This window comes from Antechinus flavipes, chromosome 4 (assembly GCF_016432865.1).
Source record: "Antechinus flavipes isolate AdamAnt ecotype Samford, QLD, Australia chromosome 4, AdamAnt_v2, whole genome shotgun sequence".
In the NCBI taxonomy this organism is placed as follows: domain Eukaryota; kingdom Metazoa; phylum Chordata; class Mammalia; order Dasyuromorphia; family Dasyuridae; genus Antechinus; species Antechinus flavipes.
In genome coordinates this window covers 4,167,324-4,232,769 of record NC_067401.1, presented here as the reverse complement: position 1 = coordinate 4,232,769, position 65,446 = coordinate 4,167,324, and the positions used below count along the sequence as shown (strand labels likewise).

At 35.5% G+C, this 65,446-nt stretch overlaps 1 long non-coding RNA gene across 2 annotated transcripts; it reads left to right on the top strand.

Annotated features, from left to right (window-relative positions):
* Positions 1-8,182: 8,182 nt before the first annotated feature.
* LOC127562784 (uncharacterized) lies at positions 8,183-47,119 on the top strand. 2 transcript variants are annotated; one of them, XR_007953816.1, is made up of 4 exons: positions 8,183-8,314; positions 43,843-44,000; positions 45,018-45,161; positions 45,581-47,119. It is a non-coding gene; the product is annotated as an uncharacterized LOC127562784 (long non-coding RNA). The 2 variants fall into 2 exon arrangements; XR_007953815.1 differs by lacking the exon at positions 8,183-8,314 and having other exon boundaries at positions 43,433-44,000.
* Positions 47,120-65,446: the final 18,327 nt, after the last annotated feature.

The following is a 65,446-nucleotide window of genomic DNA, read 5'->3' as shown; positions in this document are numbered from 1 at the left end:
TAAAATGCACGTGTGAGGGGAGTTATGGGTAATCTGGGACAGACTAGCTGGATATAGACTCCCGTGGCAGGCTAAGGATGCGGATTTATCCTCAGAGCCCAAGGGTTCCTTGAAGCCTCCAGAACAGGGGAGGGACAGAGTCAGACAACATGTATTCACGTGTTCACATTCAAATATTTCTTTTAAAAAGGCTTTTAGTAAAAAATTAAGCCCTTGTGAGGATGCCCTGTCTGTTGTTTGTGTGAAGACCAGGCAAGAAAAGCATGAAAGCCTCGGTGAGCAAGTTAGGAAGGCCCAGGCAAGCATGGCTACTGCAAAGTGTCATCCTTCTATTTTCACTTGAATTAACCAACCCAAACAAATCCCAATTGTGCAAAGAAACAATAATGCCTGAATATAATTCAATTCAGTAAACAGTTAAGGGCCTACTATCCTCAAGGAAGTGCTCAAGTTTCACTACTTTCTTGTGAGGGAGCGGTTCCCATTATTATTGAGTTTCAGAAATCTCTTCTGTCGTTTTATGAGAATATAAAACATAAGCAAACCAGTGTTCCCTTGCGATAGCGATCTTTCCAACTAATTCAAAAAGAGCAGCCGGAATGTTGGACACACCTAGATTTGTCTAGGTTTCTACAACTTCAGGCAAATTGAACGGGGCTGAAAAATGTGGTCGGGCCAGTTCCCCCCAGTAGACAGACGGCTCTGTAAGTGGCTGCCCATTTCCCTACCACTGGGGAGCAGGGAGCAGATCCTGGGGTGTTCTGAGCTGTCCGTGTGCAATTATGGGGGCCCATGGCTGCTGATGGAAAACCTCCCCCGACACAGTTCAGAATGGTTTCTCTCTGTTTCCTAGAGGACAGAAGTACTCAGGCTTGAGCGAGTCTTTGTGCAATGTTCCCTCCCGGTTGATCGTCTTTCAAAGGGATTGGCTGGATTGGGAGTCAGAGCTTGGGTCTTTGAATCCCAGCTCTTGCCACATAACTACCTGCATGATGCTGGGCCAGTCAATTCAGCCTTCCAGGTCTTACCCTCCTTGATGGTAGAATTAGGGGATGGGACAAGATGGTCTCTGAAGGCATCTCCACCTCCCCAGGGGTGATCCTGGGACTTCTCTGGTTTGGAACATTCTCACCCAACTCAGACGGCCAGCTCCCCTTCCACAGTGCTACGGGGTAGCTCTTCCTGGCTATGGGGTACATAGTAAAGAACAGAAAAACCCATTTCTTTCAGCTCAGGATCTTTCACTCACTCTGCAGAGCTTGGGAGAGAGCATCAGACTGTACAACTTACTGGCACCCACCAGTTCCCAGTGGTTATAAAGGGTAAGGAGCTCTGGGGGCTCCTTAAACAGCAAGTAAAGTCCTTGAAGACTGGGCCCAGCTTATTGATCTATTTCCCTCAGGATCTGCAGCGATGCATTGGAAGGAGGTAACATGGGATAGAGATGAAAGTACTGGAAAAGGAGGCAAGGGGTACCTTCTCCCAGACCCCCCAACCGCATACTGCTAAGTGTAAAATGAGCTTATGTCCCCATCACATAGCTAATATAATGGAAGGTTTAGCGTAATTGGTGATTTAAAATAAATCATATTCTCTGCACTTTAGTCTGCCTGCCCTAAAGAACTCCAGAGCCCAAGGGCCCTTGCTCTAAGTCTGCAATCATACCCAATTGGAAGCCAGGAGGCCTAGGAAACTGGACCTGAACTTAGAACCTTCAGACCCCATTGTCATTCAGTCATTTTCCTGTTGTGTTCAGCTCTTCATGACCCTATTTGAGGTTTTTTCAACAGAGGTACTGGCGTGGTTGGCCATTTCCTTCTCCAGCTCGTTTTAGAGATGAAGAGACTGGGGTTAATAGGGTGAAGGGACTAGCAGATGTCTGCGGCCATATTTGAACTCAGGTCTTCTCGACTTTAGAACTGGCGCTTTATCCATTGTACCACCTGGCTGCCCATCTATCTCTGGACTGTGCCAACGGTGTATACCTTTGTCAGCAGAGCTGAAAAATAGGTCAGATGTCCCAACAACAGGAGCAGTAGAAGATAGGTGAGATAGTGGAGAACAGATAAATCTTTGCTCAGAATTTCTATTGATGTGCAGAAACAAACATGTAAGCATTTCTTGCTTGGTATGTAAATGAAACAAGGAAAGGCAAACATGAATCCTTAAAGAGCATTAAAAAATTTAAAGAACTTTAAAAACACATCATGTAAGTATATCATCTTTTTTTATAATTCCCATCACAAATTGCAAGTCTTAGCAGATAATGTACTGAAAATTAGCTTCTTGTGAGATACACCCATTTTTCCACCAGAATTATTATTTTATATTTTCTAATTTTGAAATGAAATATAGCTTATGGGAGAACTAAGAAAATGTAGTTAAAATATTGTGAAAATAGATTGAATTTTTGTGTAACGTATTTCAGCTTTTTAACTTTTCATGAAGAATTAGATTTCTTAAAAATATACATATTTTATTATGACATGATTGTACTTAAATTTCCCAAACTACAGTTTATTCCTTAAAAAATACATTAAAAGACTATTCCAGAAAGTTGTAACTACATATTATAAAAATGAGACTGTATCGTCATACTGTCAATGTGTAGGGGCAAACGTTCACACAAAGTAAGAAACATTCCCTAAGGTGACATTACAAAATATATTTGCAAGCCATTGTCAAATATGTGCACGTTTTGTTAAGAGTTACATTAAAGTTTAATTATATTCTGATCTCAGTATGTAATTAGTAGTTCTTTGCTTGATTAGAGTTTATATTGGCTAACTGACAAAATTATATATACTAGTATTATTCTCATTGAAATTCATCGATTTTTACAATGGTTATCGATAAAAACAGACCGATAAGGAGACTTCCAAGAAGAGAGGCACTTGTAATATAGTCAGGTCCAGGGTCTCCTTCTGGACTGTTGAGCCCCTTTTCCTTCCCCCTCCAATCTCCCTTCCATCACTTACATACACATATACCCCATACTGTTCAGAGATCATGGAGAGCACTGGTGCAAGGCTCACTTTAGAGCCAGCCTTTGAATCCAGATCTTCCTAACTCTGATGAATATTAACTGTAGGGCAAGACATTGAGAGCTCTATCCAGAAAAGCTAAAATTGAAAAATTAAAACTTTAAATAACAAATAAATTGCTGATGTATACTGGGAGAGGGGTTAGCCAGATTAGGAATTATTTTGCCAAGGAAAATATAGATTAAGATGAGAGGGTCAAACATGAAGTATAAGCAGACTGAAGAAGTGGGATTGAGCTAGGTTATGAGGGGCTTTGAATGTCAAACGAAGCATTTCATAATTTGCTTTTATTGGAAATTGGGAGCCACAAGAGTTTATCGAGTGAGAGGATGACGTGATCTGACTTGTATTTTAGTAAAATCCTTTTGGCAGCTGAGTGAAGGATGCATGAGGTAAGGAGAGACTTGAAGCAGGCTGACTCCCTATCAGCAATTAGGATAATCCAGGAATGAAGTAGTGAGAGTCTGTACCAGCATGCGGAAGTGTCAGAAGAAAGGAGAGGCCAAAATCGACAGATCTTGCCACCATTGGATTTGGAAGATGGGAGAGAATGAGCAGTCCAGGATGACTTTCAGATCATGAACCCAAGGAACTGAGAGGAAGGGATTGCCCTCTACATTAATAGGGAAGGTAGGAGATGTGGGGGAAAAGTTCAGCTTTGAGTTCCCTTTACATGTTCATTATTCCTCCCTTCCCCTTGATTAAAGACTCTATTCTTTCTTTTAAAAATCCAGAGAAATCTTTTTTGACACTCTTTCTTATTATGCTCAAGTTTGTTCTGTTTTGAAACACCAATCATGATTGGCAGGAGGTATCGCTGAGATGTGAAGAGATTTCAGGAGTTCCATCAGTTTCCCAGCAGTAAGCAAATGTCATTTCTAGGGCAGGATGAGGGAGAAAGTATATATCCCTTGCTACCTATTTATACCTCTCCATCTGGATCTCTCTATTCTCCCAGGTTAATTCCTCATTTCAGATGTGGAAGGGGAAAATAATCTCCAAACTCTTAGAAAAAAAAATTCTAGAGCAATAAACTGGGGCTGACACAACTACCGGGTCCTACTTTCTAGGGATTTACAATGCTTAAATCTTAAACTGTACAGTTAGGACTTTCTGGTTTTTAAGACTTTAGTGGCCATTTTAATCACTTTTCTAATGATTTCATATCTTTTCTTTCCCTATTCTACATCTGTCTAGTTCACAGATACACTGGTATTCACAACCAAAAAGTGCTTTGCAAGTTTTAATGCTTCAGATAAATAGTAGTTATTATTATCTTAATGCCTTAATACTAAGCCGACATTATAGTTCCTCTCCAAAGCCTTTGTTATAGTTACACCAAGAACTAGATCCTCCATAATCCCAATTTTTTCTCTCTCTTGAAACAAAGATAGAAGGAATGAGAGGGAAGAAAGGAAGGATTACACAGGTATTTTTGTCCATTTACACACAGATGTATATTTTTATGCATATATGGATATAGAGGTATGTACAGGCATATGGACATACACTTACATGTATCTATGGGTGTACACAATGCATGCATACATGTATATGAGAGGTTATATGGCCAGATTTACAACTGAGGAAAATTTCTTTCCATGATTATGGAGGGGGGACTACAGAACCTGAGGCAAGACCAATTGGGAGATTGTTACACTCCTCAAGGAAATTGGGACTAAGGTCCTCAACTTGGGTTGTAGGTATAGAAGTAGAGAGGAGCTTTTGTGGCGATGGACACTTTGACATCTGGTTATGTGGAGTGAGAGTGGTGAGTCCAGGACATCAAGGCTATTATCAGACAGGGTGACTGGGAAGGGAGGCCTTCTACAGAAATAAGGAAGTTTGAGGGGAGGCTGAGAGCAGAATGAGTTTTGTTTGGGATGTGTTGAGTTTAGAGATGTCTCTGGGACGTTCATATTATGGTTGCTGATTGTCCTTCAAGGACATGACATCACAGAGGGCATGTCATAACCTGCAAGTGAATTGGATTTGAGAGGGAGGCTGGGCAAAGTCACCTGCTCCACTTTCTTCTCCAGAACCATCTGGGACTAGTGGAAAGCTATAGATGACGATGACTGTAGATGGCCCTGGATGCAATGGGACCTGGTCCTTTTTAAGCTACAGTCTTCAACAAGTCTCAGTTTGACTGAGGTCGCACCCATTCAGTGATGAAGGCTGGGTAGCAATTGAGGGAAAGAATCTCCTCTTTCCCCTACATTCACATAGAAATGCACAGTAGGAAGTGTTGATGAACAATGGAAGGTCTTGAGTGGGCCCTGGTCCTACAAAATTTTAAGGAAATGGAATTATTCTCTCAATGACCCCAAGTATTCTTCTGGTGATGTTATATGTCTTGATATTCTACCATTTCAGAAACGTGTGAACTCTGTATGTGGGTGAACAACCGTGTATAATGGTGGCCAAAACTTCTTTATTTTCATTCTGAGAGACAGAGAGAAAAATAGAGAGAGACAGAGACAGAGAAATAAAGAGACAGAGACAGAGAAATGACCTCTTTGAAGAATACTACAAGCCAAGATTAGATTAAGAAATGAAAGGTGATATTAGCTTCTAGAATTTTTTTTTCCCCCTTCGAATTGATGGTTTTGATTCTTCTGTGAAGATTTATCTGAAGAATAATAAGGAAGAAAATGGTAGGTACTCATGCAGATTAAACTACCCTTTAAATTCAGAGCAGGTGGATGGAATTATAGTTCCCATGTAAAGGGAATCGATGAGGCTTTGGCCCACCATCAAAAGTCTGGGGAAAACTTGCTGCTGATAAATCCAGATGCTTGGAGAACAGCTAGCCAGGTATTGATTGCCTTAAGCTGAAAACAAAATTACTTTTTCTCCACATACAGCTATTTATAAATCTTTCCACTTAGCAAATAAGATGTATTTTAATGCCTGGAATGCTTTCGTAAGCGGCAGGAATTCAGGGCAAACGCCACGTCTGTGTTAACAGAGAACGGGAGCCAACTCAAACTATAAGATGAAAAGATCATGGCGTCGTCATCGAGTCTTTCCAGTTGGGACTTAGGTCAGAGCTGACCTCTTGTTTCCGAGACCAGCGCGGGGCAAGGTCTACCTGCACCCGAACGATGGGTTGCCCTATTCATTAACTGACCTTTGTTTTCTAGTTCTCTTTGATTATGAGGTTTAAGTGGCCATTGAACAAAGCAAACTGTTTGACTTTCTACGTAGTTTATATTTAAATCCAGGATGGAGTCAGGCTCTGTGTGGAGAGTATGAATACACACATATATGTACGTACACATCCACTTGTTTGTAGAATGCACACATATTTAATGTGGACATCCCAAAAGGAGGGGAAATTGTGGATTTAAATGCCACTTTTAAATGACTGATACACAATTTCACACACACACACATACACACACACGCACACGTATGTATATAAACATGCCATATATACATTTCTATACATATGATTATAAATTAAATATATATATTAAATATATATATATACACACACACACACATATAAATAAGTGTGTATGTAAATGGAGCTAACACTAATTCCTCTCTCCCAGGATTGTTATCTCAAATGAGATGTTTTACTTTGAGGACCTTAAAATGCTATTATAATCATTATAATTCTTTTAATTGTCATCTGACCATTTTACTTCTCACTTTCCTCCCCAATGGGAGAACGGATCAGGGGAAGGAGATTTAGCCTTTATTCCTAATTCAGGCAAGGGATCTACCCGTAGTAGTCTGAACCATTTGCTCTGCTTTTGGAAATGTCCATTTCCAGGATTCTCCACATCCTCCTCCTCAAGAGACAGTGTCTGTAAAACTCTGCAAACTCATGTGCTTTATAAATGCTACTTATTATGATCATTTTAATCTAAACTAGTAAAATATAGTTGAGAATTAAGAAGAGAGGAAGGTGCCCATTCCTGTTGTTTTCTGGATTGGCTGTGTGACCCTGGATGGGTTACTTAATTCACAGTTTCACATCTATATTCATAAAGTGAGTTTCTATGCTAATGAAATCATGGATCCAGATTTTAAAAGAAAAATAATAGCAATAACAATAATAATGACAATCATCGCGACCACCACCAAAGGGATAGGACCTAATTATCAGCCTTCTCCCATGAGGCTCAGTGGGTATTTTTCTTATGTTGCTCTTTATTTATAGTTCCAATCTTAGCAACTCTTAACAGAAACACACATTTGAAAGCACAAACAAAATGAAAAACTGATGTGTAAAACTGTCAATGCTACTATTTGCCAACTGTTAAAAAACAATATATGTGCTTTGGACTTTAAGGAAAAAAAATTTAAATTCATTCATTTCAAATTTGGGATCTTCTATTTCTGTGTTTTCTCCCCCTTTCTCTCCCCCTTTTTTTCTGTTGTCCTTTTTTATTTTTGTATTGTAAAAGACACTATTTCTAGAATAGGCCTGGTTCTTTTTTTTTTTTTTTAACTCTGCCACATTTTTCTTCTCATGTTATTCCTCTCCTAAGTGAGCCAGCAACCCCAAAAAGAATATGTCCATTGTAAACATCTTATTTCTGGGGGTGTGGGAGGGATCGTTGTGTAAACCCTAGGGGAGGTATTTTAACAAAAGTCAGCACAATTTCCCCAGAAAACTAATGACTTAAATCACTCTAGGAAGGGGAATGTTAAGAGAAATATTTATAAGCCTCAAGGTCTGGATGAAAAAACAGATAATACTCTCTGTCTCTCCCCCTCCCTTCTTCCCTAATTCCCTCCTCTTCCTTTTTCTTTACTTTTTCTTCTTCTTCTTTTTCCTCCTCCTCTTCCTCCTCCTCCTCCTCCTCCTCCTCGTCTTCGTCTTCTTCTTCTTCGTCTTCTTCTTCTTCTTCTCTTCTTCTTCTTCTTCTTCTTCTTCTTCTTCTTCTTCTTCTTCTTCTTCTTCTTCTTCTTCTTCTTCTTCTTCTTCTTCTCTTCTTCTTCTTCTTCTTCTTCTTCTTCTTCTTCTTCTTCTTCTTCTCCTCCTCCTCTCTCTGAATTTAGTTTCCACAAGGAAGAATAAGGAACCTGACCATATGGATCTGGGGCTCAGAATTCATCACTGTTTCAAGATGAGTTTTCCCCCTTGCTGACTTTATTGTGATTTCTACTTACAGGAAGAGAAGTGGAGAACCATGAAAACAGGACAAGAGGTTCAAGTCTTCCTTGTTGCTTTGGGGAGAGAGGAACTGAAAGAAGCTGATTCCTGGAGAAGAAATGCAAAACTCAAGATAACTGTTTTTCCAATATGAAAAGTAAGTGACTCAAGAATGGATTTGGATCTGTTAAACTAGTTCAAGGACAAATAGCATAACTGTTATCACTGCAGGGGTCACAGGGTTCCCATTTGACAATGGGCAAAGGGTGTAAACAAGCAGTTTTATGAAGAAAAATTATAAATAACCTATTGGAAATATCCTAGTGAAACATATCAATTTTTGATAGGTTCAGGATGCCATTTTTTTTTTAAATCAGAAGTATTTATAACAAATAGATTTGTCCATTTGCTAGTTTATCTTTTATTCTATATTTCCTTTTGTATTGATCACCGGCCTTTGTCGCTATAACTTCTATTTGTTCATTTTTAGTTTACTATTTTTGGAGCAGATTTCTTCACTATAGGCATCTTCTGGTGGGGAATCACCACTAACACTGGATGGCCTCTACTTTTCACTGTTTTTATTGTCTTAGAGAGTTATTGATAGTACTCAAAGGTGAAAAGACTTGTCCAAGGTCACACAGACGTTATTCATCAGAATCTGACTTGAACTCGGCTCCTCTGGGCTCTGAAGGTCATTTTCCATTACCGCTCCATAAAATCTCTCAAATTGTGCTAAAGTCCCCAAATGAGGAGAAATGGCATGTGGTGGGTTACTATTTTTATGACAATTGCAGTCATCCTATTGGGGGAAAAAAGGAAGATGCTTCCTGGAATACACAGCCAGATGGATACTCTAACTAAAGCTGTGAGCCTCTTGGTGCTCCCAGGATACACATCGAATTCAGCCTTGAGTCTGTATAAGAAAAGTAGTCACTGTGCTCCAAATATAGAAACAGCAGAGTTTTATATGTGGACAGAAGTGTAGTGCAGGGGATGAGGGAACAGGAAGATCTGGCTTCCAATCATGTCTCAGACATGGCTCGATCTCCATTGGTAAGTCACTTCCCCCGTCCTCAGTTTCTCCAGCTGTAGAAAGAACAGTTTGGACTCAATCATGTCCAAGGTTCTAGCCAGCTCTGAATCTATGGTCCAAAGGCTACAGAGAGTGACTGTTCAGTAGAATCTCATAATGTCTCATTTATAAAAGGAGTTGAAAGAGTTTTTCCCCTTCCCCCCCCCCCATTTTTTGAGGTTGTTTTCCAAAATGATTATAGATTGTAATATCCCCATGTGGTACAACAAGTGATCCTTGTCATCCCCCATTTGAAAGAAGTGGAAGCTGAGACTTAGAGAAATGGCTCGATGTGTCCAAGGCCACATGGATAGAAGGAACTCTGAGCCCAGTTCTCTTCCTCCTTAGCCAGTGTAACTCCTAAGAGCTTCTGATTCAAACTCTTCACTCCTAAGATGAGTTGAGTTCTCAGCAGGTGGCTCTCTAGAGTGCCCTCTTGAGATTCCAGGGATATCTCTGAAGGATTGAGGGAAGCGCACCCCAATCCAAGTTTTGCTTCAATCACTACCTAGTTAAGATCTTGCCTTTACCTCAATTGACCTATTCCCTCAGACGCCAATGATATTTGACCCATTCGTAACAATTAGCTCTTATTAAGGAATATTTTCTGAGAAGCTAGAGAGAGAAAGGAAGCAGGACCACAGCCTCTTGAACTGGCGTTACACATTTCTCTCTGACACCCTACTCCCTGGGGCTACTTGGGTAAGGGGAGCCACCCTGATCGGCTGTGGGGGTCGCTTTAAAATGGTGAGGGGGGCCATTGCAGTTTTTCACTGTGCTTTTTGGGGGGACTACTATTAGTTGTGCATTGAATGAACTCCATGGACTGAAGCAGTGAGAAGGGAAGGATTCTTCCCTACTCTCTATTTTATTTCATCTTCATCAATGGGTCTGGGGGGAGGTTGGGAGAATGGTGGGGTGTTTCTGTTCTGGGTTATTTGTCCTCCTCAGTTTCAGGGGCTGAATCTGGGGGTTTGAATCACAACATTTGAGGGTAGGATTGCCCAGGTTAATGAAACAGGTTAAACAGAAGCTTTTACAAAGGGGATAGTTACTTTAATCACAAATATAGCACTTTCCACAAACATACACATGGGAGACACAATTCCCTTCCCTTTTGTATCACCTCAGTCTCTGGAGAAGGGAAGGGAATTAGGTTTGTAACTTAACTGGGTTCCCTTAGAACACAGTCCCAGTTCCAAGGTCAACTCCACTTCAGGCTCAAGTTTTGTCTGCCTGGCTATACCCCACCACCGGTAACCTATCTCTGAGGTCACCATGGCTTGAATTCCCAGATAATAGGGCTTATTTCTAGAATCTGAAATTGAGAAAAAACAATAGAAAACAGAAAGAAAGCATTCTCCAGCCTCATTCCTCAGAGCTGAAAGAAGAGTCTGTCTAGAATCACCAAAAAGAATACAACAAATAAAGGGTGGAAACAGCAACTTTGCAGAAAAAGAAAAAAAGACTTCCTCTATGTGCATAGGAGTTATACCAGGCTCCATGTCAGCCAAACAGACATGGTCAAAAGGCTAGTCCAGTTGTCACTAGTGTCAGTGCTAATACAGCTTGCAGGTCTCAGGGATTTGAACTCAGGTCTCTCTAAGACATGAAAGACATCCTTTTCTGTTAGAGATAATGTGACCCTAAGTGCAAGACTCTGAATCCAGATCTACATAGCCTTGTGTGTAACTGAGCATGTTGCTCAGTTTTGTTGATGATAGAACATGCAGTATCATGAGTTTCTAGGTACAGACCGAGTAATACATCACAGCTTCTCCTGCTGTTAGAGATATCATTAGGGTTGCAGGCCCTTCAAAATCTGAAGGCATGCCCTGAAAGATTCAGGATGGATTCTTGGGGAGAGTCTTTCTCAGAAAGCTTGTGAGGAAAAAAAAAAAACTGTAATTCAGTCCAGCACATACTGAGCTTGGGGTTTCTATTTATTCAGGAGTTTCAATTCTCAGTGGAAGTGTGTTTATTCCATTCAGAGGGTTGGTTTCCATGACAATGGCATACTCCACAAAACATTCAAGGAAAACATCTGTCTGAATCCCTATTCCCCTAAACCATTCACATTCTTAGGAACCTCTAAGAATCCTCCAACAGAGGCTGGCCTGGATCAGAAGCATCTGGGGGTTTCCTGAAATGAGACCAAAACCAAATTATGAAGAACACGATGATATGGAATGAAATTCCTTTTTTAATTCTTTTTAAAATTTTATTAGATTTATTTAATATTTCATTTTCCCCGGTTATATGTAAGAACAACTTTAATCTACATTTTTAACAATTTCATTTCCAAATTCATTCCCTTCCTCTTCCCCACTCCCCTTGCTGAGAAGGAAAGCAATTCAATATAAGTTATACATGTGTGATTATGCAAGACATTTCATAGTAATATTGTGAGAGAAAACATAGACAAAAAACCTCAAAAAATTTTAAAAATTAGGCTTCAATCTATATTCAGACACCATAAGTTTTTTTCTCTGGAGATGGATAGCATTTTTCATCATAAATCCTTTAGAGTTGTCTTGGATCATTGTACTGCTGAGAATAGCTAAGTCATTCACAGCTGCTCATCCTAGAATATTGTTGTTACTTTATACATAGCACATTTCATTTTGCATTTTTTCCAGTTTTTTCCAGGCTTTTCTGAGAGCATCCTGCTTATTATTTTTGATAGAACAATAGTATTCCATCGTAATCACATGCCACAGTTTCAAGAAATGTAATTCTTTAAACAAGAGCTTTGAAAACTGAATGAGAAAGTCAACTGTGCAGCTCTCCCAGAAACCTCTGGATAAAGGTAGATTTCCCTTCCTTCAGAAGCAAAGACACTGAACTCAGCCAGTTCTACCTATTCATCTCTTTTTGTGAGAAAATTAGACCCAGAGAAGTCAACTGGCTTCTCCAAAATTACATAATCGATTATCCTCCATTTATTGAGTGTCTACTATGTTCCAGGCACTGGGGACACATATTCTTCCTCCCAAGAAGCCATCATTCTCCTAAAGAAGACAAAAACAAATATATTAAAATTAATATGGAAAAATATAAAGTAGCTTAAGAGGAAGGACACTTAGGGAACTCAGCTAAGCCTTCATGGATGATGTTTTGAGGGAAATGATGGATTCTGTGATCCAGAGGTGATGAGGGAGTGAATTCTAGGCACGGGAAATGGGACATCTCTTAGATAGGGATCAGAGCCCACTCTACTGTACCAATGGATATGGAGAATAATGTCCAAGATGGCTACAAAAATACTCTGTAAACCAGACTGGATAATCTACTGGATACAGGCAACATACACTTAAAAGTCTGAATAATAATCAAAATTCAGTCTGCTTCTATTTTCGTGAATTAGTTTTCTTGAAGCTGAAACCACCCGTGAGATAATACAGACTGATGGGCACAACAGTGGCTTTCTACCACTTACTACCAGGATGATCTCCCTCAGATCATTTCTCCCTGATCCTCAATTTCTTCATCTGTAAAATGGTTAGATGTAAGTCCTATAAGATGCCTTTCCACTTGGTAACTTTGATCCCGTGATTTTAATGGAATAGGGATAAATCCTTATCACCCTGACTTGGCTTGGATCATCTTCAACAACTTTACATTAATTATGTCTTTATTGTGTACATCCCTGAATATGAATGTTGTGTCTCCGGACAAATAGGAGATTTTCAAGAATAAAGGTTGGTTGTATGTGTCTCCCCTGTGCCTGACACAACAAATGCAGGAAATGGTGTTTGTGGCGTGTCCCCAGCTCTGGCACACAGCAGGTACAGAACAAACTGGGCACCAAAGGACCAGAATTCAGCCCCAGGCTTTCCCCCTTTTCCCTCTTTCTGTATTTGGTCACCTTGGCATTTACTCTGGGTCTCGTTTTTCCCCTTTGAAGATAGGAGGGTCTCTCAATCCCTTTGCAGCTCCATGTTTTCACTTTTAGTCAAATCCCTGCAGTTTCTGGGTGAATGCTTCCATTGTCAGAGGCAGGAGAATGCAAATCAGCGGTCCTGGGGTCTTCCCTCACCAAAGCCTTTGGATTGAAAGAGGATGCTTTCATGTGCTCATACGCAACACGAGCTCACTTTATAAGGAAAATGGTTTTAAATCCTTTCGGTGCTAAGGAAAGCCAGCCCCCTCTGTCTGGTGAGGTCCAGCGTCCAGCTCTTTGTTATCAGGTGCCTGGGAGGAAACAGTGGGTTTCGAGTGAACAGCTCTCATCCAGGGGATGCAGCGGAGGGGGCGGGGGAGGTTGTGCAATTGGGTTTCAAGGGACTCTGGATCCTGTTAGTCAGTTCTGTGGTTACTCTTATCATCCCTTAGCGAGCTAGGAGGAAATGCAAGATGAAAGGATCTACATCTGGCTGCATTCCTAGACTCTCCCTGTTCCAGAACTTAGCTGTAAAGAGCGGTAAATGACTGTCTCAGGGCAAAAAGTCATCTGCCTTCTCTTCCAGCAACCGCCCATTGACCCACAGGACCCATCCAATGATTTAATATTCAGTTATTCATTTTAAAAAGGATTTTTTTCTGAGTTAAATGAAGGGAAATCCCAATACAACCTTTCTTTACGCTTGACTTTATACATGGACAGAAGCCCACACTCTCATTTATAACTTTTTTTTAATTTTTATTTTTAAAGTTTTTTGTTTTCAAAACACATGCACAGATAATTTGACAACCTTGACCCCTGCATAGTCTTGTGTTTCAGATTTTCCCCTCCTCACCCCCTTCCCCTAGATGGCAAGCAATCCAGTATATGTTATACATGTTAAAATATATGTTAAATCCAATATGTGTGAACATATTTATACACTTCTCTTGCTGCACAAGAAAAATCAGATTTAAAAAAGAAAATAAATGAGTAAGAAAACAAAATGCAAGTGAACAACACCAGAGAGAGTGAGAATGCTATGTTGTGATCCACACTCAGTTCCCACAGTCTCTCTCTTGGTGTGGATGGTTCTCTTCATCACAAGATCATTGGAACTGATCTGAATCATCAATTTGTTGAAGAGAATCATGTCCATCTGAACTGATCATAGATTTGTTGTTGCCATGTACAATGATCTCCTGGTCCTGCTCACTTCACTCACTTCTGTGAGTCTCTCCAGAACTCTCTGAAATCCTCCTGCTGGTCACTTCTTACAGAGCAATAATATTCCATGACATTCATATACCACAATTTATTCAGCCATTCCCCAACTGCTGGTCATCCACTCATCCAGTTTGTAGCCACTACAAACAGGGCTGCTGTAAACACCTTTACACGTGTGGGTCTCTTTCCCTCCTTTGGGATATAAGCCCAGTAGAAACACTGCTGGATCAAAGGGTATGGACAGTTTGAGCATAGTTCCAAATTGCTCTCCAGAATGGCTGGATCTGTTCACAGTTTCCACCTCTCTCATTTATATCAAACCAGATTGTGTGAAACAAATGCTGACAGTGCCCAGCACATAGTAGACACTCAACAAATGCTGGCAGTGCCCAACACATAGTAGGTGTTTAACCAATACTTACACCTATGCTTTCCCTCCCTCCAAGGATTTGGTTCAAAACCATTCATGGCTCACTGGGTGAGACTTGTTCAGGCTTTCCCATGGTGTTCACAGGAGTCCTATCCAACAAGCTAACAATCTTTCTGTCTTACACCTGGCACTGAAGGAAGCCAGAGAATGAGGAATGTCTCTCACCCCTTGTTGTAACATAGGATACAGAGCTGTGACAAATAATTATCCAGATACTGCCATAGCCCAAGTTCAAGTCTAAAAATAAGAGTCTGGGGATTTGAGTCCAGCTTGTGGAATCCATGTTTAATGGTCATTCACCATAGTCTGTCCCTTCTATGAGGAGGGAGGGGTAAAGTAAGCTGCTCCAGTCACAAATGAGTGACAAAGGATGGACCCGAATATAGCTTTCTTTCCACTCTCCAAAATGCACCTGAGGTACCACTATTCTTAGATATCGTTGGGTTGGCGTCTTTTTAATTCCATAGAGTATTGTCTCCAGAGAGAAGGAGAATGATCTCCATGGAAACTGAAACCAATAAAGGAAAGAATGTTAGAAGGAGAAAGATTAGCTGCTTTTTGGGGTAAGATGACTTTTTTTGATGTTGGGACCCCAAATTCTCAGGATCTACAAACAGAAAAGTTAAACTAGATCAGAAGCTGGAAGGGATCTCAGGGGATATGGAGCCAAACTGCTTATATTTCAGAAGAGGAAACTGAGTCCCAGAGATAATTTGCTTTTGGTAACACAGACTATACATACCAGAGGCAGAATTCAAACCCAAAATCTCTGACTGAAAATTCCGTCTGGCTCCCATTGTGCTACCTCTCGGGTTAAGTTTTCCTGTTCTGGAAAATTGGGAGGTAGAAAGACTTGTCTCTCAGGTTCCTTATGTGTTGAAAGGTTGATGAAGTGAGGTTCTCATTATTATCCATATGAAATCCCATAAAGATGTCACATTATTTGAATTTGTGCTACATATTTCCATTGGGCTGGAACAAATTGTCATAGTTTACATAATTATAACTTTGATTAGTGTGAATTTGAATAAGTATATTCTTCCTGGGATTTATCTGCACTAATCAGGACCCTGTTTTATTTTGGCATATTTATAAGCCTATAAATTTGCTCTAAATCTTATAATCCAAGTTATGTCCCATTCTGCTAAAATTATTAGGAATGGATCTATGATCTTTGTTATTGTTACTTTGCAATATGTATTTTTTAATTTTATTTTTTAAATTCTGAATTTAAGAAATAAAACAAGTATTTCCATAATGGAATAGGGTAAAAAAAGCTGATTTTATATGAAATTGCAAATCAGTTTCCTACAATTTGCTATTCCTTTTATAACACTTTTTAATTTTTTATATTATACACATATTCATTTTACATATTTCCATATGAGTCATATTGGAAGAGAAAAATCAGAGCAAAAGAGGAAAAATATGAGAAAAAAAACCAGAAGAAAGATAAAAATGGAAAACGGTATGCACTGATCCACCTTCAGTCTCCATAGTTCTCTTTGAATATGGTAGAGTTTTTCATCTAAAGTTTATTGGGATTGTCTTGGATCACTGAACTGCTAAGAAGAATCAAATCTATCCTAATTGATCCTCACACAATCTTTTTGTTGTTGTGTACAAAGTTTTCCTGGTTCTGCTTGCTTCACTCAGCATCAGTTCATGTAAATCTTTCCAGGCTTTTCTATAATCATCCTGATCATTATCATTTATAGAACAATAATATTCCATTACTTTCATATACTATAACTTACTCAGCCATTCCCCAATTGATGGACCTCTATTCATTTTCCAATTATTTGCCACCACATAAAGGGCTGCTACAAATATTTTATACATTTTCCCTTTTTTAGGATTTCTTTGAGATACAGATCGAGTAGTGACACTGCTGGGTTAAAGCATATGCCCAGTTTCATAGCCCTTTGGGGCATTGTTCCAAATTACTTCCAAGTGGTTAGATCAGTTTACAACTTCACCAACAATGTTTTAGTGTCCCAGTTTTCCCATTCCCCTATGACATTCATCATTATCTTTTTCCTATCATCTCAGCCAATCTCATAAGTGTGGAATAGCACCTCAGAGTTATTTTAATGTATATTTTTCTAATCAATAGTAATTTAGAGCATTTTTATGTGATCTCCAAATATGGTTGTGTCAGTTCCCAATTTCACTAACAATGATTCAGTGTATCAATTTTTCTACATCTCCTCCAACATTTTTTGCTTTCTCCTTCAGTCATTATAGTCTATCTGAGAGGTGTTAAATAATTATTTCAAGGTTCTTTTAACTTGCATTTCTCCAATCAGTAATGATTTAGGGATTTTTTTTTTCACATGCCTGCAAATTGTTTGGATTTCTTTGTTGGGAAACTGCCTGTTCAATGGGGAATGACACATAATCTTATAGATTTGACAAAGTACTTTATATATTTTAGACACGACACCTATATCTGAGAATCTATCTATGAAATTTTGCTCCCCTTTCTGCTTTCCTTCTGATCCTAGCTACATTTGTTTCACTTGTATAAAACCCTTTAAATTTAATATAATTGAAATTGTCCATTCTGTACTTCACTCTTCTCTCTCTCTTATTATTCATAAATTATTTGTCTATCCATAAGTCTGATCAATAAATATATATATTCAATATTTTCCAAATTTTCTTGTAATATCTCTCTTTATATCTAAGTCTTGTATCCATTTTGATCTTACCTTGAAAAATGGAGTAAGATATTAGTCTATGCTCAATTTCTGCCAGATTGTCTTCCAGTTTTCCCATCAATTGTTTTTTTTTTAACCAAATAATGAATTTTATCACCAAAACTTAAATTTTTACCCTTGTCAAATATAAGGTTATTATATTTCTTTATTGCTATATATTGTATGTCTACTCTTTTTTTTTGATGTGCCTTTCTGTTTCTTAGCCACTAACAGATAGTTTTGACAATTACAGCTTTATAATATAGCTTAAGATTTGCTATTGCTAAACCTCCATTCTTTATACTTTTCATTAGTTTCTTTGATATTCTTGACTTTTAGTTCTTGCAAATATATTTTGTTATTATTTATTTTTATAGTTTAGAAAAATATTTTTTGGTAATTTGATTTGAATGGCATTGAATATATAATTCTATTTAGGTAAAATTGTCATTTTTATTATATTAGTCCTGCCTAGCCATGAACAATTAATATTTCTCCAAATATTTAAATCTGATTTTATGTTTATAAAAAGTTGTTGTTGTTTTCTAACATGTTACTCATATAGTTCCTGTTTTTTTGGTAGAGAATAGAATTGAAAAATGTAAGTATGTATAGAATATTTTTACATGCATATGTATAAACATACACACACACATATATATGTGTACAGACATACAGATGTATCTATTTGTGTCTAATGGTAGTCATCTTTATTTACTCATTATCTCTTCTTGCAGAGTTTAATGTGACATCTAGAAATGCTGATGATATATGTGCATTTACTTGTAATCTGTGCCTTTTTAAAATTATTGTTTTAATTGATTTTTAACTGAATCTTTAGAATTTTCCAAATTATTCTATTATATTATCTGCAAAGGAGATAATCTCATTACCTCATTACCTATTCCAATTCCATTTGTTTGCCCTTCTCATTGCTATTACTAGGATTTCCACTACAACACTGAATAATATTGGTGACAGAATGCATTCTCTTTTCACACCTGATTTTGCTGGAAAGTCTTCTAGCTTATCTCCTCTATAAATAATGATTACTAATGCTTTTAGATAAATACTTTTTTAAAAACAATTTAAGGAAAAATCCATTTATACCTATACTTTCAAAAATTATGACCAAAAATAAAAATAAAAACCAGAAACCAGCACTGTACTTTTCCAAAAGCTTTTTCTATATGTTTATATAATTATATATATATATATATATATATATCATATATATATTATGTTTATTATTATCTAATCAATTTTTCTAATAACATTATTTATGTTTAATCATCCCTGCATTCCTGTTATAAATTCTGCTTGGTTGTGATATTTAATCTTTGTAATATATTGCTGTAATCTTTTATCAAGCATTTTATTTAAGCTTTTTGTAACCATATTCATGAAAGAAATTTGTCTATAATTTTATGGTTTTGCTTTTCCTAGTATAGGTATGAGCATCATATTTGTTTCATAAAAGGTGATTGGTAGGATCTTCTTGGTGTATCATTCCAAATAATTTATTTGTTATTGGAATCAGTTAATTTTTAAATGCCTGATAAGATACACTTGTAAATCCATTTGGTACTGGCCCTTTTATTTTAAAAGAATTCCATATATGTCTTGTTAAATTTCTTTTTCTAAAATAGTTAAATTTAAATATTTTATTCCCTCTTCTGCTACTCTAGAAGATATCAATTTTCGTAAAAATTCTTCCATTTCATTTAAATTGTTAAATTTATTGACATAAATAAGCAAAATATCTCCTTATAATTGCTTTAATGTTATCCTCACTAGTAGTATGTTAACCTTTTTTCTTTTTAATGCTAGTAATTTATTTTTGGTACTCTTTATGAAATCAAATTTTAAAATGATTTATCTATTTTCATTTGTTTTCATAAAACCAATTCTTACTTTTATTTTTTCAATGATTTTTATACGCAATTTTATTAACCTCACCATTAATTTTAAGAATTTTAAATGTAGGATATAATTGGGGAGGTTATTTTGTTCTTTTTCTAATTAAAAAAAATGCACAACATATTCATTGGCTTGCTCTTTCTCTACTTTATTGATATAGTCATTTCTTAAAAACAATCTGTTTTAAATATGGAGTAGTTTTATCTCCAAATAGTTTTTTAATGTATGTTTCCATAGTCCCTTGTTAAATATAATTTTTGTTAAATTATGATATGAAAGGCACTTTTTATATTTCTACTTTTAATGATCTATATCTATCTGTTTGTCTATCTATCTAATTTCCTACTGTATTGCCAAGCTTTGTGAAAGTACTATGAGAAGCCTAGAAAAAGGCACATTGCACATTGCTTTATATATATATATATATATGTAATTTATGGAATAAAACATAACATTTTCATAACATTTAAAAAATAATTACAAATATTTTCATAATTTTCCATTTCTTTTAAAAATATAATAAAGTCATGTAAATTTCTTTCCCTCCTTTTTTTTTTTTTCCTTTTCTCTCCCTGGCTACCATTAGACACAAAGAGGCACATATATGTAAAATTATTCCATACATATTTATATTTATCAGGAATATTCTTTCCATTCAATTATTTTCAAACATCCATTATACATAGCTTATCTAAAATTTCATTCACTTCCTTGACTTCTTTGTTTCTTTCTTTTGATTAGATTTATCTAGTTATGAGAGGGAGCAATTAAAGTCCCCCAGTATTATAGTATAAAATATCTCTGAATATAATTCATTTAATTTTTCTCTTAAAAAGTTAGATGTTATTGTATTTGGTTAATATAAGTTTGGTAGTGATATTGCTTCATTATCTATGGTACCTTTTATCAAAATGTGCACTACTCTATTTATCTCTTTTAATTAAATCTAATTTAGCCATAACTTTGTCTGAAATTATGATTTCTACCCCTATCTTTTTTTCTCGGAATCAGCTAAAGCATAATAAATTCTACTCCATTTTAATTCTGTATATCTCTCTCATCATTACATGTATTTTTGTGAGCAATATATTGGATTCTCATTGTAATCCATTCTGGTATCCATTTCCATTTTATGGGTGAGTTCACCCCATTTACATTCTAAGTTATAATAACAGTTTGTGAATTTCCCTCTATTTTATTTTTGCTTGCTACTTTTCTTCTCAGTCTCTCTTATTATCCTTTCCTTATTACCTTATCCTCTCCCTTTACTCCCTATTCCTTACTCTACTCTCCAAGAATCTTTCCCTTATCCTCTCCCCCACCCTCCTAAATCTTAATCAACACCTCTTCTAAAAGTCTTTCCATTACATTCTTTGCCACCCTCCTAAATGTTCATCTACACAACTACTAAATTTGCCTTCCTTGTATTGTCCCCTAATCTTTATAAGTTTAAAGGACCTTTATATCCTTTTAGATGTACATGTTTCCTCTGACCCAAATCTGGTGTAATTAAGACACTACCAACTCTCCATCCCCACATGTTTCTTCTGTATCAGTTCTTCTTTTCATGCCCCATTTTATGAGATAATTATTCCCTTTTATCATTTCCTGCCTGATTTAGATTTTTAGAATTATCTTATCATGTACAACTAAGCCTCAACTTTTTCTTCACATTATGCTAATAATCTTGACAGTCTCAAGAATACTGATAACATTTTCTTATATAAGAAGTAAACCATTTGACCTTACTGAGTCCCTTATAATTGTTTTAGTGTTTTCCTTGTAATTTTTCTGGATTTTTTTATGTTGAATTTTCCATCGAGCTCTGGTCTTTTTTGTCACAAATACCTGAATATCTTCCAGTTTGTAGATATTGTTTTTTCCACACTCAAAGTTATATTCCACTTTGATGGGTAAGTTATTGGTCCTTTGATCTTACTGGACTAGAGAACTCTCATATGAAGGAATTTTCTTCACCATTGCAGGTCAATACCTTCTATGCAACTCTTCTCTCTAAAAGTGAAATTTTGGAGAATTGCCTAGGGCTCTAAGAAGCTAAGAGACCTGGTCAGTCACTTGACCAATATATGTTAGGGATTTTCTAGATAAGAAGCTAACTCTTATCTATTATTCCATATTGCTTCTCCACATTCTGGAGACATATTTTATAGTTTCGAGTTTTTACTTTTGTTAGAGAATATCTAAGTGTTTTCAAGGAAAAATTAAGAGAAACTATGAGCTTATTAGAGATTTCCGAATCCAAAGTTATTTAGTCCTTTGTTCTCAAAGAAGTGACAGCTGGAATGTGATTTGCAAATGAATTGGATTTAAGTGAGGGAGCCCTGGGCAAAGTCACCATCTCATTCTCTCCTCTGAAGTCATCTGGATCCAGTGGCCAGATAGATTTCAAGGGAAAAAAAAAGTATCCTGGTTATACTTCCTCCTCTCACTTCACATTTTCCTCTCACATTAACACTTAATTACAAGGGAAAGGAAATGTCAATTTTCCTGTAGCCACTAAAGGAATGCTGTTATTGCTGTTATTAGTATTAGATTTGCCTCTCCTTTATTGTATATCTATTCTCAGTCTGAAGTTCTTTCTCTTTATGTATTAAGAATCTGCTTGGTAGACATTTGATTCCTCTGAAATACTACATTGTATGTTTTTAAAATGAATTATGATCTCTTAATTTATTATTCTCTACTTATCACAGTATAACAAAAAGATCACATAGATATGGTTTTTCTCTCAGATGGATTCTCCACTAAATGGTGAACATTCCTTCCATGTGAGCAGAATATAATCCATTGGTGACCTCCAATTCTGGACAACACTTACTGCTTCTTTCTAGGAACCCTCTGCACCAGTCACTGGCAACTTTCTTTCCTGGGCAGGTCTCCAGTGCCAGAGTTGGATTTGGGACATGTGTGCCTCTATTTCCCATCTGACTTGCTATGAGTCTAGCCTACCTTGTCAATTACACACCTGCCAATGATCTCTTTTCTGTCAGCATTCACATACAAATCCTCATGGGCAACAAACCTGTAGCCTTATATACCTACCACATGTCTTTTATTCTCTGCTTTTCTTTTTCTCTTTCTTTCTCCTGGGTTATGCTCAATACCAAACTTTCACAATTGCAGTCTAATGGTTTCTGTAATAAACTCATGGGGAGAAAGCACTAGACCATAATCCCTATTTCCTAAATTCCCTTTCTGATTACCATCCAGACAACTTTCCAAGGTCCTGAGTCTCTTTCTAACAACTAAAATTTTGCCTAAAAGAATTTATCTTGTTTACAAAAAGATCCACTTTCTTGAGTAATTGAGGCAGTGGGAAAATCCTATACATTTTGCCCTTTATTATAATAAAATGCAATTCCAGACACTTCTTCCTTATTTATTCTAGTTTTGGTCATTTTCTATTTGTTCCTATTTCCTTCTTTTAGTGAACTGAGCACCATAGGAAGCTCTATGCATGGAAAGACATTTTCCTTCCTTTATAACAGTTTATATTTTAAGATAATTTGGTACTAATATTACACATAAAGTAGTGACTTCTGTGGGCCACTAATGAAACTGGAGGATTTATAACTCAAGGCAATCCATTAATTTCCCAGTGTTCTACTCCAGAGGTGCCAAACTTGCAGCTGGAAAATATTTAACAAGACAAATAAAAATACAATATATATAATGCTAATGGTTTTCTAAGGTAATATGCACCAGCAGGTATCGGTTTCTAGTTGAGTTTGGATACCACTGTTCTATGTGGATTTCTAAGAGATTTTCTTACAGATAAAGGTCAAATGGCATTGGTAGAAATCCCTCATCTGGGAATTCCATGGAAAAATGAAATGATGAGTCTAATCTAACACCCACTGATAAAATAACATGTAGTAGCTGTCATGCAAGATTATTGTGAGGATTTAATGAGAATAGGTATACAGTACTTTGCCAAAATTAAAATGCTATTGAAAATGTCTCAATAGAAACATTTGTGTCATTGTTACTGCTATTTATCTTGATCTTATCTTTTGATGGACTTCATATAGCAAGTCGTAAGATATATTATTATGATTCTATTCTTTTATGCTTAGTGTTCCATGGGATATTGTTCAGATGAGCAAAATAACTGCTTTTTATAGTTGAATAAAAATATTGAGATGTATGTATATTTTCTATAGGTATGTAGATTCACTCCCATCTTTGCTACAATACCAGAATCATATCACATAACAGATGATATGCATCTCATCTTTCTCCCATATGATTTGGATCTCTTCTACTAAGCTGAGATGAGAAGTTTGTTTTCCATTTAGCTAAGAGGCTGAGTATTCTGGAGGGATGCATCTATTAAAATCATCAATCTCAAATTTTATAGATCAATGTTGTACTGGGCAAATGATAGGCGAAAAGTTTGTCTAGTTCAACAATAGATCACTAGATATTAATTATTTTACATCTTTTCTTAATGTCATGTTCTCACTGTTTTCTTATATACTTTATTGATTAATAGCACTAAGTGTTTTTAAAGACATCCCTTCTTAACTTCTTACACCTATTTAGCACCCAAGTTATGCCATCAGAAATTTCTCCATGTCTATAAACAAATCTACATGATTTAATAAGTTGTTCAGTATTTCACTGTGAACCTCATGTTGATTGGATTCATATGCTTATTACCCATGGAAGGACATTTGATTCCGTTATCTGATTTTAGTCATTCCATAGGCTCCATTCAAAGGTAAATCACTTTTTTTGCTTCATTAAACAAATCCATTGGAACAATTTTATTGCTGCTCTGTGAAATTATGTTGTTTTTTTTTTTTTCAAAATTATTTGTCATTTGAAAAAAAATGTCATTTTCTCTAAGAACATCAATCTTGCTTTTTTTTAGTTGAGGAAATGTTAATTTTTCTGTAGCCACTAAAGGAACCCTATGTTATTATTATTATTATTAGCTTTGCTTCTTCTTTATTATCTATCTATTCTCAGCCTGAAGTTCCTTCTTTTCATGTATTAAGAAGCTACTTGATAGATATTCAATTCTTTTGAAACACTACATTGTATATTTTTTAAATTATGTTCTCTTATATACAAATCTTCCACACTCATCCATTTCTCTAAAATCATTTCCTCCATCTCCTTTATTAAGTCCCTTTGATTTCCTCCATTATCTTTTCCCCAATACCATTGCACTGCTGCACTGAATAACCAGTCCTGAAAGACTTTAGAATATCCCTGAGAATCCTTTATTATTATCCTAAGAAAGGACTCTGTCAAAAATACCAAAGGAATCAGAGCACCAATAATTCCCAGTAGTGAGTAATCTTGTCATCATTAATCTTTGTATTTCCTTATTTCAATTGTTCAGACTGATCGGAATTTGTGTTTTTATTTAAACACAGTACTTTGATACTTTTGCTTAACAAAATGCTTTAATCAAAATATCAAAGCTTTAAAATGAATCGGTATACATTCATTTCCTACAATATCCTTCCCTGTAGCAGATCCCAGACACCTTCCTTTCATTTTCCCTCATGTTTTAAAGGGAATACCTCTCAGACTTGCAAGAGACAAGACTTAAGAAGAATTTCAATCCTTCTATAACTGTGCTACTTCATCCTTACATAATCAAATATTTTTAAGCTCAAAAGGACTTTTACTGAAAACTTAAGATTTAAATGACTAATGGGTTGGGGCTTTTCCTCAAAGAATTTTAGGAAGGGCAAGTATCAATTCCTCTAAACTCTAAAAGCTAAATTTGCCTAATTATTGATTCTTAACCTGAAGTCCACGAACTTTATGTGTGTGTGTGTTGTACATATAATTGTATTTGTATTTTATATATAATACAAATACACATGTATTGTGTATATATGGTTGGTACATATTTACATATGTTATATGTGAAAGTATTTTAATTTAGTTTCCTTTGAATCCCATATTTTATTTTAAACTGTGAGATATGATACATAAAATGGTGGACCTGGAGTCAGGAAGATTTAATTTCAAATCTCACTAGCTGTATCTTATCTTGCTTCTGCTTCGGTTTTCTCCTCTGTAAAATGGATATAATACTAATACCTACCTCCTAAGATTGTTGTGAGGATGAAATGAATTAAATTTGTAAAGTGCTTTACAAACTTAAAAGTAATCTTGAAAACTAGATATTAATAATAATTCTGATGATAACAACTATATTAACAAGAGGCGGCAGCTGAGTGATTCAGTGGACAGACTACTAGGTTTGGAGTCAGGAAGGACATATTTGACTTCAGACCCTTGGTAACTGTGTGACCCTGGACAAGTATTTGCCTTAATCCACTAGAGAAGAAAATTGGTAAATCATACCAATATCTTTGCCATGAAAGCCCCAATGACAGTATGGTTCATAAGGTGATGAAGAGTGAGACACAACTGAATGACTGAACATAACAGTAATGATGATGATGATGATGATGATGGTGATGATGATGATGGTGGTGATGATGGTGATGATGATGATGATGATGATGATGATGATGACAAAAAATGCATTAGAAGGGTTTCATAAACTCTACCAGATTGTCAAAAGGGTCCACAACACAGAAGGTAAGAATCCTTGGTCTAAATAATCCATACAGTAATGAATTTAAATTTTCCACCTTAAAAATGATGTGTGTGTGTGTGTGTGTGTGTGTGTGTGTGTGTGTATTATGACATGCCTGTTTAAACTTTAAAATGTCTTCCTTTCCTAATTTATGGTCTGAAATGGAATCAACAGGAGCATAGATTTATGTACAAATAAATGTCTGCTGTAAACCCCTCTCCAGCTAAGGAAGTTGCATCTTTGAGGACTTCTCAATAAGGAAGGATCCAAAAAGAGCAAAGAGGATCTTTAGACTAGAAGCCAAAGGATCATTTATAAGAAACACCCATTTTCCTCTTTACTCATGTAGGCTCTGCTGTCAAAGTTGAAACATTAAAACTAGCAAGGAAAATGAAGGACAGAAATCAATGCAGTGCTCACTCCATTCCCCAGATCAAGGTGCCTCCTTTTTAGCAACATTGCAGTTCACTGATGTTCACCCTGTTAGCTTTGGCTTAGGCCAGGGAAAGCATTGCAGGTGAATTAGAAGTAGATCCTCAAGGTTGGGAGTTCAAATCCTACCTCATTTCTTGCTGGCTAAATGACCTGAGGAATGTCTCTTTCCCTTTTGGGGCTTTTTTAAAATGAGGAAATGAGATGGGAGATAAAAGGTCCCTTCCAGCTCTAGAGTTATAATCTCAGTCAGAACAAAACTTCTAAATCCCATTAATCACTCTCACCTATCATATTGAATGCTGTACTCCACTTGGAGTCAGGAAGGGCTGGATTTCAATCCTACTTCAGATACTCACTAGCTTTGTGCCCCTCACTTTTCTCACAAAGAGTTGAATTAGAGAATAATCCACTCACTACTGGAATTGAGATTGATGTCCTCAGAAAGTCCCCTCCAGCTCTAAGTCCATGACCTTATGAATCTTTACTTCTTAACAAATTGGGAAAAATTCTTTGCTTAACTAATGAAAAATGAACCTTGTCGTAAGTTAGCATCAATTAATGAAGGCCCCATCTTCCCTATTTGGATACTTTTTGGAACATCCATCATAACAGAATTCTATTGAATAATTCTGAAGAACATATACTCCACCCCCACCCACCCAAGTAGTATATGTTCATCAGAATTATTCAACAGAATTCAACAAGAGTTCAACAGAATTATTCCCCTCCCCCAAGTAATCATTGAATTTTTTTTAATGGTCTGTTCATATTTTGGAGGACTAAGTATACACATAGCAGAGGGAGAAACCGTTCTGAGGATATCAAAAGACTAATTTTAAAGGCAGCAGGACCAAAGACTATTACCATCCTTTTTAGGAACAGAATCAAATGATGATTTATTGAAATGGTTATCAAGAGGACCAAAGCATCCATCTACCCATATGTCTACTTTCCCATTGCTACAAAAGCTTTTTGAGAGCAAGTCATATATTTGCCAAAAGAATAAAACAAGGAAACATAATGTTTATAAACGAACTCTTTTCCACTCCCATATAAGATCTACGGTGGATATGGAAAATAACAGTTCGCATCCACATTTAGCTAACTCTTTATCACTTGACATCCATTTCTAAATTGTGTTACAAAGGTTATCTTCTTCATCTGTCTGCCCCCACTGGATCTGAGACTGTTTCTGGGATTCAAAGCTCCCATAGCCTTTTTCCTAATCTTCCAGAGAACCAGATCATTATTTTCTTACAGTGTACAAATCATTCACCAACAGAATACTAGAAGGTGTTTAATAACCAACTCTTGTAGTGGGGAGGGCAGAAATGAATTACCCATGACACAAACTTGTAAATTTATATAATTAACATTTTCTCTCTTTTGTTAAATCTATAGTTTGAAAAATAAAATATATATATATATAGTTTATTATTGTTTTACTCAACTTTAACCTTCATAAGTATAGAAAGTCTCTTAGATACACTATCTCCTATATATTATATATACATATATATGTATGTATGTATGTATATGTCATAGTAGTCTTCATATAATTGCTCTTTGATTGTTGAATAAAGGAATCACAAACTAGATAATCATCCATCAAAAGAGTAAGAATGATTTCCCAGATCCTTCCCTTAGAGGATAGTAAATTCTTAAGTCTATCATGGTCCAAAAACTGGTAAATGCCATACAACTTTCTCATTTATTGATTCAAAGTCTCTGATTGCTCATCAAACCCAGTATTTGCACGGACTTAGCTACTCATGCTTATTTATAAACCTCAAACAGAGGCATAGCTGAACACATAACCTACCAATAATAATAGCAAAGAGCCTACACCTGAAAAAAATAAATTAACTGCAGAAGAACCTCAAGAAGAAATTTTGAACCATTTAATCCAAAATCTTCCTCCTATTCCAGTGTTATTTTGGTTTGGTGGGAAGGCTGTTGTGGATCTATCTGGGTCAATGGCGGGGGGGAGAGCTGGCCATATTAATGAAATTATAGATCCTTTAAATATGAATCAAATATCTTACTCTAACTCTAGGAGCTTGATGAGGAGCATATGGCAATGAACTCAGGGAATCCTGGCCTAGATACAAAAAAACTGTGGGAAACTAGGTCTCTGGTATAATTTCTAGGACACTAGGCCACATGTTAATGCTTTTTAGAAAATGGATCCTAATTCAAAAACTATCACTACTATGTTGAAAGGTGCTTAAATGAGAATAATAAACACTGACCCTAGTGTCTTACCCTGAAATGGCCCAAAAAATGCCTATTAAATTGAAGCATCACAGGGAATAACAAGAAAGATTTTCACATAACCCTTTTGTATATGTTTGTTTCCTACGTGCATTAAAGGATAAAATTACCTTCTTAATAAAATAAAACAGCCAATCAAAATTCTAATTACAGCTCTTGCTTTTAGCAGAACAGAAATACAGGTTTCCTTTGAAAAAATTATTAATGAGGATAAATCTACCATGGACAAAGGGTTTGTGGTTAAAGGTAATTATATTGATTTGTTGGAGGATGGTTCCTTTGCAAGACAATATTGTTTTGAATAAATCGACTGAATCAGTTCTGGATGCCTATATAAGACGTTGGTTTAAAGTCTCATTTAAATAATTGATCATCATTTGTATTTATTAATGGTATTTAAGTGAACTCCCACTAACCCCTGCTATTTCATAAAGATCACATCTGTAAGAGACTCATTATTCCCTGACTTTTCTAAATGACTTCTCCAAATGTTTGCCCTGCTCTATATTCACAAGGGAACCTTGGGGGACATTTAATTGCGAAATAAAGGACTTATTTTTGCAAAAGAAAATTGAGTTTAAATGTGAACATTACAGCTTATGATAAAATATTTCATGAGCATATGTTTCTTATCAACATTGGGCACATGAAAAATACAATTCATTTGCCTTTTGAAGAAAAATCTGAACCATTCTTACACTTATACCAGAGATTTATAACCTGGAGTTCTTGGTTCCTTTAAGGAATTACAAATAGATTTCAGGTGGTTTGTGAACTTGGATGACTAAAATTACATTTTAATGTTCACTAACCTCTAACTGAAATTTAACTTTCTTTTAGTTACGATTTTTTTTAATCTTAGAAAGAAAATAAATATTTTCAAAATGACTCCCACAAAAACCAGTTATAACTTGTACACACATGTTTATTCCAGAGGACGAAGAGGCAGAGATATTTTATGAATAACAAATGCCCTTCAAATTAAATCATTTTTATACTCAGTGACTTCAATGCAAAAAAAGTTAGTTTGAAAATAGGAAAATTATTAGAAAATGTGGATTAAGAGTAAAGAGAATTTTTTTTAGTCCAAAATATAGCACCCAAACCATCTCACGTATTGCCGCTGAGTTATATACACTGGAATAGGTGTGATTGTTTTGTAGTCTGAATATTCTTTGGCTCTACCTTTCTTCAGGATTGGGATGTAAACCGATCATTTTCAATCCAGTGGCCACTGTTGGGTTTTTAAAAATTTGTTGGAATATTGAGTATTGCACTTTAACAGCATAATCTTTCAGGATTTTAAATAGCTCAGATGCTATTCCACTAGCCTTATTGTTGGTAATGCTTCCTAAGACCCATTTAATTTCACTCCTCAGGATTTCTGGCTTTAGATCAGTCACCACACTATCACAGTTATCGATGATCTGTCTTGCACAGGTCTTTGGGGGTATTCTTGGCACCTCTTCTACTTCTGTTAAGTCCCTTTCATTTTTATCTTTTATATGTCATTTTTTTGAATGAAACATTCTCTTAATATCTCTAATTTTCTTGAAATGATCCCTTCTCTTTCTAATTCTCTTGCTTTCTTCTATTTCTTTGTATTGCTCATGTAAGAACATCTTATCTCTCTTTGCTACTCTCTAGAATTCTCCATGAAGATGGGTATATTTTACTCATTTTTCCCTTTCATTTTCCTTCTTTCCTCAGTTATTTGCCATTTTGCTTTTTTTTTTTTTGCTATTCTTTTTCTTTGAAAACACACACACACACACACACACACACACACACACACACACACACAGTTGCTGCCCCTTGCACAATACTGCAAATGATTTCCATAGCTCTTCAGGCACTCTATATACCAGATCTAATCCCTTTAATCTATCCATCACCTCTATTTCATATTCTTAAGGGTTATTATGGTGTTCCTATGGTTTAATGGTTTTTCTTACTTCAGTTTAAGTCTAAACGTGGCGATTAGTTTACACATATTAATGGAAAAACTTACTTGACCAATATAATTTAACCTTGTTTGGTAAGTGTAACTCAATTAATTTTAATAAAATCTGACTTTTCCTTCTGTTCCTCATAGCTATTGCTACCCACTGACCCTTTCCCTTCTACTCCTAATAGAACTGCATTCATGTAACAAAGAGAGTGAAGAGATACAAATAATATGCTATCCATAAACAAGTTGCCTCAATTGATTTTTAGAGCTTTCGACAATGAAATGTAAGGAAACAAAATGGAAGAAGTAGGAATTGTTGAGACAATTTTGGGGGATCAAGGAAGCATCTAAAATTTGGCCCCTATTGAGATCCTTTAATGCTTCAATTAACAGAAGCATCATCATCTTGATTAAGATAAATTTGAAGCAAGAGCCCAGTTCAATTTCTTGCCTCCATTTCTTACTGTTTACTGATGTGATTGTGTACTTGTGTGCTTCTTATTATGTATTACTATAATTTGGGGCAAACAAGCTACTCAGGCATTGAGTCTTTGTTTCTGCATTTGTAAAATGGTCCGTAGTTATGTTTGCAGGATCCGTCCTAGCTCCAAACCTTATAAATATGTGCCTGGGGTTCTCCTAGACATTCTAAGGATAAAGCTCATCCTCAGAAACACAGACAAAGGTGTATTTCAATGAATGTGATATACCAACAATCTTAACGGGAAAATAAGCCTTTACTGCAGGTGTCAACATAAATCCTGATACACAATATGGGTGGAGATACAGAATTCAGCTACATTGCAATTGCTCCTCCCTAGGAAATAAAATTTTTACTCATGTAGCTGGACCTCTATCCTTTGCTAGTGTGTCAAAAGTATATTTAGATCCCTTCCTTTCATTGCTAAACCAATATTGCCCCAAGATAACAGGGTTATAGCTCATCTCTTTTATAGTAAAAAAAATAGTAAAATAGCATAATATATCATATATTATATTACATGTATAATTATAATATAATATAGCAAAAATAATATCTTTCTTTATTCTTAAGTATGTCAGGTAAACATCCTCTCATTTCCCCAGTCCCCTGGTGACATTGATTACCATGTTGCTAGAGAAGAACTGTGGAGAGGTTACTAGAGAATAAATCCTACAGCTACAAAGTCTGAGGATGAAAGCATGTCTTCCAATAGCCCTGGCTTCTGTGACTTAGGTATTGCATAGGAAGCCATATGCCCTACATTCTTCCAAGGTGAAACGATAGATCCTAATAACTCATCTTATTTCTCTCTGTTTCTCAAAATGGAAATGTAGATAATCTATAATCCTGAAAGCCATTTTCTCCTTTGTTTAATAAATACTCCTTGGAGCTCCAAATATTAATCTTCAGACTAGACTCTCTTACATATTTTTAAAAGTAGGATTATGCCAGAGGGCATGTAGAATAAGGGGAAAACTCAAGTCAAGGAAAATGACCATTTATACATTCAGTAACAGGAAACATTTGGGCCTCTGTGAAACAATTATCTGTTTGTGACAAACAGTCTTTCAGAAAAAAATATTATTTCAACTAATGAGTAAAGAAAAGCAGATGTAATGGCTCTGGGGTCCATCTGGAGCCTTAAACCTTTCCAAAACCATCAATCATTTATTCATCAGGCAATATTTAGGCCCTCTTATTCCCTAAAATTTAAACATTGAAGAAAATGAAAAGCTTACACTTAGAAAAACACCAGCCCACCAATCGAAGAAGAAATGATCTTCTTTACAATCCTCCTCTCAGTGCAACTGGGCTGGTGGCTGGGCCAGCACCCATATGGTACAAGTGGTCCATTAAGCTCTGCTGCTTCTGCCGCTCGTGAGGAGAAGGCCCATTGACAGTCATTGCCAGTCCTCCCCAGAGAATTCTTAGGATGTGTAACGCCATGTGGGTTTTGTGAATGAGAGAAAAATATTAAACTCTAATAAAACTGAAGTGATGTATTATAACAAAATTGCGCTAAAGAGGACCTAGGGAATACAATAAAATATTTCAAATAATTAAAGCAATGGTGCTTGTCATGGGATGCATGTCAATACAGTCAAGCCAAGTAAAGTAATTTATCTCTATGAATGAAAGAAAAGAAAAAAACAACAACAAATGAAGAGCTTACGTAAAGGAATAGTAGGGCAGAGATGGGAAGCAATGGCTTCCAACTCATGGAGCTACCCCTGACAAAATGATCTGTGCTTTTGCATCAGATCATGAGCTCCTACGAGGATATTTATTTTCACTTGTCAGATGATACCAATAGGTAAAGGAATTTAATAAAATATCACACTAATAAAAGTAGCAATAATAATATTTTCCCCATAAATCTGGTTTTCATTGTCCCAACTACTGCAGACACATGGAAAGTTGCATTTGTAACCAGCATGTGAGATCAGGGTACACATATGGAGAAATTTTATGCCTCTGGCACTGTAGGGCTACTGCTATCTTCTGGTAGCAGCATCCTCTCCCAGCTGGGTCTGCACCCTGCTGATTTATTTCTTATGCACTCTGCATCTTTTAGGTATTTTTTATATGGTCTTATGATGGATGCCAGACAGAATTTTACCAAGGATGGGTCTGCAGGGTTTTTCATTGCTCTGAGATGAATCCAGAGTGTTCAACTGAATTGATACCCTGTACTCACAAGGGGAAGAGTGAGCCTTGCAATCTCTGACTTTAAAGGTCAGGGGGGTTTTGTTACAGTTTTTTTTTTTTTAAAGAAATAACACCTTTTAAAATATTATAGAGATAGAATAAAATACTAAAATTCATCTGGAAGAAGAAAGGTCAAAAAATATCAAGGGATTTAATGGGGAAAACAAAAAAGGAAGGTAACTTAACTGTACTAGATTTCAAATCCAACTCCAAAGGAATAATTATCAGAACAATTTGGCACTAGCTAAGAAATAGAGTGATCAATGGAATACATTAGATCCAAAGTATACAAAAGCAAATGCTCAGCATAACCCAGTGTTTGATAAACTCAAATCCCAATCTGTTGTCCAAGAGCTCTATTCCATAAAATAAAATAAAAAGAAATCTTCAGAAAGCAGTCTGGCAAAAATCAGATGTAGACTAATATGAAACAGCTAGATGGCACAATGGGTAGAGTGCTGGGTCTGGAAGCAGGAAGATGAATTCAAACTTGGTTCAGATACTTGCTCTATGTGTAATTCTGGGCAAATTACTTATACTGCCTCAGTTCTTCATTTTTTTTTAAACAAAGTGGAAAAGAACATGTCAAACTATTCCCATATCTTTGACAAAGAAAACCCCAAATGACTGATAAGCTCAAAATGAATGAATTTTGTAGACATCAAAATTGATATAAGCAAGTTAGAGGGACACAGAAAGATCTACAGAAAAGGGAAGAGTCCTTAGTCAAATGAGATAAGAGATTACCACAGGAATTTAGAGGAAGAATCAGAAACAGTTGGGGAGACCAAGGAAAGGCAGTTTTCTAGAAGAGACCCCTCTTCTTTTTTCTGGAGTAGATACTCATCCTTTTTGTTCTAGAAGAGATTCTCTCCCCCTTAGAGGACATACTACTTTTTTATGGAGAAATACTTTGTTGTAGCTTTATGTTAGTTATAGATTATTTCAATTATATAAAATATAAAAGGTTTTGTACCAAAAAAATCAAAATGATAGAGAAAACAGGGAATTGGGGGGAACTTTACAGCAATTTTCTCTAACAAAGGTCTCATTTTTCAAAAATAAAAGAAACTGAATGAAATTGAGAAATGGTTACAAAAAATATTATAAACAATTCTCAAATTCATTTATTTGAAGAAATCAAAGCATTGATAGTAATATGAAGAAATCCTCTAAATCACTAATGAGAAATAATAAAGAGAAATACAAATCAAACAACTCTGAAGTACCACTTCACACCAATGAACTGGCTAACATAACAGAAAAGGAAAATTATGAATACTGTAGTGGATATAAAGAGATAGGGACAATAATGTACTGGAATTATGAACTCGTTCAATCATGCAGGAGAGGTGACTCAGTGGATAGTACTTGATCTGGTATCAGGACTACTTGAGGTTAAATTTGGTCTCAAACAGTTAGTAGTCATGATTGAATTTTAACAAAAGGTTAAACTAAGGGAGATCTCTGAACAAGTTAGCATTTGTTAGCAGAGATATCCTACCTGCCAATAAATGCGTCAGTGTATTACTCTATTAATACAAAAGATCTTCAACAAAGGGACAGCTTCCCTTTAATAAGTTTTGGAGAGAATGGAACAAAGAATAAAACAAGGTAGATCAGATCATGTAATTAAAAGCAACATGATTGGTTCCAGAGTTGAGACACAGGGAAGACTATGATTGGGTGAAGGTTTGGCAATGGAGACTCTCAATGACTCCCATCCTTCTCTTATGACACTGAGAAATACTTTTTGAGTGGGAAATGCTCTTTGAATCTAGATATGAGATAGTAGCCCAGAGTTTTGGATGGTTCTTGAAGGAGAGCTTGGTGGAATAAAATTACTAGACTCAGCCCCCTGGCTTTTCAAATTCTCCAAGGTTGGTTAAATTTCCTTGGCAGGAAATCTGGATTTTAAAATTGAATCTCTTATGGATCAGCTAAACTCTGAACTAAGTTCAGAGACAGAGAACTGGGTCCTAGGCAATTATAAGGCAAAAGCAGTTACAGAACAAAAATCAATTCAGGACAAATAGGATCAATAAGAAAATGATGCAGAATTGAGCTTAATCGTCTCACTAGGCAGCCAAGTTACTTAATCTCTGTATGTCTTAATCCACTGGAGAAGAAAATGACATCTTTATCAAGAAAATTCCATACAATGTCATTTAGAATCAGACAACAACAAATCATGCTGGAGAACAAATTGAAATGAGGGTCAAAGGGATATAAAAGTGTGTATTCACAGGTTTGAATTGCAAAGAGATAGAAAAACGGAAAAGGAGCTAGATGGAAAATAAATATTAATAGCAGCTCTTTGGGGAGTAGCAAAAATTGGAAAATGAGGGAACTTTTTGGGAAATGGCTGAACAAGTTATGCTATATGACTGAGATAGGATATTATTGTGCTATAAAAATGATGAAAGAGATGATTACAGAAAAATCTAGGAAGACTTATATGAATTGTTGAAAAAGTAAAGTGAGCAGAACCAAGAGAACATTATATATAGTAATAGCAAGATTGAAATGATGATCAATTGTGAAAGATTTAGCTACTCTGATCAAGACAATAATAATTCCAAAGAAAAATGCTATCCATTTCCAGAAAGAGAAGTGATGGATTCTGAGCACAAATTGAAGCATGTTTATTTTTTCCTGTTCTTTCCTTCTGCAATCTAAGGTGGAAATATTATACATGACTTCATAAATATAATGTATTTCTTGCCTTCTCATTGTAGGAAGGGAGAGAATTTGTAACCCAAAATTTTGAAAGACTAGTGAAAATAAATGTGATGGGATTTGCCATCAATTTCTAACCCTAACCTCAGGCTTGACTTTTAAGCTAGAAGAATTCTTCAGGAAAAGATAGGGCAAAATTTTCTTCCATATTTGGGATGAAAACAAATGATTTCTCTCATATTTACAAAGGTTAGCAAAGAACTTTCTTCACTACAACCTTGTGAATTATTACAGAAGTAATTATTAAATTTCCCTTTATATGATATATGTCTACGTGTACATAAATATATATCCACATATATATAAGTATGCATAAATGCATATTATATTATAATGTGTACATTATATAAATATTGTATAATACTGAAATATTATGTCAATTATTTTTATTCTGCATAAAATCTTACATCTTTTCCCAAGTTTCTCTCAATTCTTTTTTGTCATTTGATATGGTACAATGTTCCATTGCATTTGTATGCATTTAGTGCCATTTATCCACCCTTTCTTCAGTTGATAGCTAGGTTTCCATAGTTTGCTTCTATGCACAAAGTTCTATAATAGATTGCATTATGTTTGCATTAATAATATATGTGCATATATATGCATTTATATAAAATCTATGTCTAGCAATTGGTAGGACTGGGTACGATGTATGTATAGTTTGGTGACTCACATATATCTAGACTGCTGTTTAAAAGAGCTAAGTCATTTCACAGTTGGGCCAATAGTGCATTGATCTGTCTTCTATGTCACAGGCTTTCAAAGATTTATGATTTCCATCTTTTGTCATCTTTGTAAATCAGTGTGCATTAAAATCTGCATTGCATTAGTTTGCATTTATCTTTTTAGCAGTTTGGAGCGTTCTTTCACAGAATTGTCAACTATCTTAATTTCTTTGAACAGTTCTTTGTTAAAATCGGCTTATCTAAGGAGGACTCATTCTTTTATATTTATATAAATTTTCACATATCATAAATTATGGACATTTCCCAGATACTTTCAGTGAAGATGTCTCCACTTTCAGTCAACATTTTCTGATTCTTGTTGCACTGCAAAATTACTTATATTGATTGTTTCCATTTCTTCTTTTAGCACTCCAGGATTATAAAATATATCCACTTCCATTAGCTTAAAAGAGGTTACTGATCTTTAATGTTTGTCACCTAAACAGTTGGAGCTTATCATGATATATGGTATAATATGCTTACATCTAATTTCTGATAAAAATGATTTCAAGTTTTCTCAGTTCTTATCAAAGAGGGAGTTTTTCCACCAGCATTTTGAGACTGATGGTTGCACTGAACATGAGACTACTATGCTTTGTTGCTTCTGGGTTTTGCTTGCCTGTTTTTTCCATTAATCAATTTTTCTATTTAAGGAAAAAAAAAAACTACTAAATGGCTCTAACATTTTTTAAAACTAGAACTGCAATTTCATCAATATAGGTATGGAGCTCATGTGAGGAACTCACTTTCTCATCAGAGATAGGTAACTGTACTATAATTTATAGCCTTAAAGAATTGCTCTGGGCACTAGAAAATTAAGAGAATTAAGGTGATGCAGTCTGGGTATCAGACCCACAACCTGAATCCTATTCTTCCTGACTAAGGCCAGCTTTCTCTTCACTAAACCACAATGCCTCTCTTTATAAAATAGTTGGAGTTTTGATAATGTTAATCATTTCTTAGTTCATTCTTGCCCCATGATTTCACCTGCCATTCTTGACCCTTTTTATTCTTCCAGGTAAATGTTGCTTCATTCTTGTTCCATGATTTCACCTGCCATTCTTGACCTTTTTATTCTTTCAGGTAAATGTTGCCTCATTTTATAGATTAAACTCTCAGTTATTACTACAACTACTTCACTAAGACAACACCCTGATTGTTCCAATGTGGAATGTACCTGGAATCAGGTAATATTCATGCCACCGGACTTGTAACAATTTGGCCAAATAGTCCCATGATGCGCCATGGGCAAACAATGCCTACTGCCAGTCATAAATTTTTCTTGCCTTCTCATTGTAGGAAGGGAGAGAATTTGTAACCCAAAATTTTAAAAGACTAGTGAAAATAAATGTGGCTGGTAATCAGTCCCTACAAAAAGATTTAACATAGATTCCTAGGACAATGTTTTATAATCCTGCTGTTTGAATCTAGCACTAATACTATTTTAATTATGTATTTTATTTCTTTCATTAAATACTTCCCAATTTCATTTTTTTTTTTTTTTTGCTAAAGCAGTTGGGATTAAGTGACTTGCCCAATAACATTTCTAAAAAAATATAACATTCACTAAAAAATTAAGTTCCAAATTCTTTCCTCCCTCCCCCACCCTGAGAAGGCAAGCAATACATCATTATACATGTGAAGTCATGGGAAACATACTTCCAGATTGCCATGTTGCAAAAAGAAAATACAGAAATTCAAGAAAAAATACTTATTTTAAAGTCGGCTTCAGTCTGCACTCAGAGATCCTCAATTCTCTCTCTGGAGGTGGAGAGCATCTTTCACCATAGGTCATTTGGTCTTAGATCTTTGTCTTGTTTCAAGGAGCAAAGTCTTTCACAGTTAATCACTATTACTAGACTACTACTGTTGCTATTGATTATTAATAGACTATTACTAGAATCTGGTTTTCAATAGCTCTTTTGAGAGCAAAAGAGGAAGAACTACAAATATTTCCATTTCCTGCTTTTTTAAGGAATATCCTAACCATGCCTAATAGGGTCAACCATTTGAAGTCACATAATAAATTCTAGCTTCTTTGAGGGCTCCAAACCCCTCACCTGTCTCCTATTTTTAACTGTGGCATTATTTATAATGTCTGGAAGGTCATGAATGAAGCTTAGGAAGATGTCCTGGGGAACAGAGGAGCAAGTCCCGACTCTCAGTTCTGAATATCTGAATTCAAGTGACCCTTTGCCATTTCCACATTACTATGTGACTTTGGGCAAATTGTCATCTCTCATAGGCTCAGTTTCTCTATTTGTAAAATAGATTGGACCTAGCAGTAGCAAAAGTCCTTTCCAAATCAAGACCAATGATCTATGACCTTCCATTATCAGTGCATTTGGGACTAGAAACATCTAAGTTTCTTTTAAATTCCTTCTTCACAATAACCAGAAGTCATGTGAACTGTGGTATTCTGGAGAAACTAACATCCCTTCCAATTTCCTATTGAAATGAGGTAATCAAAGAGAAAGTAGGAGGCCCTCGTGATGGTGTGGGATCTCTTGCCATTATTAGGATTGGACCTCCTTTCACAGGAGCTGAGTGTTTGTCTATACCAGAGATCGGCTTTGAGCCACACACTGAAATTTCTTCTGCTTTACCTGTATTAGAACTAGCGTAGCAGCTGTGAATGCTTCTGGAGATGCCCCACAAATGGAAAATAAGATAGGAGACAAGGTGAGCAAAGGCAGCTGCTCCTGCCAGGTAACAAGAGTTTGACACAAGATCTTTCTGAACCAAGGCGCCCATGATCATGGGTAGCGTCATCCCTACTAAACAGTGAGAGCCTTTTCCTGGTCATCAGATGATCGGAGACCTGATCAGGGCTGTCCCCAGTTAGGATGCTGGAAGCCTGAAAGTGAGTAGACTTCAGGAACAGACTGAGTCATGCATAATGTATGCATTTGTTTTGTCTGACTGTCCTTGTTAACTGCAGGGGTAAGAGAGATAAAAGAAGGGAGATAGATAATATCAATGAAAGATTTTATAAATTCACAAAAAAAACCAAGGGAAGTTCAAGAAATACAGACTACAAAAGCTTTGTTCCTGCTCTATTAATGTAAAGTTGGAATAAGCTAAATTCCATTTCACATGACGTCTTCATTTCTTTTCATGTGTATTGTATTAAAATGTCCACTTCTCTTCATGTCTATGCTTACCTTAAAAAAAAAAATAAGATTTTTTCAAAAGGGACTAGACATTTCCCATGGTAGGATCAGAAGTCTTGCTTAATAAATGGTCAACTGCCTCCAGCATCTGTCACTGGAAGAGGAAGAGGAGAACTGGATGAAGAGATTGGGTTACAAGCACTATGTTGCTACTATGTCATTTAGAAAGATCATCACACCACTAGCTTTGATATCGTGAGACTGAAAGATTCATGTCTTTTGAACTCTATGAGACTCCTTTGAATTTTCAATACTTTACCCAGCAACTCAATTTGGATTTGTGCTGTTCAAACAAGACCAAGAGTTAACCATGTAGGAGTGGATCACATATGTCATATACTACAAAAGATCATGGAGCATAGATTTAAATCCAGAAGAGACTTTAGACCAAATCTTGTCTAAAGGAAGTACTTGAGATTCATTAAAACAAAGGATGTGACTCAGTTCACAAAATGATATGAGGCAGCTTAGATTTTCAAACCCTTTGGACTCCAAATCTAGGGACCCACCACCATTAAGGAGAGCCTGGTCTGTTTCCTCTCCTTACAAAAGAAATTCTCTGAAGACAGTCCCTGCCTGGGACAAATCACTGATGGACTATCTCCTTTAAACAAGACAAGTGACTTGCCCAGGCTCATGCAGCTAGGCCAGATCTGAACTCAGGCCCTCTGACTCCAGGCCTGGGGCTCCATTTTCTGTGCCACCTATTACTAATGATGATCTTGGGTTTCAATTCTTCATTAATCATTTTTGTACATTTTTTGTGTGAAATGTATTCCCTTGTATCCCAAAAAGATATAAAAAAGGAGAAAGGATCCACATGTGCAAAAATGTTTGTGGCAGCCCTTTCTGTAGTGGTAAGGACTGGAAAACTGGAAACTGGGTGTATGCCCATCGGTTAGAGCAAGTTATGGTTTATGAATGTTATGGAATATTATTGTTCTGTAAGAAATGATTGGCAAGATGATTTCAGAGAGCCTTAGAGAGACTTACAGGAACTGATACTAAATGAAGTGAGTAGAACCAGGAGATCATTATACTTGGCAACAACAAATCTATACAATGATCAGTTCTGATGGATGTGGCTCTTTTCAACAATGAGATGAGTCAGGCCAGTTATAATGATTTTGTGATGAAGAGAGACATCTACTGAGTGGGGATCACAACACACTATTTTTACCTTTTCTTTTCTTTCTCATTTTTCCCTTTTTGACCTGATTTTTCTTGTGCAGCACAGTAAATGCAGAAACATGTACAGAAGAAGTGCACATATTTAACATATATTAGATTATTTACTGTTTAGGGGAGGAAATGGGGGGAAGGTAGGGAGAAAAATTTGGAACACAAAGTTTAGCAAGGGTGAATGTTGAAAAGTATCTTTGCATGTATTTTGAAAATCAAAAGCTATTATTAAAAAAAAATTGAGTCTCTGACTTCTTTGATCTTCTTCTCTTAATCAATAGAAAGGGAGCAGACTCATTTTCACTTTCTCCCTTTATTCTGAGCTAAAGCCTTCCAGACACTATTGTGTTCATTCCTCTTGTCTTCCCATTATCTGTCCCTGTTTCTGTCTTCTACATTATTCAAAAATCTAAAAAATTAGCTAGTTCCTTGTGCATATAAATATCCACCCCCCAAACTGTGCCACCAGCCATCAACAACCAGATTAGTGCTTTATAATTATTAGTTTATTGATTCTATTTTGCTCTTTTAAAAGAGCTCCATTTTTTCCTTTTTGTGTCTTAACAGTTATACTTTTGAGAGCTTCCGCCACCTTCCTATTTTATTTCTACTGTCAGATTTTAGCCATAGAATCCTACTTATCCTTTCACTGAAGTTTTGATACATAATGTTCCAAAATACAGAGCACATATCAGATAATGCTTCATTTCCTCTTTTCTATCATAAATTCTTAGATAAACTGGTCACATTCACCACCGCCCAAGCTTCCCATCACATATAGCAACAAATAATTCTTCCTTCTCAGTGAGCATCAACCAATGCTTTCTTCAGGAAGCTATCCTCCCTTATAGCTTCTTCCAATTTTTAAAGGTTGAAATTATCATTAGGACAATTCAAGATTGGACGCTCTCTTCCTTAGTGAATAACAGGGAGGAAGAGGAAAGGATTACGAAGCACTCTAACATCTGTTGGGATAATTGGAGTTCTCCCATTCACTACAATAGCATGATTTCCTAATAAACTTGTTGCCTGTTTCCTTGACTCCCCATTCATTTCTTCTTTCTATCTAGGTAGTCTGTAGTACACTCTCATTAGAATTTTTATCTCTTTCAATATTAGTTCATTTTTACCCAATTGGTACCCACTGTTTTCACCCTTCTGAGTCCTATTCTCCGCCACTTACTACATCTCCACCCAACCCCACTTTCCTACCCACTCTATCCCCCCTACTCCTACCACATGTGAACCTCTAGATATTCCAGGGGTCCTCAAACTTTTTAAATAGGGGGCCAGTTCACTGTCCCTCAGACTGTGGGAGGGCCAAACTATAGTGAAAACAAAAACTTTGTTTTGTGAGCCTTTAAATAAAGAAACTTCATAGCTCTGGGTGGGGGGATAATCGTCCTCAACTGCTGCATCTGGCCCGCTGGGCCGTAATTTGAGGACCCCTGAGTCTAGAAAATCTATGCCAGTTTAAGGCACTCTGGTCCAAAACCTACTATAAACTATATTTCATGAAGACCACAATATATTCATTTATTTCTAGCCAACTTAAGACACAAGAACTCAAAGCAAAGCAAAATAAACATATAATCAAATGACATAGTAGATAAATTGGTGAGAAAATATTTTTTCATTGTAAACATAAAGTTGACTCTTTCATAGGTTTTATACTACCTGTAGCAGAGGGTATATATGTGTAAAATGAGTAACTTGGGAACATGCATGAAAAACAAATATGGTGTATGAGGGTGACTTGTAACCGTGGAATATGACTAAAGGAAAAGATTCTAGAAACTCATATATTCATATAGGGTACATATATGTCCAGGTCCACTCACTCATCTTATGTCACAAAGTTGCTTATGTTCTCTGCTGGTATAAACATTATTTTCCATTGGGGATCCTGGTTCTTCTAGGAACATTATTTTTGTTTGTGTTTGGTCAGGTCACCTCCACCATCCCTCTCCACTGGTTGTGTGGTCACTCATTTTTTTCTCCCCTATTTGCTACTGAACTTTGTGTATTTATGCTATCTGTTAATTTCTCCTAAGAAATAGAATTAACTATTCCTATGAAGACTCTGAGCTTTATGTGCCAGCACCCCTGTTCAGGGCAGCCCCAGAAAATTCCCAGCTAATGACAAGTATTTTTTTAAACTCCTAGTTTCAGATAATCATATAACTTAAAATTGCAGAATTCTTGTCGATGTCTGTGAAATTCTTGATTGAGAGTCCGAGTCCCAAAATTCATTCAGTGATTGCACAAAAAACCTCACAAAACACTCAATGGTGCCTTTGTGTATTTGTGGGGTGTGGTGATTAAAATAAAAGGTTTCCCTTAATTGAAATGTTCAATTAACATTCAAATGAATTCAGATAAAACATAAAAGGTTTAAAAATATATGTTGGCTCTATTCCTTGTTCTGTTTCTCTGCTCTTAATGTGTGATCCCAGGCAAGTCACTTCACCCTGTTTGCCTCAGTTTCCTTATCTATAAAATGAACTGGAAAAAGAAATCACAAACAACTCCAGCATCTCTGCCAAGTAAACCCCCAATAGTCATATAGAGTTAGACACGAATGAAAACAACTGAACAAGAAGAGCAACAACTGGAAAACTTGGCTGTTGTCCATGAATGCTCTCCTTCCTCTTTTCTGCTTCCTGTTTCCTTGATTTCTTTCAGGTCCCAGCTAAAATCTCATCCTCTATGGGAAGACTGTCCCAATCCTGCTTGATTCTAACACCTCTGTCTTGGTCATGTCCAGTTTATCCTCAGTATAGCTGGTTTGTGTACATTTGTTTGCATGTTGTTCCCCCCAATCAACCTCAAGTACTGAGAAGGTAAGCGGTATTTGTTCCCTTTCTTTGTATACTTACCCTTTAACACAGTTCCTAGAACATAATACAATAACTGCTTATTGACTAATTGACTCTATACAATCATATGATTATTTCTTTTTTTTTTTTTGTTACACAACTCCACGATCTATGGATCTATTGTTTCTTCTGAATGATATATAATATTCTAGATTTATAAGGCAGTGGGGCAGTACAGGGGATAGAATGCATCAGACATCAGGAAGATGTCTTCCTGACTTCAAATCTGGCCTCAGACATTTACTAGTCCTGTGATTATTTTCTCAATTTCCACATCTGTAAAATGAGCTGGGAAAGTCTTTGCCAAGAATACCTCAAAAGCGGTCATAAAGAATTGAAGGTGAAAAATGATTAAACAACAGCTTAAGTTTATGTTCCACATATAGATATTTTCCTGCAGTCTAGAGATAACTAGGAATGTCAACTTTTCCTCCTTCTTCTAAAATATGTAGATCACCTTGTACCTCTGTTGTTTGGGGTTATTGTTGTTTTGTTGTTGTTTGTTTGTTTGTTTTTGCACTTGTGGAGATACCTGAATTGATTTTCTAATATTTCATGACTTTTTAAAAAAATATTTTTGAATTATTGTCCATGTCTACTATTATTCTTCCAATATTGGACCCTCTTTCAATCCTATATAGCTGTGTAGGTCTATGTCTAGGTTGTTTTCTCTTTCTGTATTTTCCTGATAAATGGCCCAAGACTTCAGGGAATATTTTTGTTCTAAATGTATTCTATATTTGTCCAAGAAATCATCATTGCTATATTTTAAGCCATGTTCCAAAAAAATCCTTATGTCACTATCTTTTTAGCTATAGTTCCCAAATCTCACTTTCTTTTCTTTTTCTTTTTTTAAAAACTTTTTGAAAAATAAAAAAATTTGAAAAATAAATTGCATGCAAAGATCGTTTTTAATATTCATTGTTGCAAAACCTTGTGATTCAATTTTTTCTCCCACTTTCTTCCCTCCCTCTCTCCCAGACAACAAGTAATCCAATATAGGTTAAACATATGCAATTCTTTTAAACATATTTCCATATTTATCATGCTGCACAAGAAAATCAGATCAAAAGGAGAAAAATGAGAAAGAAAACAAGCAAGCAAACAAAAACAAGAACAACAAAGGTAAAAATACTATGTTGTGATCCACATTCAGTTCTCTCTCTGGACGGAGATGGCTCTCTCCATTAAAAAAAAAAAAAAAAATGGACTGTTCGAATTGACCTGAATCATTTCATTGTTGAAAAGAGTCAAGTTCATCAAAATTGATCATCATATAATCTTGTTACCATGTACAATGTTCTCTTGGTTCTACTCATTTCACTTAGCATCAGGTGATATAAGCTCTCCAGTGCCTTTATCTTTTGATGCTCTTTCTTGAATAGACTTCAATTATGTAAATACTACTTGTGACCCCTAAATCATAGGTTTCTTTCTTAATGATTCATAATATTTAGGAATGTTTTCTAGATATTTTTTTTGTTGTTGTTGGTAAAATCTTACTTATAATCTCTTTATTTTCCTATCATTAACTCTTGCTTTAGGTAGCACTTGTCTGGTCTGAAGAAAAAAAAAAAGAACTTTGCTGAGATAAACCTGAACTCTCCGATACATGTTCAATCAACAAATAGCTGTTTTCAGAGAAATTCAAGGATAGTCTAGAGGAAGAAAGATGAAACTCCCTAAAGACACCCACAATGACACTCATCTCCAGTTCGTTCCTCATCTCCACCTTGATATTTCCTGTGATCTGTGCCGATGATCTCTCACTTAACAGTGGTGGTCACTGTCAGATGTCACTGCTTGAAGAATACGTGGTTGCTTCATATGAGAGTCTCAGATTCTCTCTGGATGACCTGGAGGTGAACAAGAATCCCCTGCTGCAATTGCCTCGCGAGGAGCAGGGTATTCAGTTAGGTTGGGAATTCCACTAAGAGAGACCTCTGTTGGAAGATGCTTTGCTGTTCCTTGAAGCAGACCTACAGTTGCCTAACTACCCTGAATCATATTCTCTGAGGCCTTCATCAGCCACCAATAAAGACTTCGTAAGTACTCATTTTGTGCCAGCCACATATTTGCAGCCAGCTGTCATGACTGATGCTCCAAGCATCCCTGGGGTAGAATTCTCTAGCTTTACCTCCCGAGTCACATGAAATATCAACTTTAAATCTAATCCTAAATGGCAATCATTGTGATTGGCACAAATACGGGACATGCACATTACACACTATGCATATATACTCACACAAAATGCTGGCTGGAAGTGAGATCCTCAGCCTTTGTCACACTTATTTGTAAGGGCTTTTAAAGGAAAAGAGCCAATCAGGATGTGGTTTGATCTAAACTTCAGAGCTCTTTCACTGGCTCCAGGAGGCTTATTATTCTCTCTTATTTTGGAGTGCTGGTCCACTTCATTGAGTCTTCTTGTCTAACTTTTCCATTTTCTAACTAGAATATTTTCATATTGGAAATGTCACCATTTATCTGGATAGGGAACTGTGGATGAAAACTAAATTGAGAATTATGGAAGAATTCCATACTTCAGTGAAGTAAGGTGAGGCAGGTGAGAGAAAAAAAAAAAAGGTTTCTGAGCCCAAAAAACTAAAGAATCAAGAATGGAATCAATTCATTCATTGCAGCCAGGCCCCCAAAGTCCTTGACATTCAGGTCACTAATCAGCATTGCAAATAGCCTCTTTTTTTCTTCCCACAATTATTAGGTCAAGTTCATTTGCATTCTGCCTCTGGGGACTAAATAAGGGACCCAGATTGATATAACAGCATTTGCATCATGACACAATGACATTTGCGTGATACTATAACGTACAATATAGTACATCACCCAATGGCATCGAAATGCAGACAGGCTGGGTGGGTAGTAAAGCATGTCACCCCAGTCTGTTCACTTATCTTTAAACTGGATTAGCTACTCAGATACTCAGTTCATGTTAACAAATGAGAGGAGTGAAAAGAGGAAAGAACATTTTAAAACCATGATACAAATTAGATGATGGCGTCTGACCCGCAATAGAATACAAGTATATATATGTATTATGTATATAGATAAAATATGATTTTTCTTGAGGTTGTTTTTGTCTATTTTTTTTTACAACATAACTCTTTATAGAAATGTTTTACATAACTACATATGTATAACCTATATAGAATTATCTGCCTTCTCAATGAAGAGGGGTTGGGGAAGAAGAAAAGAAGAGAATTTGGAACTCAAAATTTTAATATTAAAAAGTATTTTTGTATGTAACTGGGGAAAATAAAATACTAAATAGAGATCTACGTTCAAATTTCAGTATAGACACTAGCTGTGTGATCCTGGACAAGTTACTTAACCTGTTTCTGTTTGTTCATCTGTAAAAATAATTACATGTTACTGTAATAGTATTTTAAGTCTATTAAGTTTTTTATACGAATTATTTCATTTGATCTTTAAGCAAGACTATGAGGTAGGTACTGTTATCATTGTCATTTTACAGAAGAGAAAAAAAAAAAACTGAGGCTGAGAAAAAGTAAGTTACTTTTCCAAGATCATGGAGCCTGTAAGAGTCTGAGACAGGTTTCAAACTTGAATCTTCTTACCTCCAAGACTAGTGTTCTGCTCATTGCACCACCCAGCTGTAGCTTGTAAAATAAGGTATTAGCTCAAATGACTTCTAAGCATTTTTCCAACTCTCAGTTTTGTTCCTACCAATATCTACTATTCTGAAACTTGTAGCACAAAAAAAGCTCCCGAAACCATCAAACTGTAGAACATAGGGATGTATTTTCTGCATATATAGCAGGTGAACCACAAAATTAATCCTTTTGTTAGGTGGAACCTAAGAAGAAAATTTCGTTGGTACTTTAACTTCAGGGCTAGTTCTAAATCCAGAGGGTGGAGGGCATGACTCGATAAGCATGTCTTAAGTGCTTATTATGTGCCAGGCACTGTGCTAAGGGAAGGGGATACAAAGAGAAAATAAAGCTAATCTTTACACTCAAAGAGCTTTCACTTGAAGTTACAGACCATATGCCCATATGTACACATGCAGAGTAGTTGGAAATCAACATAAGGGGAAGCTGTTATAAATAATTGAAGGGATTGAAAAGGGCATCTGCCTGCCTGCCATGTCACCTCCAGAATCCTGATTTTCTGCTTCCCAATTTGGATCCCTCCTCTGTGACCCTGAATTCAAGTGGGGAGCAGTTATCATATCTTGTTCTAGACTCACAAGTTTAATTGTCATTTCCTTGCCATGTCTAAGCCCCTCCCTCAAGTTTTAAATCAATCTCTAATAATAGTATTGACTTTATCAATATCATTTCTGGAAAGGATTTGTCAATCACTCATCTTCTGACTTTGCTCTAGTTCCCATCGGATCTCCCAGTGGTCATCCTAGAAAAACATTCAATCACAAGCCAATAAAACAGAAAATAGAAACTATTTTTACAATAGGATATAAAAATAGATCCATTTGGGATCAAATGAGGGCCAATTTCCTACTACTCAGACTTGTAGGGTCTTTTTGGTGGTCTTTGTTGAATTAAGGCACTGGAAGAAATTATAGTTTTCCCAGGAGACAGGACAGAAATAACTCCTGGCAATACATTCTATCAAAATTAGGCATGTCTCGAAGTATGAGTTACCACCTTTTCCAAAGAGGATATATTTATATTCACTGGGGAAAAATATTTCTGAATCTGAAAGTCATGAGTAGAGGCAATGGTATAATATTAAATTAAGAGGGGAAGACTGACATCACAGAAATAAAATAATTTAAAGCTCAGATGTTTCTCTGAATCCTGTTTTTTTCTTCCTCCTCTCTATTCAGACTCTCTGAATTGCCCTGCTTTTTCCTCATTTCTTTCCTCTTTTTCAATTTCATTCAGAGAATCTTGCTAGATATTTACCAAAACTCACATACATAATTTATCCATAACTTTCTGGTTTGGGCAAAAAGAGAATAGGAAAATAAATAATTCTATCTTTCAGTAACTTCACTGATCTGACTCAGGTATGAGATTGCTGGAAGCCATAAAATTATAACCAGGATAATTCACCTATTTGTTTTCCTATACCCAGCATCTGATTTGGGCTGGGTTTGCTCTTGGAAGAGGCTGGCCCCTAATGAGAAGGGTTGACCTCCTTCTAATATTATTGATATTATTAAGTTGGTCACTCTGAAACCCCCAGGAGAATTTTGTTCATACCTCAAGAAAGGAACTTGAGAAGAAAATGAATCAGACGGGGAGCAGTTATTTATTCCTACACATGAAAGAAATCCTAAATATAAAAGAGAACATGAATAAAACAACTTAAAATAGGATTCAAAAAATTAAATTATAGTTACTGTTGCAGTCTGTTTGAAAATGGGTATATATATATATATACATATATATATATATATATATCTCAGAACATAAAGCAATTTGCAAGATTATGAATTAGACATTTTATATTTCACCTCAGTTCTGCACTGTCCATGAAATTCCTGTATGACCCTCTGCTGAGAAAATGGCCAGACGCATCTAATCCTATGACTGTTCTCTCCAAATGTGCTGGAATTGTTGGGCACTCGTCCCATGGAACAATTCAGCTCTTATATGATGGCACCCAAGGCCCTCCTGACATCTCAAACTTATAAGGTAATCAGTAAGCCTAGAATCATTCATTTCAGGATAGATACTTGTTTGCATAGGATCAAGAAAGAACAAAGTTCAAAATCATTAACCTAAACCCAAGCTCAGATTTGTAAAGGCTGGATAAGTTCTTTATATGTCATGTATTCATAACAATACAGAAACCACCATGGCAGAAATAAAATAAACTTAATAATAAAAAAAGAATAAATTTAAATAAATTAATCGGACCAACCCTTTAATAAAGGATGTGAAAGTCTTTATATCATTTGAATACAAGAAGTAAGAGAGAGCTTAAGGTACTCCCACTTATTTTTAGACATCTAGATCTTCCATCTTTGCAGACAATAAAATATCTTCTCATCATCTCAAAAGTTCCATCTCCTCACCAATGAGTCTCACATGGCTGGACTGCCCTAGAATTTCCACTTGGTTACCAGGCATTGAGGCAATAACTCTAAGCATGTGTCATGGGATGCTCTTCTTTCTACAGCTATTGGAAGAAATGCATTAGAAATGATGGCTAATGAGGTTCACTATTAACAATTGGTCCCTGAGGCCTGGGACTCAGGGCTATTCTCTTCTCTGTGTTTTTCTACTAGCTAATCAAACAGTCATAAACTATCATTTCTATGCAATTGCATGGAAAGCTGAGGGCTTTATATATTATTATGTTAAAATGTAATATATATTAAAATATTTAAAACTTTATGATTCTGACTCAAAAATAGGATTACTGATAATCTGTTTCTGGGAAGCTATAAAGAAATGGAATTTATCTGTATCTATCTTTAATTATCTATTTATATATGTCTATGCATTAGTATGCTTAGACTATATAGTCTATGCATACTAAACATTAATATATGTCTGTGTATATGTGCAGATAGATGTGTGTGTGTATACAAATATATATATAGTGTAGGGCCCTTTCAGCCACTGATCATCTCCAGGAGAGAAAATTGTAGCAGGCAGGGTAATTTTGATTGGAAACATCATGCAAAAAGATGAGCAAAAACAAACCAGGAGAAAACACAAGCAGATCTAATTTCAATTTTTCTCTTCAGTTATCTAAGTGTACCTTTTAGAAGAGATTGAAATGAAGAGATTCTAATTAAAAACACAAAAACCATTTAAATGGCAAAATACACATTAAAAAGAAAATATATCATATAGCCATTGACCTTTTATAAATGATGATAATTCTCCTTGGCTGGCTGAGCTGGTATCAGGATACTTTAGTCATTATCTCTGCCCTAGCATCATGCCAGCAACATGGCACCTTTTAATTTTGTTCTCAAAAATTAAATACTGTGGCCACACTGAGTTTAAACTTGGATCTAATCTTAGAAGCAACGGGGACCATTATACTTGGTCAAGGAGGGGAGTGGTGTGGTCAAGCTTGTATATTCATTAATTTTGATGAGCATGGAAAGGACATCAGAGGACTCATGAAACAACCAATTTTAGTTTAGAAAAAAAAAAAGATGGTAAGGAAATGGAAGTGGAAATAACTGAGAGTAATCTCTAAAAAATGATAGCATCCTGTAAGATTTGCCACAGAAAGACTAAAGACTGACTTACAAGATATGGCAAAAGGGCTTTTGTAACCTAATGAGAGGAAGGTAAAAACAACAACAACAACAACAACAATTAAAGCTCCTAGAAAATTTCAATTGAAAAAGAATGAAAACTGATTTCCATCTGCCTATTATTGGTATTCTCTTTGCTTTACCCAAGAAAAAGATCTTCATCTTGAAATAGAAAGAACAAATGAATAATAATAATAATAGCTAAGTACTTTACAATTACTATCTAATTTAAAATGTATAACAATCCTGGGAGGTAGATATTATTATCCCTATTTTACATATGAGGAAACTGAGGCAGGCAGAGCTGAAATGACTCTCTTAGGTTACATAGCCAGTAAGGAGATGAAGCCAGACTGAATTCGGGTCTTTTGGACACCAAGTCCTGTGTTCTATCCTCTGTACCACTAAGTCTCTGTTTACGTTATATTATGATATGCTATATCATGTCATGTAGTGTTATATGACACAGTAGTTTTTACAAAGGAATTTTTACTTCAAAAAGATACAAAATACACAAATATTTTCCAATAAAATGGGAAACATCCTTCTTTTCCTGGCTCTGGGTACCACCTCATTCTTTAGGGAGGAAATGAGGATCAGGTTCTTAACTTAGTTAGGTTTCCATAGAGTATGATCCAACTCCCTATGAGTCCCCAGTCCCAGCTCCAGTGCCAGTGCCCAGAACTTGGGCTTCTCGAGGCTTCCCTGCCAGGCTGGTTGGCTGCACCAAGTCCCTGTAAACCTTGGTCCATGGTTTCCATGGCTTCAACTCCACAGGACAGTGAAGACTATAGAGACTGCTGCTGACACCTGAAAACAAAGAAAATAAATGACGTGGAACAGGACCAAAGAGCCCACCAATCATTTCTTGGAACTGGGTTAGAGAGCAGGGCAAGGAGAATTCTTCCTCTCTCACAAGTTCAATTCATGTTCTCCATTCTGAGCACAGTAAATAGGAATCACCAAGAAGCATAGTCTGAAGAAAGAGCAAATGGCTTAGAAATGCAGATGTCCAAGCAAAGGAGGTTTCCTCTAGAAGTAGATCCCTGTTGGACAGATAACTCAAAGGCTCTTCAAGGGCAGCTCCATGTTAAAACATACCTAGGGAAGCCTGGACTACTTGGAATATGAAATCAATTCCAAAGAAAGATTGAGAAGAAACCTGTGATTTCATTGGCAGAAAACTTCCAAGGTGAGAAACTACTTTTATTGATCTAGGTGGGCTCCAGCTCTGCAATTTCTAATCTTAGAGAGATGCCAGAGTTGAAATGATCTTTTGAAGGTTCATAAACAGTATGTGTCAAATGTGAGACTCCAATACAGGAATTCCTGATATTCAAAACAGTGTCTGTCTACTATACCATGATACTCCATTATAGTCATATGTAACACACATATATTTAATACATGTAACATATATACATGCATATGTATAAATACTTAAATATAGTTGTAAAACTAATGTTAAATTTAGTAGGAATGATAAAATTGTATCTCTGCACTTATTTGTTTTTCTTCTTTGCTTTAAATAAGGACTATTTTGCAGCTTAATCCCTTCCCACTAACTTTCTACCCCCTCCTTCTTTAGTAGAAGCCTTCCTTTCCAAGAAAGATGCATTATCTTCCTTAGTGAATCAGCAAATCCTGTGTTGGAGAATACCAATTTCATTCTGTTTCTTGAGCTTATTTCAACCATCTAGCAAGAGGCGGGATGTATGGCTTTTCTTCAATCTTTGTAGTCACCATTGTTTGATGCTTTGGTCAGAATTCTCAAGTTTTTTAAAGATATATTTCTTTACATTATGTTGTTTTCATTATTATTCCATTGACTGAGAGATTAAGTCCCAAAGATAGTCAGCAATTAACTAGGGGAAAGACAAAAACTGCCACCTAATCACCCAGGATCTGGAGTCTTTTTTCTGAGGTCTTAGTCATCCCATCATATTATGTATGTGTATATGTAAACTTCTGGTGGGAACTGATTCATGACCACATTCACCTCACCTTCGTGCTGAGCTATGAACTAGCCATAAGGAATACCTGTGCTATTCCCAATCACCCCATCTTTCTTTACAGATGCATCCTGATGATGGGAACCTGGACATGATTCTCCTATCCAAGTCCCCATCTTAGATGTTCTGGGATTTAGAACTTGGGTATGAAATTTCATAACAGAGTGACCTTGAACAAGTTGCTCTCTGATCCTCAGTTTCTTCACCTATAAAATAAAAATGAATAATACTTTTATTGCCTAAGTGGAAGTGATGAGGTCCTGGAGTTGGCAGAGAAAATCTGAAGTACTGCTAAGATTACAGCTACCTGGAGGCTAGCAAGGAAGGGCACTGATGAGATTCAGCTCAACTTTACAGTTCCACCTCCTGAGGAGGTCTTCAATAACCCAGTCTTACTATATCCAATCAAATTTCAACCCCCTGGGGTTAAATTCCCACTATAAATCTGCCCATGACTCAAGCCATCTATGCTGAATCCCTTTTGGGCTGGTCCTCCACAGAGTTCTTCCTTGTGGTGTCTTACATCCCATTCTCCCTCCTTCCTCCATATCTCATTGTGTCTTTCTCCTTATAGCTAATAAAATTTTTAGGGTGCTAATTTCCTCAATGGATTTAGCCTGCCAGTCACTGATATACTACCACTTCATGTAGTAATCCCTTTCTCTCAGTTAATTGTGAGTTCCTTTTTCATTGTTAATTATTAAAACCCCTTTTCTTGCTAGTTCTATGCTCTCCTAAATCTATTTCATATTTACAACTTCTGGTGTCTATTTTATCTCTTCATTTTGACTGTAACCTCTTTTCATAAATAAACCTACCTTTTGTCTAAGAAAAAACCCATTATGAATTCTTCACATGATCAAATCTCAATATTATATTCCAAACCTCATCATTTACTTGGTGTCTACACTCAATCTCATCATTTGGTATGCTTTACCTCAATCACATCAAAAGGAAAACAAAATAATACTATAATCTGCATTTTTTAGCAATTCTATCCCAAATTATTTCTTGTTAATTTAATAATCTGGGCATTTTAAACACAGAGAAATGAGCTTACAAACTCTCAGAATCCAATCATGAGCTCGGGCAGTCTCTAACAAAAGATTATTTCAAATAACATTATTAGGAATCTTGTACCAGAAAAAGGTCACAGTATGATAAAATACAGTGTGAGGTTCATATTCTTCTACTTCAAAGTGAATAATAGTTCCACAAACTCTTAAAATCAGTCAATTCTTTCTTTGAACATTCTCCTCAAAGATTCTTGGAGACCCACTGCTCCCATCCTTTCAGAAGGAAAAGAGAATACCTCCTTGAAGTGGAACAGAATCCTCTTCCCTTCAAAGGATAGAGGAGGCAAAGAACTTAAGTAGACTTGGCTGATGCCCTTAAGCCATTTGGGAGTGAGGGAGCATTTCACTTCCCTTTCTGATAGCTTATATATAAGAAAAAGACTGGAAAAGACTTTAGAAAAATAAATATTGATTTCTTAATATTTTCAATTAAACTTAAAAGAATATTAATATGCTTCCATTCAATCTCCCAAAGCTGTTTTGCTGATCCAATAGATCATACATTTGAAATAATTTATAACAAGCATTACATAAATTTTTCTATTAATATCATTATCATGCTATCAGAGTCTTCTGAACAATGAAGTAATATGATTCTCAGTTGTTTCACTAAGCTCAAGTACAAATTCTTCTCTTTGACAATTTGAAGTCTTTGGCAATCTGACTCAATTTACTGATTGGGTCTTATAACCATTATTCCTAGTTCTAGAATTCTCTTGTCCCCACAGACTGACTTTCTTGTTGTTTGTGATATTTTATCAGGAAATCACTTAGATTTTCTTTCTTATTGCAAGAGATCCAAAGTTCCTTGTAAGATGCAACTAGATGTAGTAGACATTCAGTGCCTATTGTCCCAGAGATGAAGAAAAATCAGAGGAGGAGACTTTCATCTACTTATATATCAAAGGGAAAGAAGAAATCTCTCCTTGAGAAGAAAAGAAGTAGAGAAGAGTCAGCAAAGGACTTGATTTGACATTTCAAGGATCACTTGGGAGAGCATTTTAGAGTTTTCTCTAATTATAGCTTTCCTCTTATATTTCTTTTAAAGTTCCATTTTCTTGTAGTTTAAAATATATACATACACACATGTATATGTACATACATATTACATACATATGTACACATATGTGTATATCTATGTGTGTGCACATGTGTATATATGTGGATATGATAGGTGAAGTCTAGTTTTGGGGGTTCCCAGCATGGGAACCAAAAATATGATGAGGTTTAGGTTTTAGGGTTTCCTTTTGTAGGGAACAAAATGATAAGGTTTAGATTTAGGGAACCAAAATGAGATTAGGGTTATATTTATATATAGGTAAATACATAAGCATATAAATGTGTCTGTGTAAATGGGGATATGTGTTCATTTTGGTCCATGTATATGTGTACATAGATACACGCATATATGAGTGGGTCTGTGGGTGTGGGTGTGAATGTGTGTGTACATATATCTATATCTATTTATATCTATATATCATGGCTATATATTTGTATATATATACACATATCTATGATTAACTGTAGCCTGCTTGAATGTAGTAGACAGAATGAAAGGGGAAAAAAATAAAGTGAAAAGTATTCTGCAGGAAACAAAATAATAACCCACAAGAAAGCTAAGAAAAGATGGACACTCCTAATAATTTCTTCTATTATCACATGTACTTTATTGAAATGGAAATTTATTGTTATATATTTTGAATCCTCCTTGATGTTCTGCTGGGCACATGCTAATATTTTGTTTTATTTTGTTTTTGTTGTTTAGTTTCCTTTTCTATCTTTCTTTCTTTTTTTCTATTCTGTTTCTTCTTATTTTGTATTTAGTTCAATAAATAAAAAATATAAACAAATAGAAAAAATGGACAGCACTGAATACAATGTGTGGTATTTATTATGTAGACTTTTTAGAAATAGAAATTCATTACTTTATCTTTTGAATCCTCTCTTTTTTCCTGCTGTGCACATGGCTTTGTTTATTTTTTTCCAATTTTGTATTTGTTTAAAATAAATTAATTTTCAAAAGAAAAACAAAGTATTGAATATCTCAAAGCTTTCACAATTCATGGGTCTCAGTCTTCCCATCTATAAAAATGAGGGTGTTGGGTAAAATGATCTATAAAGTCTTCTCAACCTTGTCTTGTCAATTTAAATTTTCTCGTATGAGTGGAGGCTGAGCTCAGCCTTTCCTAGTTTGAATGCTTTCTTTATTGGGGAGGGGGGTTGTATGTCAAGCTTCTATTTGAATCAGTACTGAATTCTGAAGGCAGCATTTATGCTGATTATCAACTTTCAGTGATATGTAAATGGGAGAATTATAAATAGAACACACAACTCTCACTGGAAAAGCTAGAATCTACTTTGGTGACATTTATTCACCACAGAACATAAAATATCACTTTTTCCCCCATGGCTTTTCTATGATCAGGAAGAGACAAGTTATAGATAGCAAAAAATAATCCATATCACTTGGAAATTCCATTTAAACTGAAGAGAAGGAGGAGACAGTTAAGTATAATATCTCTAATTAGAAAATTTAAAAAAAATTTCAACTTAACCAGGATAATTAATCCACCAAAACTACAGGGGGTGGGGTATGTGTGGCAGAAGTAGGTATGTGTGTGTGTGTATGTGTGTGTGTGTGTGTGTGTGTTTGTGTATGTGTGTGTGTACGCGCATGTGTGTGTATGGTCTATTATAATACAGCTTCCAGTTGGTTTCCAAGACCTTCATCATTTTTTAAAAGAGAAAAAGTACATTCTAGCTCTGCAGCAAGTATTGATCATAAAAAGGGGCTCTATCTAATCTTTCTGAGTTCTGTGGAAGCAAGTGTATAATTTTGAAATCACAAACCACAATTAGGGGATGGAATGGTTGGGCAGATCGCCAAAGACCTCCTCATTTTAGGAGCAAAATCCTGGAGTAGAAGCTAAGCAAATGCAAAATTAAGTTAATCCAGTCCTTGATCTCATGGAGAACACAACTCAATGAGAGGATCAGAAATAGAATTCTCATTTCTCTCACATTAATAACCAATTATTGAATTAGGACTAAGGTTTTTCCCCTTTTCTATTTCTTTCAGAAATCAGCTCCTATAGGTTATTTACAAAACATCTGAAGTGTAAAACTGATAACGAGAGGGAAAACTCCCATCTCTTCAAAAAGTAAAGAGATTTTTGTTCAGGTGAATTCCTGGATTCTGGCCCATTGTGTTTTCCTCAGCATTTCTGTGTAAATGAATTTTAAGTTACTAGATGATGATGTGAATATAGATAAGTCTTTTTGACCAAGACTGAATGATCAGAGTCCAGTCCCCCAGACCCTCATCAGAATAGATCTACCTCTCATTATTATATTCACCTTCTCATTACTTGTTAATCAATCAGAGTTGATTTTCACCCTCAGAAACACTCACTCTTCCAAGGTCATATAAGCATTGAGAGGGTTCCCTGAGGGATCCTTGGCCTTTGAGAGTGCCAATGACTCTCTTTATTAATTATTACTGGCATGACTGATAAAATGATTAATTACTCAGGCACACAGAATCACAAAGGATTATAGAACAAGAGCTGAAAGGGACTCTGGAGGCCAACTAGCCCAACCTCTTTTATGCAAGTTTAAATTGAGACCTAGGGACTAATATTAAAGGATTTGCTCAATTTGACAAACAAGCATTGGAGTGGATTTGAACCCAAGTTCTCTGTCTCCAGACAAAGCACTGTGGCCAGTTTCGTGCTATTGCCATGATAAAGGAAGTCTTTTTTCAAGATATAATTTTTAATCTAACAAAAATAAGACTTAGGGAAAAAAAAGTGTTTTGAATTGGGTCATATAAGCTGAGATATGGGATCAGTGACTCTGTAGTGAGGGGAATTGAGCACTAGACTGGTTGCAAGGAAGGATAACTTCATCATGGGGTCATAGTTTGAGCCTTAGAAAAAATTTCAGAAGCCCTTTAGTGCAACCCCCTCACTTTATAAATAAGTAAACTGAGACTGAGGGAGGCAAGTACTTACATCATAGATGCAGAGCTAGAAGAGATTCCCTAATCATTTACCTCAGTTCTCTCATTTTGTAAAGCAGGAAATTCAAGACAGGCTTGAGCTCACACTCATGTGTAACATTTCTGATAAATTGCTTACCCTTTTCTGAACCTCAGTTTTCTTATCTAGAAAGGTTTGATATTTCCTACAGTAATTTCTAACATGTTTGTTGCGAGGGCTAAATAAAATTTTAAATATTATTTTACCCAATTATATGTAAGAACCATTTTTAACATTTGATTTTTTTTAGTTTTAAGTTTCAAATTCTATTCCTCCTACTCTTTTCCCCCTCTCCTGTACATGGTAAGCAATATGATATAAGAAATATGTGTGCAGTCATGTAAAATATTTCTATGTTCGTCATATTGTACAAAAAAATTTGAAAAGAAAGAGAAGAAGAAAGAGAAAGAAAGTAAAAAATAGCATACTTCAGTCTGCATTCAGACGATATCAGTTCTTTGTCTGGAGACAGAGAGCATTTTTCATCATGAGTCCTCTGGGATTGGTGGACGAAATAAATTAATAGTTCTATCCCTTTGTATTTCTGACTAATTTGTGTATTTTCAGCCATGATTATATGTTTGTTATTTATAATTCCATCAACAGATTTAATCTATCTATATATAGAATTTAGAACTGTAAAGAAGCCTTCGAGCTTATTAGTGTTATACTTTCTGGTATAATAGGCTAGGAGATGAAGTGATTTTCCAAGCTCTAAGTAACAGAACAGGAATATGAACTCTAATCCTTCAGAGTAGGGCATTTTCCATCACATTGGACTCTGCCTTTTTCAAAATTTAGAGTTACAATGGTATTCCATTTCATTCATATGCCATGGCTTGTTTAACCATTTCCCATCTGATGGGCATTCATTCAGTTTCCAGTTTCTTGCCACTGTGGAAGAACTGCAGCAGATATTTTTGCTCATGTGGGTCCTTTCCTCTTTTGTGATCTCTTTGGAATACAGATCTAGTGGTGATGCTGCTGAATAAGAAGGTGTGAGGGTTTTATGGCCCTTTGGGTGTTTCCAAATTCTAGGAGATGTATTAAACAAGAATTAGAGACAATTGCCAGAAGTAAAATGAATAATTTGATTTTTTGAAGGAGAAAAACTTCTAAAAAGACAAAATTAATGCACTTAAGATAAAAAAGTTGTCCAGTAGAAGGTAAGGGAAGTTATCCTATCAAATTTCTCTTATAAGGGTTTGATGATCAAGATATAGAAACAATAAAGAAATACAGACATGAAAAAAAGAGTTACTTATAACTGTCCATCCTTCCCATCACAGGAAAGAGTGCTTGCTGCTGCAGTACCAATTCTATTGAGAAATCCTGTGCAATCATGCTCCAGAAGGGTCCTTTCTGATGGATCTTAATTAATTGTGATTTTTCTTCTGCCAACAATTGTTGCTTTTCTAAGCCAGATGCCCTTGCCAAACCTTTGTATTTTTTGACTGCATCGAAGCTTTTGAAAGCATGAATCTATCCCAAAGAAACACCCTGAATAGCTGGTGACTGAATTATAGCAATCATTGACTTTCCAAGTGGTGTTATTTTGTAGTTTAAAGCTTAAAGGGAAGAAAGACATTCTAGCTGCTCCTTTCAAAATCAGGATCAATTCTATCTAATTCCACAAACGTGTCTTAACTTCTTCCCTATCTCTGTATGACACCATGCTACACTGTGGTTGCAAAGACAAAAACAAAGCATTTTCTGTCTTATGAATACAACAGACTTAGATAAGTAAAGTTCATTTGAAGAGGAACAGAGTACTGGAGGCAGAAGGGGGAAGCAGTGAATTGAGCAAAACAGCTTGCATGGGAATAACATCAAAGATGAATCTTGAAAAAAAATATTTATGCTTCAGGGAGCCACAGATAAGGAGGAAGCAAATTCTAACCATGGGAAACAATTGAGGCAAAAGTAGAAAGATGGAAAAGGAAGTATCCAGTTTGGAGGAGAGCTCTCTATGTTCCCTCCCTTTAGGATCTCACAAGAGCCTGTGGAATCAATGGCTTTTTCAGCACAGGACCAACGAGACAGTTTGATCATACTGAAGACTGGTTGAAGGGAAGTTATATGGTATAAGGCCAGAAAGATGGATTAGTTCTATCACATGTGTCACTCTGAGGAATCTGTGTTTTGTCCTGGAGACAAAAGAAAATAACCAATAATTTGAGGGCAGAGAAGTGGTATAGTCAGACAGTGCCTTTGGAAGATTATTTTGGCAGCTGTAAGAATAGATTGGAAAGGAGAGATGCTGGAATTAAATAGGAAGCTATGTTGTTGTTCAGGTCTTTCACCTTTTTGAGTTTCCTTGGTAAAGATTCTAGAGTGCTTTGCCATTTCCTTCTCCATCTCATTTTACAGACGAGGAAATTTTATGTCTTTAGATGCTTACTTCCATAAAATTGAGAAAGAAAATATCAATGAATTGGACATGTTACTAAAAAAGCTAGGAAAAAACAAATTAAAAACTCCCAATTAAGTACCAACTTTGTAATTCTGAAAATAAAAAAGAAAATTAATAAAATTTAAAGTAAGAAAACTATTTAATAAACAAAACAAAATAATTGACTATATCAATAATCAAGCTAGCAGAAATTGCACTAAACTAAAATATTACTTTTTGCAGATGATATGATGATATACTTAGAGTATTTTAGAGAATCAACTAAAAAAAATCAACTAAAAACTCTTTGAAGCAATTGACTTTAGCAAAGTTTCAGGATACAAAAAAATCCACATAAATAATCAGCTTTTCTATATGTTACTAATAAGGTCCAACAACAAGAGATACAAAGAGAAATTCCATTTAAAATAACTGTAGATAACATAAAATATTCGGGAGTCTACCTGCCAAGGCAAAGTCAGAAAGTATATGAACATAATTACAAAAAACTTTTCCACACAAATAAAGTCAGATGTAAACAATTGGAAAAATATCACATGCTCATGGGTAAGCCAAGCTAATATAATAAAAATAAAAATTATACTTAAATCAATCTACTTATTCAGTGCCATACCAATCAAACTCCCAAGAAATTCCTTTACAGGTAGGAAAAATAATAACAAAGTTCATCTGGAAGAAAAAAGGTCAAGAATTTCAAGGGAATTAATGAAAAAAATGCAAATGAAGCTGGTCCAACTTAACAAATATAAAACTCTATTATAATACATGAGTCATCAAAACTGACTGGTTAAGAAATATTGTAGTCAATCAATGGAATAGTAAAGATTCATAAGACATAATAGTCAATCATTATAATGATCTTGTATTGGATAAATCCAAAGACTCCAGCTTCTGGGTAACAACTCACTATTTGACAAAAATTGCTGTGAAAATTGGAAATTAATATAGCATAAACTAGGCATTGATCCACACCTAACAGTCTATACCAAGATGAGGTCGATATAAACAAATTAGAAGAACAAAAGATAGTTTACCTCTCAGATCTATGGAGAAGAAAGGAATTTGTGGCCAAAGTAGAACTAGAATACATTATGGAATGCAAAGTGAATAATTTTGCTTATATTAAGTTAAAAAGATTTTGTACAAGCCAAACCAATTCAGACAAGATTGGAAGGGAAACAGGAAACTGGGGGAAAAAATTACATCCAAGGGTTCTGATAAAGGCCTCATTTTTAAAATATAGAGAGAATTGACTCAAATTTATAAGTATACAAACCTTTCCTCAATTGATAAATGGTCAGATTCAGAAATTAAAAATATTTCTAGTCATATGAAAAAATGCTCTAAATCACTATTGATGAGAAATACAAATTAAGACAACTCTGAGGTACTACTGTACAACTCTCAGATTCGCTAAGATGGCAGGAAAAGATAATGACGAATGTTGGAGGAGAGTGGGAAAACAGGGACACTAAGATATTGTATTTTTTTATTATAGTTTTTTATTTACAAGATGTATGCATGGATAATTTTTCAGCATTGACAACTTCAAAACCCTTTGTTCCAATTTTTCCCTTCTTTCCCTCCTCCTCCCCCCAGATGGCAGGTTGACCAATACATGTTAAACATATTAAAACATAAGTTAAATATAATATATGTATACATGTCCTTACAGTTATTTTGCGACACTAATATATTGTTGATGGAGTTGTGAACTGCTTCAACCATTTTGGAGAATAATTTGAAACTGTGACCAAAGGGGTATCAAACTGCATATCCTTTGATCCAGCAGTGTCTCTACTGGGCCTGAAATCCAAAGAGATCATAAAAAAGGGAAAAGAATACATATGTTCAAAAATATTTTCCCATTAGTTGGAGGATGAGTGAACAAGTTATGGTATATGAATGTTTTAGAAAATTATTGTTCTATAAGAAATGATGAGCAGGATGATTTCAGAAAAGCCTGGAGAGACTTACATGAAGTGATGCTAAATGAAGTGAGTAGAACCAAAAGAACAATATACACAGCAACAACAAGATTGTGTTGATTGATTCTGATGGACATAGCTCTTTTCAACAATGAAGTGATTCAGGGCAATTCTAATAGATGTGATGAAGAGAGCCATCTGCATGCAGAGAGAGGGCTGTGGAGACGAATGTGGTTCACAATATAGTATTTTCACATTTTTATTTTCTTTTTTCATTTTTCCCTTTTTGATCTGATTTTTCTTATGCAGTATGATAATTGTATAAATATGTATAAAAGAATTGCACATATTTAACATATATTGGGTTACTTGATGTCTAGGGAAAGGAGTGGGAGGAAGAGAGAAAAAAATTGGAACACAAGGTTTTGCAAGGGTGAATGTTGAAAACTATCTTTGTAGATATTTTGAAAATCAAAAACTATTATTTAAAAAAATTTATATGAAAAAGCAAAAAAGATCCCTTCTTGACAATTAGTCCTTTCGCCTTTAGTATCTATTTCATGGGGAGAACCAATTATTTCCCAAGGCAGTATATGCAAATTTTGGCTAACACTAAGTGTTAAGAAATCGTTTGCTTGTTTTGCTTTGCTTTACTGATATAAAATATAAATTAATTTCTTTATAACTTTTTTCTGTTATTCTGATTTTACTTTCTTGGTCCAGTAATCAATCAATTTATATATTTTTAAATGTTGCTATAATATACAAATACACAGGAGGAAAATTTTCACTTAAAAGAAGCTTAAGTTTTAATGATAAAGACAAATGTGTGTATAAATTTATAAAGGATGAAAATAAAGAGAATAAATGCAAAAGTACATAAACTAGTTAATGCAAGGTAATTTGAAGGGCCACAAATATTTGGGAGGATTGGGAAATGATTAATATTGAAAGTGATTTTTGAGCAGCTTCTTGAAGGAAGATAGGGACTCTTAGGTGAATGGAGAGAGGGAGTACATAACAAACATGGGAAATGGCCAATGCAAAGACAGTGTGGTAGGATATGTAATATGTTCAAGAAAGAAGTGTCTGGCTTGGTTCCAATATGTAGGAAGAGAAATTGTGTATAATTGGTGTGGAAATATAGGTTGGAACAAGGTGGGGAAAGATTTTCTAAGCTAAAAAAGAGAATTTTAGTTGATACTAGAGTCAGTAGCATTGAGTAGGGACTGTCATTTATTTCCCTGGAATGTTGATTAATCTTTTTCAACATTTTTTTATTTTCAATTTTACTTCATTATATAACTTTACTGACAACTGTATTTTTAAAAAGAAAAAAGCTATCAGATAAATATTATTTCTAAACTTTTCATTGTGATCTGCATACATTATCTTATTCTATGTTTTCTAAAAGCAAAATATCAAAACTTTTGTTTCTTCATCAATTCAGAAATATTTTTGTTTAATAGAATTCAGTTAATATTTATTGTTATATAGAATTTTTAAGTTCAAGATTTTTTTTTCTTCTAGGCTAAGCCTAGTGGTTTTTTCTTTTTTTTGGGGGGGGGGAGGTGAGGAGATGGGGGAGTGCCATATATTTAATCTACATCTCTTTTAGAGACTGATAGATTGGAACTTTCTCCTCTTTTAAAAAATGGAGCCCCAAACTTTCCAGGAATTCAGAATTTTCTATGAATTACTTTGTCCTTTCTCCCCAAGAATGGATGCTATGACTATTGACTTCTGAAGGCACAATTTAGAAGAAATCCCATAATCAAATAGCCATCCCTTGAGATACATAGGGGAAAGCACATGCAACTGGGTTTCTCACTTGGCTGCATTCATGAATCAGATCATGTCTTCTGGAATCCAACCATACTCTACTATCATATCAATCCTGAATTTCACATGTTTGATGCCTCTAATTTCCTACTAAGTTACACTCCTGAACTTCACCATTCCCCTTATATGCTCAAAGATTTAGTATACTCCATCCCTCTCTGCTTTTCAGCTTTTTTGTGTGTGTTATCTTCTCCTATTGTGAGCTCCTTGAGGACAGGCACTGTATTTTATTCCTCTATGTTTCCAGAGTTCAGAATGGTGCCTGGTATCATCTAAAAATGTCTGTGACTGAATGATTTTAGACCTATTTTAAAACTATCATTAGTGGTTTAACTCTCTTAATGAGGTAACAATAGACATATCCATCACATCAATGGAACTCGCAAGCCAAAGCTCATATCCCTATGATATTATTAACTTGGTTAGGCTCACAGATTGATCCCCTAGAATCTTTATTTCATGTATTTTTATAGTGAAGTAAGTCTCATAACAAATTTTCTCTTTTTTCTTGTATTATTCTTAACTTTATAAATTTGCTTTGATTTTAGAGGGATATAAAAAGTGACCATTTTTATATTTTTATTAATTTTCTCCCTTTTCTCATTCTGTAACATTTTTGTTATTCTCAACATTTTCTAATTTCAACTTTACTTTTTCAGGGAGCCATTCTTGTTTTTTTTTTTTTTTAATTAAACTCCATTTAATTTATAATGAACCTTTTAATTGCAATCTATATTTTCAGTTTTCTATAAGAAAAATGTCTATGACTTTTGCTTCTTTATAAATTAATTTCATTTCAAAGGAAACTTCTTTACATAAACATATATTGTTATTAATTGTAAAGAAAAAAGGTACATTTGACATTTTCTTATTT